The following is a 72,089-nucleotide window of genomic DNA, read 5'->3' on the forward strand; positions in this document are numbered from 1 at the left end:
GTAAGCAATACCACCCCAGGACAAGAGGGGGCACTGATGCTAAAGTTATATTCTCCTTTCTACCCCTCATCCAAGGAAAAAATGCCTAAGTGGAACAACTGATCCCATCTCCCACCCGAGAAACTTCACCCTTATGGTCCTCAGATTATATGAACAGCTCAGTCCCAGAAGGTGGAGTCAGATGCTAGACCTGAATAACAAAGAGGACAGAACTCCTTTGATTCACGCAATCAGCTAGCCTCGCGCTGCCATCTTTCTTTCTTTTCTTTTTTTCTTGAGCTGTTATTGGCTGTCATTTCAGTTGTTCGATTAAACAGGGCCAACAGAGTGGTACCCAAACTTTTCTTCTGTGTCCCTGCCTTGTCAACCCACCTGGCCACTTCTTACAGTGGCAACAGGTCACATATCATTATCCAAGCCAGAGGGTCTTGTGTGTGTTTGAGGGTTTGATTGTTAAAATGTTTATATTTTTCTTGGTGTCTCCAAAATCTAATCTAATCTAATCTCATCTATCTATCTGCTATTCTCCTGTTGTAGAACTAATGCTGTTAATACTGAAACTATTGTAAGCACTGTAATTTGAGGTTATTCAGTTTATTAAAGACCAGCCGTCAACCCGCGATTTCGCCCGCATGTTAGTTAAAAAGGACAGTGAGGAGGGCTCTGCCTGGCTCCCTATTCCTGATGTCACGCTTTCCTCTCCTCTCGGCCCGCTGCGTGTCTCTCAGATTAGCACGACTATATCGCTCCTGCAAACGAACTATGATTCTTAGCGGGATGAGAGAAGTCGCAAAATCAACCGGAATGTTCAAGCAAATTATAGAAAAAAACCCAATCTAAATCCGTTAAGTAGTTCTCTCATGAAAGCGGACAGATATACAGACGTTGGATTTTATATATATACATATATATATATATATATATATATATATATACATATATATATATATATATATATATATATAATTATCCATCCATCCATCCATCTTCCAACCCGCTGAATCCGAACACAGGGTCACGGGGGTCTGCTGGAGCCAATCCCAGCCAACACAGGGCACAAGGCAGGGACCAATCCCGGGCAGGGTGCCAACCCACCACAGGATATATATATATATATATATACTTATGTGTCTTGGGACTCCTAGTCATAACGATGCTTAGCTAACTGACTTTAGTTATTCCCTTCATTAAATTGATTTAACTAGGGGTATTTTCTTCTGTACATAGTTCCAGTATATGCTGGATAACTCTGGTCATTCAAAAATAATAAATAAATAAATCAAAAGTAGCATTTGTTTCTATTTTATTTTATTTGATACTAGCTATACCCCGTGGCTTCGCCCACATAGAAATGAAACAGAACAAACTTTTACAGTCAATAGACGTTGGCACTATGTCTGATCGTGTTCAGCTCTGATGGGAGAGCGTTCCCCGCGTGGGGAGAAAAGCACATGGCTGTGATGTCTCTGGCAATCAGCAGCTACCCTCTAAAACACATGGGGCTCTGATCTCTCTCTCAAAAACGTCAAATGTTACTCCTTAACAATCTGTAGATGATAAGGTCTGTTGAACACATGGATATCGTTTGTGAAGCGGAGGCAAGGTGCACTCCAACACGTGGCGAGACGTAGACCAACTCGAACAGAGGCAGGCGAGTGAATGAGGAAGGCCCCGCCCCCCTGTTCTCGGCCCACAGCCACTCTGTTGGATTTGCATAAATACATCGGTACCGCAAGTGAACTCTGGTACTTAGCACAATGAGAGAAGTCGCAAAATCAGCAAAAAAAGTTCAAGCAAATTATAAAAAAACAACCAGATCTAAATCTGTTAAGTAATTCTCTCGTGAAAAGCGGATAGACATACAGAGACAGAACGCGCTTGAAGCATGAAATTTTTAAAACCGTTTCTTAGCAAGCACCTATGGATCAAGGGTAACCTATATTTCCAATTTCAAGTCCCAAGTCCTCATGTTTCTAGAGATTTCATGATGAATGAGTCAGTGGTATTTGGCTTTTATATATATAGGTTAAATGTTAGTTGAATGCCTAAAAATATTCAGTTTCAATAATTTGCAGTAATACATGAAATCAGGAAGAGGTCAAATACTTTTTCACAGCACAGATATATAACAAAATCATTTCTGAGTGCTGCCTTGATCCTCACATAAGCCTGCACTTGTTCTCTTCTAAACTGTATATGCAGTGTTTACTCCATTTACAGTACATCTATGGAAACTTTATGGATGCTGTGGCAACGTATAATATTAATTGCAGAAAAATTACTTTATGGAAATTCTGTCTGTGAGCTCTGGAACATAACAAAGACTGATTGATTTATACATGAGTTGAAAAGTGTATTAAAAATCCTTTACTAGAAGCAAAGAAGCAAACACAGTTTATGGCAATTACTAGCAATCTGTCGAGCACAGAGAAAATCTTAAATACTAACAGGCTAACCCACAGCCATGCTTCTAACAGATTTAGCGTAATGAAATCCCAAATGTTTATGTTAAATGCTAGTCACAAACTGGGATTTATTTCAAGTATTAAAAATGTAGTGAAACCTACTTATAGAAGAAATTCGAGGTTCTGCAGTCATATGGCATGAATATAGTAAGGCTGTGGAATTTGAGGCTACAGAAAATGAGACACAGAATCAGTGAAATAATAGCCAATGGCATCACAGAACACAACAAAATTATGTCAAGTTGGAAAATGGGAAAAAGGCTCTGAACAGAAGCCATCCACAACACATGGAGTTAATATGAGTACATTTAATCATTGTGTTACTAAGTTATAAATACAGTGTTAGTTTATTGATGTGAAAATGAAAAATATTCTGTTTAGGCAGCATGCATGTATAAAGACTCCTCATATTAATATCATTGTGGACTTGGAGTCCCAAAGCACATAAGTCCCCATGAGTTCCAAAGGCACTTCCTAAAAATGCCTTGGGGGGGGGGGTTTAACCACAAAACCCTGGCTAGTAACCCTGGCGGGGGGGAATAACCACCAAACCCTGGCAAGTAATAAGAATCTTTTATAAAATTAAACGTTTCTTCTTCTTCTTCTTCTTCTTTTTTCGGCTGCTCCCGTTAGGAGTTGCTACAATGGATCATTTTTTTTTTCCACAATAAAATTTAAAGTTTATTCTCACAAAATCTTAAGTAATATCAAGAAGCAAAGGAATTGCCGAAAAAACACAAATGCAAACAAAGACTCAATACAGAAAACCAGAAACGTAGTCAAACACAGTGAGCATGAGGGTCAGAATTCCAAAAGACGACGGGTGCCATGATTTTCGTTGGCATGGCAGGACCATCTGGTTCCTAGGGGTGTAGCCTCTAGCGTTATGATATTGAGGGATCATTGGCCATTTTATATCTGAGATTTGGATAAAATAGTACAAGTTGCAATTCACTTTATTCTGCTCATTGACTTTGATTTTTGGTGGCCAATTTGGATGTTGTTATGATTTGAAGACATTTTTGTGCATTATTATCACATCATTAGTAATCTACATGTTGAAAATGAGGTTTTGAATGCCAGACATTTTATTAATGCCACAATTTCATATTTCCCAGAATTCTCTGTGATGCACTTGTTTGTAGTGTCATTCCGGAGACAGTATAAAGATGACACACATAAGCCCATCAGAACCCAATCTTGACAGTGTAAAAAGCAATAACCTGACGCCAACACGTCAAAAAGAGTTGGGGAATAGCCCCGTATAATGTCCAGCGGAAAGATACAAATTGCGCTGCACACGGATCAAAATAAACATTTGACAAACAGTACATAGTTGCAGGAACTTTTATAGCAAACAAAAATGGTGACCAGAAATGATATAGCAGAATGTGACGTCAAATACAGGCAGTCAGAAATGACGTCGAATTAGCGAGATCAGAAATGGCGTCATCAACTGAGAGATGGAAGCAGAAGTGGAGAGCGGCCATTTTGAAGTACTGGAATGGAGGTAGGTGTAAACCTTGAGTTTTTATTTTTCTTCTTTGGTTCTGAAGAGAGACAGAGAGAGAAAGAGACGTTAGGACCCTTAACCAACCCTTCCTCTCGCGATAGCTTACTCACCTTAGGGCTTGTTGGCTGCTTCCTAAGCCCATATGTGTGACAACAAATAAATCTTTAATCGTTATGATAAAAGAATCTCATTTGAGTTAGTCCTGCTTAACAAATCGTTGCTTTGATCACTATCTACTCTAAGTACCTTGATGTTCCAAAAATGATGGATGGATTAAAAGCCAGAAGTCTGTATGACCATCAGCATCAAATGACTCCGTGAGAACTCTAACTACAAAGAGGACTATTTCATTTATGTTAGGTAGAATGCCCAAAGGGGACTGGGCGGTCTCGGGGCCTGGAACCCCTACAGATTTTATTTTTTTCTCCAGCCTTCTGGAGTTTTATTTTTTTTTTCTGTCCACCCTGGCCATCGGACCTTACTCCTTTCTATGTTAACTAATGTTGTCTTATTTTAATTTCTTATTTTGTCTTTTATTTTTCTTTTCTTCATTATGTAAAGCACTTTGAGCTACTTTTTTATGAAAATGTGCTATATAAATAAATGTTGTTGTTGTTGTTGTTTGAACGTTGACTTTGATTTTTTTTTTTTTTTTTTTTTGGTGTACACATTTTATTGCTTCTTGGCATTTTCACATTTTCATACTCGAATCCATGAAAACTTTTACAAATGAGACATTAGAACATTAGAACACTCTAGACGAGAACAGGCCATTCAGCCCAACAAAGCTCGCCAATCCTATCCACTTATTTCTTCCAAAAAAAATCAAGTCGAGTTTTGAAAGTCCCTAACGTCTTACTGTCCACCACACTACTTGGTCACTTATTTCAAATGTCTATTATTCTTTGTGTAAAGAAAAACTTCCTAATGTTTGGGCGATATTTACCCTTAACAAGTTTCCAACAGTGTCCCCGTGTTCTTGATGAACTCATTTTAAAATAACAGTCTCGATCCACTGGACTAATTTCCTTCATAGTTTTAAACACTTCAGTCAGGTCTCCCCTTAATCTCCTTTAAAGGCTCAGCTCTTTGAATCTTTCCTCATAATTCAACCCATGTAGCCCTGGAATCAGCCCAGTCGCTCTTCTCTGGACTTTTCCTAGCGTTGCTATGTCCTTTTGTAGCCTGGAGACCAAAACTGCACACAGGACTCCAGATGAGGCCTCACCAGTGTGTTATAAAGGTTGAGCAGAACCTCCTGTGACTTGTACTCCACACAACAAGGCGCTATATAATCTGATATTCTGTTAGCCTTCTTAATGGCTTCTGAACACTGTCTGGAAGTCGATAGCTTAGAGTCCACTATGACTCCTAAATCCTTCTCATAAGGCATGCTCTCGATTTTCCGACCCCCCATTGTGTATTCAAACCTCACATTTTTACTCCCAATGTGTAATTCTTTACATTTACTGACATTAAATTTCATCTGCGGTGGGCTGGCGCCCTGCCCGGGGTTTGTTTCCTGCCTTGCGCCCTGTGTTGGCTGGGATTGGCTCCAGCAGACCCCCGTGACCCTGTGGTTAGGATATAGCAGGTTGGATAATGGATGGATGGATGGAAATTTCATCTGCCACAAGTCTGCCCAAGCCTGTATGCTATCCAAGTCCTTCTGTGATGATATAACGGATTCCAAATTATCTGCTAATCCACCTATCTTGGTATCATCTGCAAACTTAACCAGCTTGTTACTTATATTCCTATCTAAATCATTTAAATATATTAAAAATAGCAGAGGCCCTAGCACTGACCCCTGTGGAACACCACTGTTAAATTTGGCCAGTTCTGAAGAGGTTCCTCGCACCATCACCTTCTGCTTCCTGTGTCTGAACCAATTCTGCATTCATTTACACACCACACCATGAACTCCCACTTCTTTTAATTTGATGCCCAACCTCTCATGTGGCACCTTATCAAATGCTTTCTGAAAGTCCAGATAAATCATATCATCTGCTCCACTTTGATCGTATCCTTTTGTTGCCTCCTCATAGAATTCCAGCATGTTAGTAAAACATGACCTCCCTCTTCTGACCCCATGCTGACTGTTCCTAATAACTCCTGTCCTTGCCAGGTGTTGCTCAATCTTATCCTTAATAATTCCTTCCATTAATTTTCCTGTGATGAATGTTCTTATTTGTGATATAGTTTTGGTGAAGGATTGGCTTTGACCGTTGGTATTGCCTCTTGGCCCATCTCCAACCTCCACATCTTCCTGTCAAAATCATATTTTATTTTTTTAGCAGGTCCTCCAACTTGCAGGGAAAACTCGGGGGCTGATGGCAGGATTGTCACTTCAGCCACTGTACAAAACCTCACACTGTTTCTGTGTGGTGCCGAGGTGTCACCTGTTGCACGGCTGCACTCAGATCCCAACCTGTGTGGTTCATCATGTGGTGGGTGTAATCAGCACATCCTCCTCGGCTGAGACAGAATCATTATGACCACACTCCTTTTGGACTTCTCATTTTGACCTTTGCTTTGTTAGTCACCTCTGTTCTTTCTCCTTCTCTTAACTTTGCCTTCTTTTGACTGTTGGGTCCAGTCATTATAAATATGAAGTTTGGTGGCGCCCCCTCAAGGTCTGGGGTGGAACCACATATCTGTGAGGAACTCGGAGGGTGACTCTCTGATGCGCACACGCGACACTAGCAACCACTTTATCCTAGTTGTCTGTTGGGATAATTTTTTTTCACTAGAGATCTTTACATAAGTACTAAAATGACAGGCAGACACATACAGAATTAGTACATGAAAGTACCTTCTGACAGAAATGAAACAACCTTTTTTGTTGTATGAATGGCATGAGTTTTGCTAGAAAGCATCACTAATTCTAATGCAAATATGAGGGACATTCAAAAAGTTTCCACACTTTTATATTTTCATTGGAAACGGTGAAGGCGGGAAGAGTAGTAATTGGTCGTGTCCGAGAGTGTCATGTGACTGGAAAAATTACATCTCAAAGGAAGGTGACAATGTAGAAAAATGATGTCATATGTTTTTGAAATCGTATATAAAAAGCAAACTGTAACAATCATGCGGTCTTTTATGGATGTTACTATCCAGGTGACGCTCGGAACGGTTCTGGTGTGCTCCGTAAAAGCAACCGACAGTTCTATCATGAAAAATCTGTAGTATTATTTGTTTGTCATTTTATATTTGTTTTTGTTAACTCTGTTTTCATCTTGCATTATTCTTATTGTAACAATGTTGTAGTGGTAATAGAATTAAATCAACCTAATAATAATATTAATTTAATTGACATTTTATTTTTTCATCATCAAAAATTCTGCATGTAAAAACTTATTACTACACAACAAAACAAAAATTAATCTGTCAAAAAACCTTAAAAAAGGCTTTGCTTTTCCCAACGTTTTTACACTACCTTGAACATATTTTGCGATTATACAACAACAACAACATTTATTTATACAGCACATTTTTATACAAATGATGGATCTCAAAGTGCTTTACAGGATGAAGAAAGAGAAAAAAGACAAAATATATAAGAAATAAAATCTAATTAACATAGAATAAAAGTAAGGTCTGATGGCCAGGAAGACAGAAAAAAAAAAAAAAACAAGATGGTAGGAAAAAAAAATCTGCAGGGGTTCCAGGCCACGAGACCACCCAGCCCCCTCTAGGCATTCTATCTAACATGATCTCAATCAGTCCTCATTGTATTTAGGGTTCACATGGAAGAACTTGATGATGACAGTCAGGTGGACTTCTGACTTTTAATCTATCAATGCAGAGACTGCACAGTGCTTTGATCAGGTGGTGGTGGCGGCTCAGATCTCCACCACAGAAAACCAGAAAAAGAACAGCAGAGAAAGTAGGGGTTAGTACAGGTATCGCAGCCACCATGAATGATAGTGATAATTAATTGAATTTACAGAATATCAGGATTACACTAAAATGAAGTTATGAGAAAGCTATGTTGAAGTAATGTGTTTTTATCAGTTTTTTAAAGTGCTCCACCATATTAGCCTGGAGAATTTCTGTCGGTCAGCTATTTCAGATTTTAGGTGTATAAGAGCAGAAGGCTGCCTCACCACTTCTTTTAAGTTTAGCTCTTGGAATTCTAAGCAGACACTCATTTGAAGATCTAAGGTTACAATTTGGAGTGTAAGGTGAAAGGCATTCTGAAATATAAGATGGAGTGAGATTATTGAAGGCTTTGTAAACCATAAGCAGTATTTTAAAGTCAATTCTAAATGGCACAGGTAACCAGTGTAGTGACACTAAAACTGGGGTGATGTGCTCAGATTTTCTTTTCCTAGTTAAGATTGTAGCAGCTCCATTCTGCACTCGTTGTAATCAATTTATGTCATTTTTGGGTGGTCCTGAGAGGAGTGTGTTACAGTAATCTAGTCGACTGAAAATGAAAGCGTGAACTCATTTCTCAGCATCTTGCAATGTTATAAGAAGTCTAACTTTTGCTATATTTCTTAAGTGAAAAAATGCTGCTCTAGTAATCTGATTAATATGTGATTTAAAATTCAGGTCAGAGGCAATAGTTACCCCTAAATTCATTACCTCTGTGTTGACTTTTAATCCTAATGCATCAAGTTTATTTCTAATAACCTCATTATATCCATTTTTCCCAATCACTAAAATTTCTGTTTTCTTCTGATTTAGTTTGAGAAAATTATTACTTATCCACTCAGAAGCACAAGTAAGACATTGTGTCAGTGAATCAAGAGTGTCAGGGTCATCAGGCACTAATCTATCTATCTATCTATCTATCTATCTATCTATCTATCTATCTATCTATCTATCTATCTATCTATCTATCTATCTATCTATCTATCTATCTATCTATCTATACATACAGTTGTGTGTCGTCAGAATAGCTGTGGTAGCTCATGTTATGCCCCGAGATAAACTGGCCTAATGGAAGCATGGAGATTGAAAAGAGCAGCGGACCCAGGATAGAGCCTATAACAATGTATGTATGTTATCATCCAGTTGACGCTTGAAACATTTCTGTTGTGCTCCGTTAAAGCAACTTATACTTTTATCATGAAAAATCCGTAATATTATTTGTTTGACATTTAATATTTGTTTTTGTTTGCTATAGTTTTCATCTTCGACACTGCTATCGTGGGCTGCATCAGGAGTGGGCAGGAGGAGGAGTATAAGAACCTCATCAAGAACTTTGTTAATTTAAATGGTGCGACTCAAACCACCTACACTTGAACACCAGCAAAACCAAGGAGCTGGTGTTGGATTTTAGGAGGCCTAGACCCCTCCTGGACCCTCTGATCATCAGAGGTGACTGTGTGCAAAGGGTACAGACCTATAAATACCTGGGAATGCAGCTGGATGATAAATTAGACTGGACTGCCAATACTGATTCTCTGTGCAAGAGAGGACAGAGCCGGCTTTACTTCCTTAGAAGACTGGCGTCCTTCAACATCTGCAATAAGATGCTGCAGATGTTCTATCAGACGGTTTGTGGCAAGCACCCTTTTCTATGCAATGGTGTGCTGGGGAGGGCAGCATTAAGAAGAAGGACACATCACGCCTGGACAAACTGGTGAGGAAAGCAGGCTCTATAGTAGGCACGGAGCTGGACAGTCTGACATCCGTGGCAGAGCGACAGGAGCTCAAAAGGCTCCTATCAATTATGGAGAATCCACTGCATCCACTAAACAGGATCATCTTCAGACAGAAGAGCAGCTTCAGCGACAGACTGCTGTCACCGTCATACTCCACTGATAGACTGAGAAGGTCGTTCCTCCCCCACACTATGCGACTCTTCAATTCCACCCGTAAACGTTAACATTATACAAAGTTATTGTCTGTTTTTACCTGCATTATTATCAATCTTTAATATTGTTTTTTGTATCAGTATGCTGCTGCTGGAGTATGTGAATTTCCCCTTGGGATTAATAAAGTATCTATCTATCTATCTATCTATCTATCTATCTATCTATCTATCTATCTATCTATCTATCTATCTATCTATCTATCTATCTATCTATCTATCTATCTATCTTGTATTATTCTTATTGTAACAATGCTGTAGTGGTAAAATTTGGAATCAGCCTGTTTCTCACATGGACAGCTTATGTTAATGTGTGGGAAGTCCTAAGAACCTTTATATATTGGTTAAAGATAGAAAAACTAAAAACATTGCACATAACAAGGCACTTCAGTGAACAATACAAACATATTAGTAAGTCTTCATTGGTTGTTAATTTATTTTCATTTTTAAAGTTGTTTTTTATGATATTTTTCTCAAACAATTTAAAAAAAATCTTTATTTTCTTCCCAGGCAATGCTGGGTATTTCAGCTAGTTCTTAATAAATAGAGTTAAAAAAAAGTGTGGAAACTTTTTGAACGTCCCTCGTAAATAACAATAATGTTGTTCACACATTCCTTGGATCCTGTAAGCTCAACTGCTAGTATTCTGGTCATAGACTGGGAGGTCAATGACTTCATCAGAGGGCTGAAACAAGACCAGTCTCACTGCAGTTGTTGGCCAATCATATGCTGTAGTGCTACATTACTGACATCCTATTGGCTTTTCTCTGAATCCTCAATTTGTGAAGTCTATATATTGATCATGCTTTCATGTAAGACTGTCTTTGCATTCACATTTTGAATTGTTGGTGTATATTTCCTACCGATTCAATCCTCACTAAGACACATTTAGCTTTGAGTACTGAGAAAAGCGCTATATAAATGTAATGAATTATTATTATTATTATTATCATTTAAAGCACAAAAGGTTTAGTCTGTTTTTTTTAAAACACACATCCCTGCATGATGCTGTTTCTGTACTAAGTTTGTGTTTTGTCCATCTTCCATTCTGCTTATTCAGTTTTTGGACCACCCAGATATGCATGATTTTTAAAATGATGATGCTAACATCAGGCGCTGCTATTTTGTACTTGTTTTTGATAGCCACAGCCATATGGTTTGAGTTAAGAATGTCTGTTGCCAGCCGTGTGATCATTTGGCATCGTCATATGTGGCATCATCACATAACAATTTTTTTGAGCTGGCGGGTCGCTATTCTCAGCATCCTAGTATTGGATTGACTTTCTGCACCTTTGCTGCAGTGGACTGGTACTTTGTCAATGGTTGATTCTAACCTTGCATCTTATAAAGTAAGGGGATTTGCACCAAACCCCCAAAATTCTGTACTAGAATAAGCCATTTCAAAAACCAAATAAATATCAAATATACAAAGACCTGCTCGTTTTTTTTTTTTCATTTCAACTGAAGAACTATACAGAATATTTAAAACAATTTCTTTTCCATTACACATACAAATTGAACCTTTACTGTACAATTTAATCTAATCAGACTCATTATATTTTAGGCTGTGCTATTTGTTCATTTCGTGATTGTAACTCAGAACTGCATTTAGTTTTTGATCTTGTTGCCTATATTGCACAATTTAGTTAACTAGACTTTAAGTATAGTGTGGCAGACGCCCCGTGGCCACCACCAGGGGGCGCCTGGATAGTTCCAGAGCCATAAATTGCTGCACTTCTGCCACACTCCGCTCACATGGAGCACTTCTGGGTGCACTATAAAGGAAGCCGCCTCTCTCCATTCAAGGAGGCAGAGTCGCAAGGTGGAGGACAAAGCTTGTGTGGAGGGGAGTGAAGGTGACAGAGAAGAGAGAGAGAGAAAGAAAGAAAGAAAGAAAGAAAGAAAGAAAGAAAGAAAGAAAGAAAGAAAGAAAGAAAGAAAGAAAGAGACGGGACTGAGCAGTATTATTGTGCTGTTTAATTGTGTACTGTACTCTGAATTGGGCAGCTCGGGAAATAAACTGTGTGCTGCTTTTGAACTTGTGTCTCGGTGCCTGTCTGTGTCCGTGTTAGGGGAGCTGTACGTACCCGTGGCATTTCACAAAGGTCAAAGGTTGGGAACATACACTGATCACAGCATGTTACCGCACCCACCATGTGACGAACCACCTGGATTGGGATCCGAGTGAAGTGCTTAGTGAAAAATCACATAGATAAAGGAAGAACGCACACACTCTGCCTAGCCCCCAGGAGATACATCCATTTATCCATCTATCTATCTATTCACAACACACATGTACTGCTTATGGAATGTTTGGCCAGTTATGTTTCATTTTTCATAATAAACATACTTTATGAAACAATGCAGTATAATATATAGTTTGGTACTTGATGTGACTATGCAGTAGCTGTCCATATACAGGGTTGGGCAAAAGTAGGTTTACACTTGTGCATTTATTCTTATGTTATTTATTTAATAATTATTGTATTATTTGTACTATTTGACTTCTTATTTGTTTTCTTCTTCTTATTATTATTATTATAATTATCAAATTGTGCTTGCATGTAGCAATCATAACCATACAGTACATCTCTTTTTCCATGTGAACAACTTTAAACCTGCTTTTCCCCACCCCTGTATAATTATTAATTAGTTGTAATTAACTACATCTAACATGCTAATATTAACTAACTGAAAGGCCTGTAGTTTAAAATCTACATTTTGGCTCCTCATACCATCCAGCCAACCCTATTAAGGGGTAAAGTCAGAGATATCCATGTGGATGATCCATGTGGTGATCCTGATAATGGACTATCTGTCAGGTAGACCACAGTCTGTGAGACTCAAGGACTGTGAGAGCAACACTGGAACACCACAAGGAATGGGCCTGCATGCTTTACTCTTCACTGTGCACACCTCAGACTTGAAATATAACAGTAGGTCACATCACTTGCAGACATTCTCAGATGATTCTGCACTTATGAAGTTTATTGATAAAGGGGGATCAGACTGAGGAGAGGAGTCAGGTGGGCAATTTTGCTACTTGGTATCTAAAGAATCGCAAAGAATCAGCAAAGTCAAGGAGCTGCTTATTAACATTCACTACATCAAAGAGCCTCCATGTCTGGTCACTATTCAGGGAGTGAATATTGAGGTGGTCCACTCCTGCAAGTACTTAGGGGTCCACATAAATGACAGGTTGGAATGATCTCAGAATACAGAGGAACTAATAAAGAAAAGGCAGTGCAGGCTCTTTTTTGCTCAGCACACGCATTCCATTAGTGTGGAAAGTGACATCCTTCGAATCTTCTATAACTCTATGATGGCCAGCGTGATTTTCTATGTTGTAGTGTGCTGGGCTGGTAACATCACTTCAAGAGAGGACCACCGAATTATCAAACTGATTATGAAAGCAGGCACAGTTGTGGGACACATTCTGGAAGAAGAAGTGGAGAAGAGTACGAAGATAAAACTGAGTGCCATTATGAACAAGGCTGTACATCTTCTCTCTGACACACCAACAGTGAGGACTTTCAGCCAACGAATTATTCAGCAGAAGTGTGTCAAGAAACAAGATGGGGGCTCCTCTATACTAATAGTATTACACCTGCATAATGCCTCACTGGAACTGTGACAGCCAAGGTAGAGGTTTTCTTTCTTTTTAAATTCCTTACTTTATAGTCATTCTGGTGTGTGTTCAGACGGAAATGTGTGTGTTTGTATTTATCTATTTATTTATCTATGTATTTATGTATTTTTTAAAGAGCTTCAGTAAAAAAACAAATTTCCCACAAATCTATCTATCTATCTATCTATCTATCTATCTATCTATCTATCTATCTATCTATCTATCTATCTATCTATCTATCTATCTATCTATCTATCTATCTATCTATTGTAAGAGATGGCCGACAGTTTATCCCAGCAAGCACCCCCAGGCCACTAGATGGAGTCCTCCCTGCAACATGGAGGTACCCCGGATTCCCGCAGGGCATCATGGAAAATGGAGTTTGGCTTCACAGCCCTGCTGGATACCGTGGGTGCTGCGAGGGGATGCTGCAGGGAGGTACAGGGATTGCTATTTTCCCCATAGCCTGGAAGTACTCCCTAGTCACGGGGATGGAAGAACTGAAGTACTTCCCGGCTGAAGAAAAATAAGAGTTTCCATCTGACCCAAAAGTGCTATGGAATCACATGGACTGAAGAACAGAAGCACTTCCGGGTCACAGACTATATAAAGGACTGTGGGAAACCCAGCAGGGAGAGCTGGAGTTGGGAGGAAGTGTGACGGAGCTGCTGGGAGTGCAAGATTGATTTATTGTGATCTATTGTATTAATTATTGAGTATTGTGGAGGAGGAGGTGCTTTGTGCACTTTATTGAAGTTATTAAAAATATTACTGGGACTTTTACCTGGTGTTTGGACGTGTTGTCTGTGGGTTTAACGGGGCAACAGCGACCCCTAATGTCACACTATCTATCTATCTATCTATCTATCTATCTATCTATCTATCTATCTATCTATCTATCTATCTATCTATCTATCTATCTATCTATCTATCTATCTATCTATCTATCTATTATATAGTGCCTTTCACATCTATCTATCTATCTATCTATCTATCTATCTATCTATCTATCTATCTATCTATCTATCTATCTATCTATCTATCTATCTATCTATCTATCTATCTATCTATCTATCTATCTATCTATCTATCTATCTATCTATCATATTGTACATAGCATAGGGAACTGTCAAGTCTAATGTGTAACAGGCAGCTTCTCTGGCTAAGGCACTATATTTTTGATCCATGAGGCTGACACTTCACTCCCCATCTTAACTCCTCATATGACCCTTAACCTGCAGCAGCCACTATTACAGATATACATCTTCACCTAGGTGCTCATGGGAGACAGTTTAAAGTCCTGAGTGATGCTACTTCTGTGCCGATCCAGGGTTTGGTGATGTGTGATAACAGTCTCTCCTTTCTTCCCTCTATCGATGGCTCTCCAACCTCCAGCTTTCCTTCCAGTGTGTGCCCACCAGAACTCGCCTCTTTCTGCCAGGATCCCTCATAACTGGAAGAGCTGCCATCTCGCGCAGTCACCCTGATTGTTAAAAATGTCAAAAGTTGTGTTTTTGCTTTGAACTTCTGGGGTACTGAGTGTTGCTTGATGAGGGGACAAAACAAAATGTGAATAGAGGGAAGGGGTCTGAAGGCACTATATACAGGTATGTCTGTGTGTGTAATGTCTGTACTCTGGTAAACGTTTCTGAGTAATGCTGTCCACTAGATATATACAGTATGTGTTACGTCCAAAGGAATTTAAAATATTGATCATTATTTATATATGCTATTACTGTTATAGCAATCGTCAAAGCCCCTTATTTGCATAGCCCTGTGTCCTAAAAGGTTATGATAATAAGCTTTTATTATTCTGAATTTCATCACATACACTTTAACAAGGGCCATTATCTAATTTATGCATCTGCCAGAATGTCTTTATGCCCCGTCTTTGCACCACTGCCTTACTTCTTACCCACAGTGGGGATACGACTCAGCTTGTGTATTCAAACTGCATTACTGCCAACTTTAAGAAAGCAGCCCACCTTCCTATTTCTATTAAATTAAATCTAAATGTAATTCAGTCTGCAGCAAAAAAAAAAAAAATACAATCTTTTCCTAAATGCCTGTTAAAGTGACAAATTAACTGTCGTCTACAGTGTCTGGAATTACACATATCATATGGCGACTGGTCAACAGTGATTGTGCAGAATGCCAGAAAGCTGTTTAAAATAGGCAATTTTCTTATTCCTCGGTATTTTCACTTTTAAATATTTGCAAAATATGGGCATATTGGGTAGCAGTAAGTATTGTGTTATTTCAGCATAATATTTGTATTATTTACAAAATAGTCCAGATAGCTTTATTCTATTCCTTGAAATCTTAAGGCAATGCTGAAACAGTGCAATTCAAATTGTTTATTTCAGAAATCCTTGACTACAAATGCATTTTTTATTTCTTTCAAGTACGCCAAAGGATTGTGAAGGTCCCAGAGTGTTGAGATTTTTTTTTTCCGGTCCTTCCTGCCTTTAGGATGTAAATGGCTCATCTGTGTTCTGCATTTGCTGACTGAAATTGTTTTTTATCAGGAGGGGTATTGTGATATGATTACGTCTCTTTTTCATAAGCACCCCATGAAATTCTCAGTAAATAGAATCTAGCGGCATTGCGGTTTTAATATGATATCTGAATACACCCCTCTCACGGTTGTCTCGTACAGCCTGAACGTGCAGAAAAATGCAAGGTGAAAAAAAAAAAACCCTTATCCTGCATTTCATATAGTGCCTTTCATGGTAAAAATCTACTTTTTTATTGACTAATAATTTTAACAATAAGGCATTTTTACCATATAACACATTTTGATTTTGATATACTTTATTAATCTCCAAAAGGAATCTGTCTTTTCAGATGACTTTTGGAAATCAGAGTGCAGGGGCAGCCATTGTACAGCAGCCCTGGAGCATTTTTCCATTTAAGGGCCTTGCTCAAGGGCCATACGGAGTAACGGGGTTTGAACCGGCAACCTCCCAGGCACCAGCGCAGATCCTTTCCATGTTAAGCACGGTGTATTTTTTACAACAATGAACATCCAGCCATCCATCTATTATCCAACCTGCTATATCCTAATACAGGGTCACAGGGGTCTGCTAGAGCCAATCCCAGCCAGCACAGGGCGCAAGGCAGGAACAAACCCTGGGCAGGGCCCCAGCCTAAGGCAGGGCACACACACACACACACACACACCAAGCACACACTAGGGACAATTTAAGGTCAAACAGTGAACATGCCTTACTTAATTAGAGCTCGAGCAGGACTGGTGACTTATCAAGGGTTGCACGCATGGTGCTACCTGAACAACTTCTCGGATATAAGGAAATGTTGCATGCTTGCACTTAACTTGATTAGATTAGATTAGATTAGATTAGATTAGATTAGATTAGATTAGATTAGATAAACTTTATTAATCCCAAAGGGGAAATTCAGATACATACGGTTGCAGAAACATAAAAATCAAGGACATAGATGTACAGGACAGATAATACAGTCAATCAATCAATAAATAAAGAAATTAATAGGACGGCACGGTGGCACAATGGTAGCGCTGCTGCTACCTCACAGTTAGGAGACTTGGGTTCGCTTCCCGGGTCCTCCCTGCGTGGAGTTTGCGTGTTCTCCCCGTGTCTGCGTGGGTTTTCTCCCACAGTCCAAAGTCATGCAGGTTATGTGCATTGGCGATCCTAACTTGTGCTTGTTGTGAGTGTGTGTGTCCTACGGTGGGCTGGATAGCAAAAGTCACTGTCTCGTGGGACTTCATATCGCATTTTTGGAATCTTTTAATTCTCACTGGCAACATGAATTAGACGATCTACAAGTCTCCGACTTAAAGTTTCAATCCGAACAATATATTCAATCACTTTTTGCTGTTCCATTATTTCACCGATTATTAATTTCTGTTTGCTTGCGCTAATGCGATCTTTACTATCCTTTTTTGAGACTTTCGAATTTTCGTACTTCCATCATCTCTAACCTACGTGTACTGCGCCAACGTTTTTGGAATCTTTTAATTCTCGCAGATAAACCTCTTCATTGGGAAGAAACACTACTTTATTATTTCCCTGATGGCAACACGAATTAGATGATCTACAAGTCTCTGACTTAAACTTTAAATCCGAACAACATATTCGATCTCTTTTCACTGTTCCGTTATTTCACCAAGTAATAATTTGCATTTGTTTGTGCTAATGCAATCTTTACTATCTATGTTTGAGACTTTAAAATTTTCGTACTTCCATTATCTCTAACCTACTCTGCACGTGTACTGCGGCAACGTTTTTGGAATCTTTTAATTCTCGCAGATAAACCTCTTCATTGGGAAGAAACACTACTTTATTTTTTTCCCTGATGGCAACACGAATTAAACGATCTACAAGTCTCCGACTTAAATTTTAAATCCGAACAACATATTTGATCGCTTTTCACTGTTCCGTTATTTCACCGAGTAATAATTTCCATTTGTTTGTGCTAATGCGATCTTTACTATCCATTTTTGAGACTTTCGAATTTTCGTAATTCCATTATCTCTAACCTGCACTGCATGTGTACCGCGCCTCATCTGACGGGGCATGTAACTGTCTCCGAGAAAATCACGTCTCGTCTCCTTCCAAGATTTTTTTTTATAATAGAGAGAAAAGCACCTTTGCACTTTTCCACCATCCCCTTTCTCCATGTGAGATTTGTCCCCATTAGATAGCTCAGTTTGGTCATAATTATCGAGAGGATCTCATACGTGAAGAGGTAGTCTGGAGTGGACCCGGCATCATCACATCCTCAACCAAAAAAAAGGAGGCTTTCTTGGCTGGTGACTGGGAGAAACTTAAACTGGTATAGCAAAACCTGAAGGGGAACTTAAAGTGGGCAAAAGTGAACAGTAGAGAAAAACTGGAAGGTGAGGCTTCAACACAACAACATCAAAGTGGTGTGGAAGAGAATGAAAACCATTACTGGCTATAAAGAGATGAGACAACAGCAGGTGATGAGGACAAGGCCAATGAGTTTAACCAGTTTTACAACAAGTTTGACATGGTGTCCAGCAATGGCTCAGTGTCACAGAATGGGCCACCTGTTCCCTCTCCTACCATTGCAAAGGCAGATTTTGCTCCTCAATGTTGCTGCACCACTGACATTGTTGTTGCAACATCTGCTACACCTGGTCCCACTCCCTTGCTCTTCAAAGACCCTGGAAAGGTGGCTGTTCCAGACGGTTTGTGCCCCAGACTGCTGTAGGAGTGTGCAGATTAACATGCTGAGCCTCTACGGATATTGTTCAACCTGAGTCTTCAAGGAGGGAGTGTCCCAGCTCAGTGGAAAACATCTTGTCTTGTGCCGGTTTCCAAAGTTGTGCGACTGACTGAAATAAATAACTGCAGGCCAGTGGCCCTCACATCACACATCACAAATACACTGGAATGGCTGCTTCTGTGTCGTCTCAGACCACAAATCTGGCATACACTGAATCCCCTACAGTTTGCATACCAGCAGCACAATGGTGTTGAGGATGCAGTCCTCTACATGTTACACCAGACCTGCTCCTTTTTGGATGAACCAGGTGGTTATGTGAGGATCGTGTTTTTTGATTTTTCGAGTGCAATCGACACCACCCAACACCTCCATTCTTAAAGATAAACTGGAGAGGATGGATATGGATTCCACCTTCACCTCCTAGACTCACAATTACTTGACTGGACAACTGCAGTTTGCCAAATTGGGGAACTGTGTCTCTGGGACGGTAGGGAGCAATGTTGGGGCTCCACAAGGGACTGTTCTAACCCCATTCCTGTTCACATTATACATAGCAGACTTTAAATATAAGTTGGACTTTGGCCACATTCAGAAGTACTCTGAGGATACAGCTATTGTGGCATGTACAAGAAATGGGCAGGAAGGGGAATATAGGGATCTGATTGGAGCTTTCAGTGACTGGAGCAACAAGAACTGCCTGGTTCTGAACACAATGAAGACCAAGGAGATGACTGTTGGTGGTCTAAGCTCCCCATTCAACCTGTTAACATCTGAAGGGAGGACATTGAGGTGGTGCAGACTTATAAATATCTAGGTGTCCACCTTGATGACAAACTGGACTGGTCTGTGAACACTGATGTCCTCTACAGGAAGGTGCAGAGCAGGCTCTTCTTCCTGAGAAGACTCGGATCATTCAGCATACTGTATGTAGCAAAATGTTATCTTTGTTTTATCAGACATTCACTGCCAGTGTCCTCTTCTTTGCTGCCATGTGTTGGAGAGGCTTTATGGCAGATAAGAACACAAAGAGCCTGGACAAGCTGGTGAAGAAGGCTGACTCAGTGCTGGGGAGGACTGTGGACTTAGTGGGAACAGTGAAGGAAAGGTGTATGGGGAGGAAAGTAGAGGCCATCTATGACAAGAGCAGTCACTCTCTCCACGACATTTCAGAGAAGTAAACGTAGCGGGCATCTCCTCTCACTGCACTGTGGAACAGAACACTTTAGAAGATCATCTGATCCTACTGCTCTGAGATTTTATAACTCTGCTGTCAACACAAGTGAATCATGACCTACTCACCTCTCTACCTCCTGACACTGTAACAACTGACCATTTGTACTTATTGCTATTTATTTACGTTTTGTTCTCCTTCCCTTTTTAAAGTTGTAACAATTTTTTCTGATGTGTTTGAGCTACCGGACACCTGAATTCCTGAATCTATCTATCTATCTATCTATCTATCTATCTATCTATCTATCTATCTATCTATCTATCTATCTATCTATCTATCTATCTATCTATCTATCTATCTATCTATCTATCTATCTATCTATCTATCTATCTATCTATCTATCTAATTCTCCCTACTATACTACAGTCTATCTATCTATCTATCTATCTATCTATCTATCTATCTATCTATCTATCTATCTATCTATCTATCTATCTATCTATCTATCTATCTATCTAATTCTCCCTACTATACTACAATCTATCTATCTATCTATCTATCTATCTATCTATCTATCTATCTATCTATCTATCTATCTATCTATCTATCTATCTATCTATCTATCTATCTATCTATCTATCTAATTCTCCCTACTATACTACAGTCAGTCTATCTATCTATCTATCTATCTATCTATCTATCTATCTATCTATCTATCTATCTATCTATCTATCTATCTATCTATCTATCTATCTATCTATCTATCTATCTATCTATCTATCTATCTATCTATCTATCTATCTATCTATCTATCTATCTAATTCTCCCTACTATACTACAGTCTATCTATCTATCTATCTATCTATCTATCTATCTATCTATCTATCTATCTATCTATCTATCTATCTATCTATCTATCTATCTATCTATCTATCTATCTATCTATCTAATTCTCCCTACTATACTACAGTCAGTCTATCTATCTATCTATCTATCTATCTATCTATCTATCTATCTATCTATCTATCTATCTATCTATCTATCTATCTATCTATCTATCTATCTATCTATCTATCTATCTATCTATCTATCTATCTATCTATCTATCTAATTCTCCCTACTATACTACAGTCTATCTATCTATCTATCTATCTATCTATCTATCTATCTATCTATCTATCTATCTATCTATCTATCTATCTATCTATCTATCTATTTAATTCTCCCTACTATACTACAATCTATCTATCTATCTATCTATCTATCTATCTATCTATCTATCTATCTATCTATCTATCTATCTATCTATCTATCTATCTATCTATCTATCTATCTATCTAATTCTCCCTACTATACTACAGTCAGTCTATCTATCTATCTATCTATCTATCTATCTATCTATCTATCTATCTATCTATCTATCTATCTATCTATCTATCTATCTATCTATCTATCTATCTATCTATCTATCTATCTATCTATCTATCTATCTATCTATCTATCTATCTAATTCTCCCTACTATACTACAGTCTATCTATCTATCTATCTATCTATCTATCTATCTATCTATCTATCTATCTATCTATCTATCTATCTATCTATCTATCTATCTATCTATCTATCTATCTATCTATCTATCTATCTATCTATCTAATTCTCCCTACTATACTACAGTCAGTCTATCTATCTATCTATCTATCTATCTATCTATCTATCTATCTATCTATCTATCTATCTATCTATCTATCTATCTATCTATCTATCTATCTATCTATCTATCTATCTAATGCTTTAAATCACTTTTTTTATTTTTTGGAAATTCAGTTATACAGGGTTTGCCCACGGGTGCCCCAACCCTTTAACTGTGTCCTTTTCTTCTTAAGAGTGTATAAAGCTGTTAATAATCTCATTCCTCCCTATATTTTGGAGTGTCTCTCACTCACAATCTGAGATCCTTCAGTACTGGTCTGCTCAATATGCTGAGAATCAGGTATGAAGGAACCAGTGAGATGACTTTCAGCACTTACGCCCCTAAGAACCACCAGGCTGGAAATTTTTCCAAAACTCCTAAAGACCCATTTTATTAATTTGGCCTTTGCTTAGTCTACCACTTATGCATGCTTCAATAGATTAAAACTGGCAGTTCAATATTTTGTTTCAGTTTCATTTAATCAGTGACTAATGCATTTTCTTTTTTCCGTGCACTCGGCTGCTACCGCGGTGCTGATGAAGATGGAGACTGTACACGTTTGCAAAATTGGACATGGACTTCGCAGGATGGACCTTCTCTTTAATGCTAATATTTTAATGTCTCACATTCTTAATGCATTTTTCTTTTATTATTTCTTTTATGTTATTTACTATTAGGACTACTCTACTAAAAACAATAAGGAACAACTTAATTACATTTATGTTAGGTAGAAAGCCAAGTGGAGGCTGAATGATACAAATAGTTGTGATGCACCATCTGTTGGAATGACCAATGAAATGCCTTTTATGACTACATGCGTTACAAAATACACTCCAAAAGATTGTGCACTGGGAACATTAAGGCTGGGGTCTATGTTGAGTACTTTTCAACTTATCTTAGACGAGTAGCACAGCTAATAATAATAATAATTCATTACATTTATATAGCGCTTTTCTCAGTACTCAAAGCGCTGTCCACACAGGGAGGAACCAGGAAGCGAACCCACAACCTTCCACAGTCTCCTTACTGCAAAGCAGCAGCAGCACTACCACTGCGCCACCTGTGAGTACTATATATAAGAATCCAATTTTTATTTGTTTTTCATTTATTGCACCTATTTCTTTGACATTTTGTAAAGCACTTTGAGATACATCCTGGGTATGAAAATGTGCTATAGAATAAATGTTGCTGAGTCCAATTTACAACACAATAAAGTGTGTAGAAAGTGATGGAGTGTGAATACTTTTCTAATCCACTGTGTGTATACACATATATGTATGTATGTTTGAGTGTGTAATTGTAATTACCAGCATGGCTCTGTAATGTGGAAACATCTAGCAGGGGCACAAACCAGGGTACATTCTGGTACCCTGACAGGACTTACTGTACTTCATTGCTGGAATAACGTCACGTGTCCAAACAAAAGTTTCCATGTGGACAACCACACCAAATTAATTCATCCATAGAAAAAAAAAATACACAAAATGATAACGTGCTTGCCTAATCATAATAGCAATAAAATTGTAAACTAATGGAAATTCAAATCAATTCAAATGAAATGTATAGAAAGAAAAGCAAATCTATAACCACACATTAATTGTGTGTGTCGGATAATTATAGAGATGTCTTCAATGAACTGCGACTCCAATTGCAAACAACAGAAATATTATACAGAAATATATACATTTTCTAACCTGGCTGGGGGAGCTGACGTCTCTCTCAGCTGGCATCAGGCGCAAGGCAGGAACAAATCCTGGACAGGGTGCCAGTCCATTGCAGGGCGAACACACTCATCCACACCTTCACACACTCAGGGGCCAGTTTAGCGTCACCAGTTCACCTAACCTGCATGTCTATGGACAGTGGGAGGAAACCCACATAGACGCAGGGAGAACATGCAAACTCCATGCAGGGAGGACACAAATCTCATTACTGTGAGGAAGCACCACTACCACTGTGCCACCCTGCCAACCAAAATATTATACAGGGGTGGTCAAAAGTAGGTTTACAGTTATTATCCATCCATCCATTTTCCAACCTGCTGAATCCAAACACAGGGTCACGGGGGTCTGCTGGAGCCAATCCCAGCCAACACAGGGCAGGAACCAATCCCGGGCAGGGTGCCAACCCACCCAAAGACACACACAAACACTAGGGCCAATTTAGAATTGCCAATCAACCTAACCTGCCTGTCTTTGGACTGTGGGAGGAAACCGGAGCGCCTGGATGAAATCCACACAGACACGGGGAGAACATGCAAACTCCACGCATGGAGGACCCGGGAAGCGAACCCGGGTCCCCAGGTCTCCCAACTGCGAGGCAGCAGTGCTACCCAATGCGCCACCGTGCCGCTCTACAGTTATTATTTATTTATTAATTTGAATTATTTATTTGTTATGCACAACCTATATCTTAAGGGCACTGTGCCATTGTGACATTCTTAATAAAACTATTGTACTAATCATAACCTGAATATCTTTTTACTGTAAAGCTACTTTTCCCACCCCTGAATAAAAGGAAAAAAAAATGTAAATCATATAATAGAAGTGAAGTTCTGTGATACAGTTTGCATGTTTGTAGCTAGAAATCTGCAAAGGGAGAAAATGAATCACATATCTTAAAATTGTTTTTTATTCCTAAGCTTTCAACTCCTGTCAGGAATCATCATCAGAGGAAAATTATTGGACTTACAGGAATCCAAGTTAATATATAGAAAAGTAGCTGTCCCCCCTCTGTGGCCCGGCCCCCGTAGTAGTCCATCCATCCATCCATTATCTAACCCGCTATATCCTAACTACAGGGTTATGGGGGTCTGCTGGAGCCAATCCCAGCCAGCACAGGGCACGGCAGGAAACAAACCCCGGGCAGGGTGCCAGCCCACCGCAGGGCGCACACACACACACACACACACACCAAGCACACACTGGGGACAATTTAGGATCGCCAATGCACCTAACCTGCATGTCTTTGGACTGTGGGAGGAAACCCACGCAGACACGGGGAGAACATGCAAACTCCATACAGGGAGGACCCGGGATGCAAACCTGGGTCTCCTAACTGCAAGGCAGCAGGGCTACTATTGTGCCACCATGCCCCCCCCCCCGTAGTAGTGAAACAGGTTAAACTTTAAAAAATTAGTAAAAAAATTTAATAATTTGTATTGATAGTTTTCGTATCCGAGGGCCTCTTGATATACAATATTTTTGGTTTTGTGTCAGAGGCAAGAATGTAGCTGTGATCTCTTTGCCAAAAATGTAAAAAGTTGGCAAGCTATCTCTGACCAAGCAGAAGGTAGGTACGCTCCATCGTCACATGCTGGCACTGTATTGGATCGTGTTCAGCTCTGCTGAGAGATCATCCCCTGCGTGGGGAGAAGAGCACATGGCCGTGATGTCTCTGCCAATGAGCAGCTACCGTCTAAAACACACACACAGCTGTGATCTCTCTATCAAAAACATCAAACGTTACTCCTTAACAGTCTCTAGATGATGATGTCTGCTGAACAAACAGGTATTGCTAGCTAAGAGGAGGCAAGGTACGCTCCAACAGGTGGCGAGAGGTAGAGCGACTCGAACGGATGCTGGCGCGGGACTGAGGAGGGTCCTGTCCGCCTCCCCACTCTTGACGTCACGCTTCTCCTTCTCCTCGGCCTGCAGCCTCTCTCTCGGAATCGAGCTAATAAATTGGTACCTCAAGCAAACTATGATATTTAGCGTGATGAGAGAAGTTGCAAAATCAACCGGAATGTTCAAGCAAATTATAGAAGGAAAAAAACGATCTAAATCCATTAAGTAGTTCTCTCGTGAAAAGCAGACGGACATACAGACAGACATTGAATTTTATATATATAGAGAGATGAGGAGTGGAGGGTAGGTGGATGTGGGGTGGGGGGATTAATAAGGTGGGGTTTGGAAGGTGTTGGTCACAAACTCTTATTTATTATTTGCATGTTCTTCTTTTCAAGTCTGTACCTGTACTGTATATGCTGGGTTCCTGTCCAAATGTCTGTTAATGGCATTTCCATTGGATAGCCACGTTTCAGTCAGATCTCTGGCACTTTTGGTATTAGCCTTGAATTTTATTTGCCCTGAGTCCCATTTAGATGTGTGTCTGGTTGAACTTGTATGTGTGTAAATCAGAAACTGTGGGTCCTTCCTTCTGATCATCATATTTTATAAAAGATATTGTCACACACGTGCGCATGGGAGGCAGCTAAAGGGCTTGAGTAAGGGCAGTTCCGAGGCATGCCAGGATGTGGCAGAGTGCACTGACTCTTTTTCTCCCTTTTCTGTAGACCATTGACCGGAGATTCCACCTGACCCTCTTGACGTCACTTCCGGGACCGAGCCCAAGGAAGGAGACCTTGCCGGCTCCGGCCCCTTTGATGTCACGTCCGGGCTCGAACCAATGGCTGAAGACCTTCATGAGCCCGACCCCTTTGACCTCACTTCCTGTCTTCCCCTTTAAAAGCCTCCACCTTTTCCCTATTCCCTCAGTTCTGTTTTGGACTCGGTTTTGTGCACAGCAGTGCTATCATTTAAGTGACGATTTGCAGCCAGGAAACCAAATATACGGGTGGCTGCCCCAAACCTTGCTATGGCTCTTTGTGGCTTTTGTGACAATATATATATTGTAAAAGCTAGCCCAGCCACAGACAGACATGACAACGCAGTGTCCACAACACACATTTTTATTTACAGCAATATATACAAACTATTTACAGTGCACAGTCATTGGATTTTATGGCCGCCTCCACTCCTGTCTTGCAAGCTCCGTCCTTCTTCCACTCAACTCCGGCTTCTTGAATGGAGTGAGGCGGCCCCTTTTATCTGGCCCCGGATGTGCTCCAGGTGCCTGATGACGGACTTCTGGCAGCACTCCCCAGTGTGGCGGAAGTGCTGTCCTTGCACCCGGAAGCACTCTGGACCTAAACCATCCCTGATCCGTCAGCACTTCCTGGTGTCCGGGAAGCGCTGTCCACCAAGGATCAAGGACCATCCGGGTGCCCAGGGAAAAGAAGTGCCGCTCTCCCGGTTCCTCCTTCCTCCAGGCGTCCCGGCAGGGCTGGGTTCCTGGCTGTCTATCGCAATATATATATTGTGATGGGGTGAGCAGATGCGAACAGGATGCTACCTCCCCCGGATCAGTAGAGGGCTGCCCCCTGGGTTGCTGTGGCTCCATGGGTTCCCACAGGGCTTAAGGAGAGTATGAGTTTGGGAGAGCCTTGTTGGGTTCCGTGGGGGCCACCAGGGGGAGCTGCAGAGCCCTACTTCGGAACTTCCACCACTCCTGGGAGTGATTGCAGGTAACGCTGATGAGACACCTGTAGCGCTCCCAGGAGCAACATAAAAGGGGCCGCTTCACTCCATTCGGGGAGTCAGTGTCGGGAGGAAGAGGATGAAGCTTGTCAGAGGGAGGAGTGGAGGCTGAATGAGGAAAAGAGAAGGAAGGAGGGAAAGAAAGGACTCTGTTGTGTTGTACTTTGGTGCTTGGGAACTGTGCTGTGTGGTGGGGAGCAAGCAGAAAAAGTGATTTCCACGTGAATAAGCAAGTGTTGTGTGGCAAGCTTGTGTCGGTGCTGTTTTGGGTGTTTGGAGCGCCCACTGGTGGTTACAATATATATGTATAATATATCTATTTATATATATATATGATGAGCCCAGAATGAGGGCGAAACACGTGTCATGTACTCTTTGCATTTATTTGACAGTAAAACTATTTCAACCATTCTATGATCTGCTCTTCACAAACTGAGGGCACCGTGGCGGACGTTAGCAGATCGCTGACCAACCACAAGCGTTACCTGGTAGGTAACCACCCATACAATCAGATTGTGACACAGACTTTGAATGCCGTGAATGTAATTACCCCGATCTACATGCTGTCAAATAAACGAACCACACGCCGTGGCGCAACGTTAGGGGCATCGCCTCTGACGCTGATGTCCGAGGTTCGATTCCCGAGAGGGAGTGCAGTGGAGTGTGTACACCTGATGACCCCAGAATAAGGGCGAAACACGTGTCGTGTACTCTTTGCATTTATTTGACAGTAAACTATTTTCAACCATATATATATATATATATATATATATATATATATATATATATATATATATATATATATATATATACAGTACTGTGCAAAAGTTTTAGGCAGGTGTGAAAAAAATGCGGTAAACAAAGAATGCTGTCAGAAATGGAAGTGTTAATCATTTATTTTCATCAATCAACAAAATGCAGTGAATGAACAAAAGAGAAATCTAAATCAAATCAATATTTGGCGTGACCACCCTTTGCCTTCAAAACAGCATCAATTCTTCTAGGTACACTTGCACACAGTTTTTGAAGGAACTCAGCTGGTAGGTTGTTCCAAACATCTTGGAGAACTAACCACAGATCTTCTGTGGATGTAGGCTTCCTCACATCCTTCTGTCTCTTCATGTAATCCCAGACACACTCGATGATGTTAAGATCAGGGCTCTGTGGGGGCCATACCATCACTTCCAGGACTTCTTGTTCTTCTTGACGCTGAAGATAGTTCTTAATGACTTTAGCTGTATGTTTGGGGTCGTTGTCCTGCTGCAGAATAAATTTGGGGCCAATCATACGCCTCCCTGATGGTACTGCATGATGGATAAGTATCTGCCTGTATTTCTCAGCATTGAGAACACCATTAATCCTGACCAAATCTCCAACTCCATTTGCAGAAATGCAGCCCCAAACGTTCAAGGAACCTCCACCATGCTTCACTTTTGCCTGCAGACACTCATTATTGTACCGCTCTCCAGCCCTTCGATAAACAAACTGCCTTCTGCTACAGCCAAATATTTCAAATTTTGACTCATCAGTCCAGAGAACTTGCTGCCATTTTTCTGCACCCCAGTTCCTATGTTTTTGTGCATACTTGAGTCGCTTGGCCTTGTTTCCACGTCGGAGGTATGGCTTTTTGGCTGCAACTCTTCCATGAAGACCACTTCTGGCCAGACTTCTCCGGACAGTAGATGGGTGTACCTGGGTCCCAGTGGTTTCTGCCAGTTCTGAACTGATGGCACTGCTGGACATCTTCTGATTTCGAAGGGTAATAAGCTTGATGTGTCTTTCATCTGCTGCACTAAGTTTCCTTGGCTGGCCACTGCGTCTATGATCCTCAGCGTTGCCCGTTTCTTTGTGCTTCTTCAAAAGAGCTTGAACAGCACATCTTGAAACCCCAGTCTGCTTTGAAATCTTTGTCTGGGAGAGACCTTGCTGATGCAGTAGAACTACTTTGTGTCTTGTTGCTGTGCTCAATCTTGCCATGACATGAAACTGTCTTCACAACCTCACCTTGGTAGCAGAGTTTGGCTGTTCCTCACCCAGTTTTAAGCCTCCTACACAGCGGTTTCTGTTTCAGTTAATGACTGTGTTTCAGCCTACGTGTGACATTGATGATCATTAGCACCTGTTTGGTAGAATCGGTTGATCAGACACCTGACTAGAATCCTACAAAATCCCTGACTTTGTGCAAGTGGACCTGTAAGAATTGATGCTGGTTTGAAGGCAAAAGGTAGGAACACCAAATATTGATTTGATTTAGATTTTTTTTTTGTTCGCTCACTTTGTATTTTGTAAATTGATAACAATAAACAATCATTATTTATATTTCTGAAAGCATTCTTTGTTTACAGCATTTTTTCATACCTGCCTAAAACTTTTGCACAGTACTATATATACAGGTATACAGTCAAAATTATGTTAACACTAATGGTACTGCTATGTATATACTTATATACAATATTTGTGGACAGTTTATGTGCCACATATGGTACATGTGTTGGACATGATGGCAAACACATTGAGACATTCCCTTTATTATTCACAAGGTAATATACAAACAAAAAGACAAAAAACTCAACTGACAGGTCAGTTATGGGGCCTCAATATGACCCACGTTGAGACATTCCTGAAAATCATCTTGTACATATGAAGTATGTTTTGTGAATAAATTGTTTCCGTCATTCAAATGTTCACATAATTTTGACTCACAATGTATATACAGTATATATATATATTTATTTATACTATATATAAATTAAATATATTTATAGTAAAAGGAACTCTATATAGCGCCTGACCCAGCACAGACTCAGACTGAGGCACGTGTAAAACACAAGAGGACTTTTATTTTTCTTCGGCTGGAGGGCATGTCTTCCCCGTGAACCCCCCAGCCACAACACAGTCCCAAAGCACTTAAAACCAACAACACAACACAATCCAATCCTTCCTCTGGCACCACCACTCCTCCCAGGCAACCTCATCCTCTTCCTCCCAATTCTGGCTCCTGAGTGGTGGATGCTGGCCCTTTTTATAGCCCACCCGGAAGTGCTCCAGGTGCTTGATCCCCTGTTGCTAATTGCACTTCCGGTCGGGGCTGTAGAGCTGTCCTGGTTGGGGCTCCGGGATCCATGCAGCACCCCCTGGTGGCCACCCCAGATCCCCACAGGGTTGTGGAGAACTCCATCTCCCATGGAACCCTGCGGGAAACTGAGGCGCCATCGTCAACCAGGGAGGCTGCCACCAAGTGGAGGTACTGAGGAGCCTATGGCTGCTCCCTCAGAACATATGCAGCAGGACAGTCCCGGCCGGGTCCCGTCACACTATATATATATATACATATATATATACATGTATATATGTATATATATACAGTATATGCATATATATACATATATACATATATATATATACTGTTTATATATATATGTTGCATAGTTTTACTGTCAAATAATGCAAAGAGTATGTGACACATGTTTCGCCCTAATTCTGGGCTCATCAGGCGTACACACTCACTGCACCCCCTCTCGGGGATCGAACCTCAGACATCAGCGGCGAAGCCTCTTTACATTGCGCCACGGCGCGTGGTTCGTTTCTTTGACAGCATGTAGATCGCTTGTGGTTGGACTCTTGTGGTTGGCTCAACATAAAGAGGCTTCGCCGCTGACGTCCGAGGTTCGATCCCCGAGAGGGGGTGCAGTGAGTGTGTACGCCTGATGAGCCCACAATTAGGGCGAAAAACGTGTTGCGTACTCTTTGCATTATTTGACAGTAAAACTATGCAACATTCTATGATCTGCTTCTCACAACTGAAGAGGGCACCATGACGGATGTTTGCCGAATGGCAGACCAACTACAAGCGTTACCTGGACGGTAACCACCCATACAATCAGATTGTGATTCAGACTACGAATGTCACGAATGTATATATATATATATGTATATATTATGAAGAGAACAAAAACACAAGAGAGCAGATTAAAGGTTGGAGATCTGTCCCTGTATACTGTAGGATGCTCAGGCAATGAAAATAGCACTGAACTATCAGTCAATTACATAAAGATTGCACAAGACATTGACCAGTTGACAGAGGGAGTTTTTATGGAGTCAGAACTGGAAGAATTACAGAGACAGAGGAAATTAGGAAGACGTAAGCATTACATTTACATCATTTAGCAGACGCTCTTATCCAGAGCGACTTACAACAGTATTTGTTAGTTTTTCGCATACCCCTTGGGGTCAGAGCGCAGGGTCAGGCATTGTACAGCGCCCCTGGAGCAATTACAGGTTAAGGGCCTTGCTCAAGGGCCCAGCAGAGTAGGATCTCTTTTGGCAGTGACGGGGATTCAAACCGGCAACCTTCGGGACACCAGCGCAGATCCTTAGCCCCAGAGCCACCACTCCGAGCAGAGTGAGATGGAGGTGACGTCAGCTGTGGGGCCGAAGGTGAGGACATCAGCGAGGGACCGGGAATGAAGTCATCACGGAAGGATGGTAAGTTGAGTTGGACGGAAGATGGAAGTGGAGTTATTTCTTATGGTCGGCGGGAAGTCATCTTTGGAAAATTAACTCATGCCGATTCGGACCTCAGGAAGAAAGAAAGGCATTAATATGCTATCCCGTACTCCCATCCCATTGGCTGCCCGCAATCGCTCGTGTATGACAATATAAATATATATATATATATAAATCATATTATATAAAATGTTATTTCAGCACTGTGCATAACTGTATGTTATATGCTTAAACATAGGTCATATGCAACACTTTAGTATCTGCATAGCTATCTATTGAGTATTAAGCACATGAACGTTTCTTCTTCAAATGTCTTTATATTCCATTTCGACAGACGTGTTGAAATTCTACATCCTCTGTCTCTCACTAGCAGGCAATCTCTGTAGCTCTAGGCCATGCAGGGTCCATCCCCACCGATAAAGCCAACTAGCTGGTATTTGAAATTATATCATATGTCACTTTAGCTACTCCGAAGGACTCCAAACATTTTGAGAAGATAACAAAGAATTCACATGCCTTAATGCCAGTTGACACTTAAATGCTGACCTCCTCACAGATGTTCCTTGTAATAATCTGTAGTTGAGAGGCATGCATGCCAAGTGGAAAATCCAGAGGCCTTTTGTAAAATATTTGAGACGTAAAACAAATGCAGCATTCAAGTATCAGCTTCCTCTGACATGCATAATCAAACTTTTTAGGACAATTAGGTCTTTAAAGCAAACAGGGCCGAGTTTTTGCAGGCGTGCAGACTGTTTGGACAGTGACACAGCTTGCATCAAAAGAAGTTTTTTGGTAAAAGGAGAGTGATGTCCAGATATGACACTCAGTAAAACTATCTGTTTGTTCTCCTCCGGAGAAGACAGCGAGTCCTCAGGCACGGGCTAGACTGGAGCCATGTGCAGAGTCCCTCCGCAAGGGCAGAGCTCTGGTTACCGGCTGCTAATGGAAGAGGGCTATTTTAGTGGCATTGATTGACTGCTTTCTTTCTCTGAGTGAGCAAGTTCTCATATCTGAGCGAAAATGGATCATAACTGCCTCGGATAGTGCCTGCTGATGAAGCCTTTAATGCGGGTTATCCAAGGTGCAGTTCCACTCGCTGCCTTTGGGAGGTGCAATCATTCCACTTTAAGATGGCTCTGAGGCAGCTTACTTGGTTTAGGTTTTGATGGGGAAAAAATTGCTTCTTTTCAGCATTAATGCTTATTTATTTGTTTATGGATATATATGCACAGTATATATGTCTATACACATATAAATGTATAGATATGGTTATATACATAGAGGGAGGAAGTTAACAAAAATAAAAAAATGAAACCCTAAAAATGCACAGAGAGTGGCTTCTTATATAGAAAAACAAAATCAAGAGCTTGCTGTTTATTTTTATAATGCTGTAAAACAAACACATCGTCACCCATTCATGCTGCAAACCTAAAAATATGAACTCTCATCAGTTTAAATTATACATCACCCGTGTGGATGTGTGTTATTTTAACAAGCTGCAAAATCGGGTTCATTAAAAATCTTTCCATGCAAATCACTTTATTGTTTGAAACTTCACCCATTCTCTCTATGACGTTTGGAGTTTTCATTTTCTCTTAATTAGCGTGTATGTGATTATAAAATCTAAAGTATTAACACTGAAACCCACCCAAATATTGCATTCAACATCAGATAAATATTGAATTTAAAATCTGAAGGCGTTAAAATGAGAAGAAAATGAAAGGCTATAGCTACCCTGCAACACTGCGTTGGAATAAAATGCGCCGCTTCATCCTTGTAACTGGCAAATATTGAGAATAAGAAAGACTATAACGCTTATAATTATTTAATTTTTTTATTACCTGCCTGAAACGTTTTAATTGAGACGTCCCATTCTCAATTTTAATACACATCAGGAGCAGTGCAGATATTTTAAATGAAATAATAACCATCCAGCTCAATTCAAATTCACTTTATTCTTATAAAATGTACTTCATATTATATGCTCACTGCACTATAGAGTACAACAAAAAATTTAAATTATTTAAATACAACAACAAAATGTTTAAAGCAAAAAAATAAAATAAAACATTGAATTATGGACATATAAATATACATTTCTTTCTAGGGAACATAAGCATATAAAGCCTGCAGCCCAAAATACTCTTTTTTTTCTGCAAGCAAATAGAAAAATTTCATATTACAAATAAATAAGTTTATGATTGAATAAATAAAATAAATACCAAATTTAAAAAAGAAGAATAAATAAATGACTGCATACATACAATAAATTCCAAATTTAATAAAGACGAATAACTCAATGTGCACTTACATATAGCTGTAGTTGTAATTTTTGAATGCTCTCTGGATTTATATTATTGAGAGAATCTAAAATAGGAGAAGTTACTTGTATAAAAAAAAATGTTAATAATCAAAATAAGCTGCATGGATATTTGCACAAAATTCTACAGTGTTGAAGACATCAGCCATTTTAATGCAATAAAAATATTTCAGCTCGGTGCAAACGCACGCCACTAATCTGTTGTTCGTGTCTGTGTGTAAAAGTGTCTGTAATCACTTTAAATGTAATTTGGTCATCATTTACAGAAATAAAAAATAAATGACATTTAAAAGCATGATCAAGCAGTAATTCCTGCTTCATATTTCAGCTGTATGCTTTCAGTTTTAACACTAGAAGTGAATGCCATCCTCAGCTTCACGTGTGCCCTAAAGACGTCTGGTGGTGCATTTTTAGAGTGAGTATTGATTATGAGCACTTTGTATTTTTGAACTCACCTCTCCTAGCAGCAGCGGGCAGGTAAAAACCCTCGATGAACTTTAACACACACACAAAGAAGCACCCTTACTGTTAAATGGGTCACTTGAGCGGTGCCAATTAAGCATGTCCTAAGGGGAGTGGGAGTGCAAACAAGGCAGGGTAGTGGGGTGTCGTGCCTAAGAGTTATTGGTTTAGGTTCTACAAATGATTTAACATGCGTCTGCTCTCATAGTAAAAAAGATTTGGGGACAGTTGTGACAATGTATCCTGAGCTGGTATGTAATGGTCACTGAAAGCAACAGCCATATGCATAATGATAATAATAAAAGAAAATCACACACAGATAGATAGATAGATAGATAGATAGATAGATAGATAGATAGATAGACAGACAGACAGACAGACAGACAGACAGACAGACAGACAGACAGACTGACTGACTGACTGACTGACTGACTGACTGACTGTCTGTCTGTCTGTCTGTCTGTCTGTCTGTCTGTCTATCTATCTATCTATCTATCTATCTATCTATCTATCTATCATAATTAAAGAAGTAAGGGAAAATAAGTATAATAAAGTATTTGAAAAACACTTCATCGTTTTGCTTTTGAATATTATTCAAGTATGAGATGAAAAGATCACAAAGGATGCATTAAAATGGCTAAACATCCAATATGGAAAGAAATGGGTAAATACCTGGCTATCATATACAACATCAATATAATAATCAGGATGTTCCACCATCACACAACCGTGGAACTTAATTCAGCGGGCGGCTACTCCAGTTTTTAGTGTTCTGCTGGCATCGGTGACTCTAGAGTGGTCTGGAGTGAGGGTCCTCTATGTGTACCTCAGGATAGACGCAAATCCAGTCCACCGCTGTAGCTTGTCTTTCATCCAGGGCTGCTGCTAAGTAGGAAACCAGTTCTCCACAACTGGATAAATGAATTACAAAATGAGAAAATGGATGCATAGATTAAAATAATAAAAAATAATGTTTCATTATCCTGTTATTCTGATGTTGAATTAATGAAATAACTAAATATTAAATACATTACTGAAAGATAATAATAATATTAATAATTTTTATATAACATTTTCATACAAATGATGCAGCTCATTGTGCTATAATAATATAACAATATATGTTAATAAGTGCTATAATAATTTGTCTCTGAAATCAGATTACATGTGTTCAGTAAAGAGATGGATGGACACATGTTTAATAATAATATTAATAATACCCTGGGAAAAAGTCCCCCCACCCCCCTCCCGCCCCCATGCAGGGCTGGCTCCAGGGTTAGGAACTAGCCCCTAAAACATTAAACTCAATTAAAAGGGAAAGATAATGTTATGCTAAGTTATGATAGATGTTAGTGCTCCATGTTTCTGAGCACATGAGACCGGGTGAAATGGGTATAATAAATGAAAAATAAGAATTGGAATAAGAGTCTAAAATTGGATGAACTGTTTTCAGTAAAATGATGAAAGGATGGGTAGAAGAATAACAGCAAAAACAAAAACAATCACCACCACAACAACAGCAACAACAATAATAATAATAATAATAATAATAATAATAATAATAATAATAATAATAATAATAATAATAATAATAATTGTCTTGCAATGGTGTGATGCCTGATATAGGTTAATCTTTGTGCTCAGTGCTGCCTAAAAAATAAGAATCTGATTTGAAAAACAAGAATAAAATGTAAAAATGATGTACTACTACAGTACTATCATAATGATAATATTAATAATAATAATAATAATTGTCTTGCAATGGTGTGATGCCTGATATAGGTTAATCTTTGTGCACAGTGCTGCCTAAAATATAATCTGATTTGTAAAGCAAGAATAAAATGTAAAAATGAATGTATTACTACAGTACTACTACTACTATTAACAATAATAATAATATTAATAATAATAATAATTGTCTTGCAATGGTGTAATGCCTGATAAAGGTTATTTCTTGTGCCCAATGCTACTAAAAAATAAGAATCTGATTTGTAATGCAAGAAGAAAATGTAAAAATGAATGTACTACTATAGTACTACTACTATTAATAATAATAATAATAATAATTGTCTTGCAATGGTGTGATGCCTGATATAGGTTAATCTTTGTGCTCAGTGCTGCTAAAAAATAAGAATCTGATTTGTAAAGCAATAAAAAAATTTAAAAATTAATGTATTACTACAATATTATTACAGTACTACTACTATTAATAATAATAATAATAATAATAATAATAATAATAATAATAATAATAATAATAATAATAGTTATTCAATTTTCCATGCAGTGGTATGGCGCTGCATTGGCGTTGGTTCCTACCTTGTGCCCAGTACTGCTGATTCAGACTACATTATCCCTGAATATCTGAAATGGTTTATTCAGGATTGTTTAAGATAAATAAATAAATAAATAATAACCATGAAACAAATTCCTTTACCTGGGGTTAGTTTTTGTGTCTGATGCTGCTGATACGGGCCCTAATATCCATGAGAATCAGAACTGGATAAAGAATGTAAACAAAATCCAAATAAACAAAAATGAATGTACTACTACTACTACTGCTAATAATAATAATACAAATATTAATAACAGTCTGGAAAAAATTCAGTCCCCGTGCAGGGCTGGTTTATACTTTGGGTTTATGACTTCTGGCTCATAAAAACCCAAAACTGAACTAAGAGGATTTAATAATGCTATGTTATGTTATGTTATGTTATAAAGTTCTATCTTTCTAATCTTCCTAGGAACTTCAGACTGGTGTAATTGTGTTAAATAAATGAAAATTAAGAATAAGAAAACGATTCTGAAAATAGATTCAGTCAAGTGCTGGATGAATGAATAACATCAACAACAATGATATCAATAATAATAATAATAATAATAACACTTGCCTTGCAGTGTTCTGGTGCCACATCTGGGTGGGCTGCTTTTTGGGCCCAGTGCTCCAATATCCCTGAGAATGTGAACTGAACAAAGCAGATTATAAAAACTAAAAACTTTGACTACTACAACTACACTAGAACTGCACATTCAGGCTCCAGTATCCCTGAAAACCTGAACGTGATTAGGTAAGATTAAAAGTGAAAGTATGAATTGAATAACCTCAATAATAAATGATTTTCAAACTTGGCTTTTCCAAACTCCAGGACAAACAGAAGTCAAACGACTACAAGTGAGAACACAAAGGCAGGCCTGTAGCCTTTTCCCTAAAAGAGGCCGAGGAATTCCTTCAAACAACGTAACAGAATTCAAACTGGGCTCGAGGCTACGCTCTTTGTCATACCAAATCTGTAATTAACTGATTATGTTTGTTCTTTTAAAAATGAAACCTCAGAGAGCAGAACATTTTCTTCGAGCCAAAGACCTGACTTTAGAGATTCTTATCGGTGCCAGCGGCAAATGAGTTCCATTGTAAGTAATAGTTAGAGATTGGACTAATTTGCAGGCCACATATGACAGATTTGGCTTCTGACAAGGACTCGCACAACATGGATGGGTTTTACATTTCTGTAGACGTACTGTACATGCAAGTTTTGCCACTAATGTAACCGCTTGTCATTTGCTCATATAATTAGAGTGCATTTTAAGGAAACAAATGAGCTCTGGACACAGCAACGTGATTTTTTTTTTTTTTTTTTGTGCACTGCATTCTCTCTAAAAGCTTTACTGTAAGACTTTTAAGCAGAGATCTTTTTTTGAAATTTGCTGCTGCTCCTCAGTTTCTAAACTGGCTTCCTCTGTCTGCCTCTCCTAATCAGTCAAATCCACTGAATTAAACGGCTGGTGGATCCCAAACACAGTGAAGAAACATCTCAGTGACGATCAATAGAATGGAGAATGAGCCAGATTTCACGTGTCACAGTAAAGGGTCTCAATGTTTGTGTCAATTAAACATTTCAGTTGTTATAGTTTTAATAAATTTGCAAAAAATTGAAAGTCCAGGATTTTGCTCGGTTATTCTGGGGTTATTAAGTGTTGCTGGATGAGGGGAAAATAATGAATGAAAATGATTTTAGCATAAGCGTGCCACCTAATAATATGTTGGAAAAAGTGAAGGAGTCTCAATACTTTCTGAAGGCACTGTAGGTGCACAAAATAACACCGTAAAGAAGACAAATTAAGTTTAAAAATGAGCAGATTCTAAATAGTTCATGTGTAATCCAGTGGTGCTATATGGATGCCTTGCATCAGACTGGCACTCTGTCCGGGTTTGGCTCCTGCTTTGACCCCAACGCTCCTGAATCACCAGTGGCCTGCTTGTAAACTCTGATCGGATAACTCAGGGGTGTCGAACTCCGGGCCTGGAGGACCAAACAGGTTATCATTCTGACCCTTTTCCTAATCAGTGACCGGTTTTCACTGCTAATTACCATATTTACTCGTGTTCCACGTGCTGTTGTGTAAGACGCGCACCCTAATTTTTACAAAGAAAATCCCGAAAAAAATTTGCCCCGTGTACGACGCACGTTGTGATTGTATAGGAAGAGTTTAGGGCACGTTTTCCGCGAAATACCCTTCTGTTTTTGTTGCATGATGAAAAAGCGAGCGAGAGAGAGAGAGAGAGAGAGAGAACGTGAGTGAACAAGCTTGAGAGAGAGAGAAAGAGCGTGTGAGCGAACAAGCAAGAGAGAGAGAGAGAGAGAGAGAGAGAGAGAGAACGTGAGTGAACAAGCAAGAGAGAGAGAGAGAGCGTGAGCGAACGAGCAAGAGAGAGAGAGAGAGAGTGTGCGCAAGTGAGTGAGAGAGAGAGAGAGAGTGTGCACGAGCGAGAGAGCCCAAGCAGAAGAAGATAAAAATTACAGAAAAAAAATTCCTCGTGAATGACACGCAACTGATTTTCTAATGCTAATTTTTGGGAAAAAATATGCGTGTGGTACACAGGTGAATACGGTAACTCCTTTTCCCTTCATTTTAATAGCCCTGTTTTTAAGGATTCACTCCTCTGAATGGATTCTTTTCTTCATTAAATGACTGCCAAACAGAAATGAGACGTGAAACGAGCCGACAGACGAACAGCTAAACTGGGACTTCAAACTCCCACCAGTTTCTTAATTAGAAGCCCAGTCTTACTGTTAATTAAAGCCGTTATTTAATTCCATGGCTTGTTGCTGCTCTCATTCTGCCACAGCAGACATTTCCAAAACCGTCGATTTTTCTCTTTTTAAACGATTTTATTTAACTTGACTCCTCTGTCTATTTGTTTGTCTCGGTCAAATCTTGCGATTGATTTTAAATCCGCTTTTGCTGAAGCAAATTTCTTCAGATTTTGCACACATGTTCAGTATCGATGACAATACAATAATCCGTCAAAACCGATGTAATTACGTAACAAATTTCGCCGTAATTAATGGTTATGCGATTCCAATTCATGCACACACATCAATGACGGAGAGAGAATACAGTGTGATATAGGAGCGTACAAGTGAGAGACCCCGACTTGCCTCTTCCAGTGAGTGGAGTCAGTAAATATGCCCACTGACTTCACTTGTTGTACTCTTACTAAGGGGTAGCCTTGATGATCACGGTGAGGAAGTATTGCCATAAGCTTGCCATTCTGTTGTCGATATTTTGTTTTCGCAGTGACCAAGCGCTAATCCCATAGGAGCCTGAAAAGAAAAATAGAGACCAAAAAAAAATTTTAAGTAAAAATAAACGAGATCAGATGAAACAAAAGATAGAGGAAGAAGGAATGGAGGTTAAGGAAAAATAAAGAAACATCGAGAAGTGAGAAAGATCAGATCGAAGAGAAAGGATGGGTGGGGGGTTACCGGAGTAAAGAGACGCTCCTGGTGTCGTGAAATATGGGAGTCCTGAAAGTACAGGTGCCAAAGCACTTCTCACCAACTATGGAAAACGATTAAAATGATTTTATTTACTTTACTTTGCACTAGAAAGGAAAAAATACATTTTTCTTTAACCACAATTTTCATGGTTATATGTGACTAAATAAAATCGTGGGCCGCACATAAATTAATTCATTCAATCAATAAATAGAATAGCTACTTTCATCATAAAATATAAAAAAAATGACAACATTGTAATTACCCAGCATAGTAAACAAGTTTAAAATATTTTTTGAGTCAAGTATATCACATCTTTTAAGTTTGCGGCAAATGGAGAAAAGGTTGTCGCCCCTATAATTAATGATCTCTAAAGCTTCACGTACACAATATTGTTTTTTTTCTCGAATCAGCTACGCCTGCCATTTAAATCACGCAGTTGCACCATTTAAATCACATGATCACAATCCGACGTTTTCATTGGTTGGCGGTCTTTCCTCATTGGTCAGTGAAGCTGTTAGGATTTTGTCTTGCAGTATGTAAAATATTTTGTACTGTAAGTGATCCAGAGGACGGATGGGCATCCTACCGAGGATGGAAGTGGATTCCTTACCCAGCCAGGATGCTGTAGTGGAAGGATGGAATAAGTGGGGAGAATACCCGGCTGGGACACTTTACTGTTCCTGCCCTGATCAGGATGCCCAAAGATTGCAGAAACTGAGAAGGGGAGCGGTTCATCCTCCACCATTCCAGGTGGCAGTATCCTTCTTATGGAGTCCCAGTTTGCACACCTGCAGGGCTGCATGGGAATTGGAGTCCGGAAGTGCAGCCCTGTAGGGATCCCTGGGGAATAATAGAGGGAGCTGGCGGGAGAGGACCTCCTTGGCTTAGATATATCCCAGAAATACATCCAACGGGCCACACTACGTTACCAGAAGTGCTCCCGGGTTTTCTTTAAAAGGAGCCCACTGCCATAGCTCGGGGAGCCAGAGTCGGGAGGAGGTGGACGAAGCTTGCTGGCAGAGCAGTGAAGGTGGCAAAGAAAGAGAGAAGAAGAACAAGAAAGGACTGTGACTGTGCTTATACTTGTGTACTGTTCTCTTTAGTAAGGGGGTGAAGGAAAAGCACTCCCCCACTTGAAATAAAGGTGTGTGTTGGGCAGAACTTGTGTCTCACATCTGTCTGTGCCAGGTAGGGTGGCTGGTCCACCGCCTGGTGGTCCTCAGTAATTTATGGGCAGCCCACGATTTTATTGAGTCACATATAACCACGAAAATTGTTGGTTAAATAAAAATGATTTTTTTCCTTTCTAGTGCATTTATAGCTAAAGTAAATAAAATCGTTTTACAGTAATCCCTCACTTATCGCGGGAGATAGGTTCCAAGGCCGACCGCGATAACTGAATTTCCGCGAAGTAGGGACACCATATTTATTTAATTATTTAACGTGTATTTGGGCGTTTTTAAACCCTCCCTGTATTGTTTACAACCCACCCTTTACTCTGTTAATAACAGGGACAACTGCTAAGCAATATGAAATCGGTAGATAAGTTTACACTTACTGTATAGCGAAGTACACGTAGCAGCTTGTAGGCGGTCATGACGTCGTTGACCTTGTTGCAAAGATTCCTAAAGCAGATCCCATCCAGACTTCTGCCTTATCACATCCACTTGCAACTCGTTTTGCACCCTGGTTAAAGGACACTGTGGCCGTAGATCTTATATGCTTTTCCTCCTTTTTAAATAAAAAGAATCATGGACTCATTGATGCTGTGATGGTGTCCTGCAGCGGTGTAGCTGTTCCCTTCATTCAACATATCCAAAACTTTTACCTTTTCTGCAATCATTTGCATCTTCTGTTGGCGCTTGGACACGGCCCCTGAAGCAGGAGCACGTTAATGCTGAATGAGTGAGATGAGACTTCCTGGTTAATGCAGCACTCCGGCGCTGAGCCAATCAGCAGCACACCAGAACTTAACTGCGTGCTCTGATTGGGTAGCTTCTCAGCCATCCGTCAATAACATTTCTTGTATGAAATCAACAGGGCAAACCAACTGAGGAAGCAAGTACCAGAAGTAAAAAGATCCATTGTCCGCAGAAACCCGCGAAGCAGCGAAAAATCCGCGTTATATATTTAGATATGCTTACATATAAAATCCGCGAAGTCGTGAATCCGCGAAAAGTGAACCGCGAAGTAGCGAGGGATTACTGTACTTAAAAAATGTTTTTTTATATTTTTTTTTTCCTAAGAACAGCATCAAAATGTTTTGGTGAGCTGAGAGATCACCCTTACTGAGACCTTCACCTTTCTTTATTTTCAGATTTTGTGTGATGGGCACAGGTAAGCTGGCCATATTGCGACTCGTTTTGTCTCTCAGTATTGTTTGGCTGCAAAACTACAGGGCCTGAGTCAAGTTAATTAAAACTAAAGCAAAAGAAGTTAATTAGCAGCAAAAACTGGTCACTAATTAAGATGATGTTTAGGATGAAAACCTGCAGCCACTGTGACCCCCCCACCCATAGGATAACTGGACGGATGAATGACGCCCGTCATGACCTCTTTGGAGTCTGTTTACCTAACAAGCAAAAGAGACAAAGTGGACAGTAATCGTGCTAAATTCTCCGAGGGGACAGCACAATAAATTAGCACACTGTCACACACGTGCACAGGTTTAGGCAGCTAAAGGGTTCCAGAGAAGGTAATTCCAGATCAGACCAGGGGGTGGCAGAGTGCATTCATCCTTTCTCTTATCTCTCCGCAGACCAAATGCGTGAAATCCTGCCTGGCTCCGCCCCAGAAGATGTCACTTCTGGTTCCGCCCTCCAAGAAATCACAACCTGATGACCTCATTTCCGGTTTCTGTCCCAAGATCCCTCCTCTTCCTGCCGTTCCACTATATATCCACCATATTTACTAACCCGGGCAGTTCTGTCTTGGACTCTTGGACCATTTTTCAACCTCTTTGCAACTTTTGCAGCCAATTTTCAAGCATACGGGAGGCTGCCCCCAAACCTCTTTGTGTGTCAAGGCTTCATTATTTACCACGGCATAAATCAAGACGGACACACGGACTACAAGGCAATTTCCTCATTTGAAATGTAATCGATGTTAATCTGCTCTGTATTGTGTGTTTTCGTTTAGATCAGCACCTAATCCTTCATAAATGTAAATTGATTGCGTTGGATATTTTGATATAGATAAAGTAGGACTTTTTTCCTAATTTAATTTCTATTGATTACATTACTTTCGGCATTGTCCAGTGTGCAGTTCATCTGAAGGGAGTAAACATTATTTGCCCATAGCAGACTATTCTTACACAAGCTTAAAGCCAATATAAACAGTAATAATTATTGTAATATCTTGTGATGGGGTGGTCAGTTTGTACAGACCCCGGAGAAGTACTGGGGCACCAGTATTATAAAAACTTAAAATATAATATTATAAATATTAAAAACTATGCGCCGCATAAAAGAGATGTGGCTCTTCTGTAGCTTCTCTCTGCTAAAAGGTTCCGTCAGCTTTGTTGAGGCAGGGGGTCAGAAAAAGCCCTTTCTGGAGCCGACCACTTTTATGGTGTCCAAATGGAAGTGTGACAGTAGGACTGTGGTGAAGTGTGGATTTAAATAAATAATTGGACCCCGGAGTGTGCAGGAGTGTGAATGTGCACATCCGGTGTTGATTGGGGTGCATGGCTGACCGCACATTCACGTGATCAGCCAGGTGCCTCAGTCACACCTCGGAGTAGGACAGAGGACCACACCTGCACCCAGTCGGGACGTATAAAGGGAGCCCGCACGGCAAAGAAGAAGAAGGGTAAGAAAGTAAAGAGGGGCAGGATAAATAAACAAGATCAGATGAAACAAAAGAAAGAGGAAGGAGGAATGGAGGTTAAGGAAAAATAAAGAAACATCGAGAAGTGAGAAGGATCAGATCGAAGAGAAAGGATGTGTGGGGGGTTACCGGAGTAAAGAGACGCTCCTGGTGTCGTGAAATATGGGAGTCCTGAAAGTACAGGTGCCAAAGCACTTCTCACCAACTATGGAAAACAATTAAAATGATTTTATTTACTTTACTTTGCACTAGAAAGGAAAAAAATCATTTTTCTTTAACCATAATTTTCGTGGTTATATGTGACTAAATAACATTGTGGGCCGCACATTCAGTATATTAATTCATCCATCCATCCATTTTCCAACCCGTTGAATCCTAACTACAGGGTCACGGGGGTCTGCTGGAGCCAATCCCAGCCAACACATGGCACAAGGCAGGAACCAATCCCGGGCAGGGTGCCAACCCACCGCAGTATATTAATTCATTCAATCAATTAATAGAATAGCTACTTTCATCATAAAATATACAAAAAAAAATGACAACATTGTAATTACCCAGCATAGTAAACAAGTTTCAAAAATTTTTTGAATCAAGTATTGTATGTCACATCTTTCAAGTTTTCGGCAAATGGAGAAAAGGTTGTCGCCCCTATAATTAACAATCTCTAGGTTTCATTTTTCCTGAGCTTCATATACACAATATTGGTTTTTTTTCACAAATCAACAACACCTGCCCAGTGGCGTAGCTCGAGTTCACGTCACTCGGGGCGGGGCGGAGCTTCAATTTACCGCCCTCCAACGTATCTGAATATGTTAACTTATTTAAATAGAAAATTAAAATGACGTATTAAGAAAAATTAAGATACATTTTGCATAGATTTATTTATATATAGAGAAACAGCAATATTTTTTTCACATATAATTATTTACAAGCATCAACTAGACAAGAATATAGTACAGACGCACTGATAAGCCGTGTTCTGATTATTAGTTTAATATAATTACGCTGCGAAAACCAGAACCGGTGTGGTGTACAAATGATAGGTGGGGGATGAGCAAGAACGCATTCGGATTGATAACGAAACGAAATTATACATTGTGAATTAGTTGTTTGTCTTCCTAGAAATTATTATCTGTGTAATGTTTCTGTTTATTTTTGTTATTGCCTCATAAATTTCAACTGCTGTGTCTGATGCCGTCACAGAAAGACCGTCTGAAAATGATTTTTGAAGCATTTGTGGAAGAAAATCAGAGAATTTGACTTTTTTTCATTCATGAGTGATATTTTTCCGAACCCTGCTGCTTACACGTGAAGTGTACTGAGCCTTTTGGTCAATAATGCCGCCCCCAAAAATGTGCCGCCCGGGGCGGACCGTCCCCTCCACCTGCCCCTAGCTACAGTACGCCACTGCACCTGCCATTTAAATCACGCAGTCACAGCATTTCAATCACGTGACCAGAATCCAACGTTTTCATTGGTAGGCGGTCTTTCCTCATTGGTCAGTGGAGCTGCTAGGTTTTTGTCTAGCGGTATGTAAAATACTGTGTACTGTAAGTGCTCCAGAGGACGGATGGGTGTCCCACCCAGGATGAAAGTGGATTCCTTACCCAGCTAGGATGCCATAACAGAGGGATAGAATAAGTGGGGAGAACACTTTACTATTCCTGCCCTGATCAGGATGCCCAAAGACTGCAGAAATTGACCAGGGAGCAGTTCATCCCCAACCATTTTGGGTGGCAATATCCTTCTTATGGATTCCCAGTTTGCACACCTGCAGGGCTGCATGGGAATTGGAGTCCAGAAGTACAGCCCTGTAGGGATCCCTGGGGAATAATAGAGGGAGCTGCTGGGAGAGGACCACCCTGCTTTAGATATAACACAGAAATACTTCCAATGGGCCACATTACGTCACCAGTAGTGCTTCCGGGTTCTCAATAAAAGGAGCCCACTGCCATAGCTCGGGGAGCCAGAGTCAGGAGGAGGTGGACGCAGCTTGCTGGAAGAGGAGGGGAGGTGGCAGAGAAAGAGAGAGAAGAAGAACAACAACAACAAGAAGAAAGAAGAGACTGAGCATTGTGTGCTTGACTGTATTGAGGTGGGGAGCAAGGGAAATGCGTTGCCCCACGAGAACCAAATGTGTGTGACTTTGTAATTGTGCCTCTGTGGCTGTCTGTGTCCGGGTTTGGGGAGCTGTATGCCCCAGCATTTCACAACATATATAATTATCCACATACAACTACTCCACTTTCTTGCTGCATAGTTGTGTTCTTGCATAAATTCTCCCAGAGTGTATTCTTCAATGGACTAAAATACCATGTCGAATACCATCCAGTCCTCCCAACCCAGTCCCACCCTGCTGTTTCTGTCTCACCTTGCCTCCTCCCTGTTTGGCTCCTGGAGAAGACCTAAGCCGGTGTCCCATCAGACCCCCTCACTTCTAGCTTTGAATGCCCAACCCCATGAGTCCGGCCCACTCATCCCACTTGAGCCCAGACAATTCCCTCTGTCACTCTATTTTTGGAAGTAGAGCACAGATATCTACCGGTCTGCTTTGGTGACACGGTTTAATGACGTCATTGTCGTAGCTTCTGTTGTGTTAACAAGCCTCCACGTTCTGATAATATTCCACATGTTCTCAGTGTTTTATGCTGCTTTCAGATACATTTATTAAATTTTCGCAATGGCAGCAAAGTATCATGCTAATGAAAGGTGTTTTGCCAAGTACGTCTAAGCACAAACACAAAATAATGTGTCGTGGTACCAGGTCGCAAAAGTGTGTAGAAAATAGGGTCTGCCGAAACATAGCCCCATTTTTGCCATAAGATCAATGCCTCGTTATCCATGGTTCCTGATTCCACAAGGTTTTTCAGGAATATATCACCCATGGATAACTGACTTTAATGTAGCAGATGTACTTCCTACAACAGTTGAGGGAGTTCCATCTACCACAGGAGTTGCTGATTCAGTTCTACACCACAGACATTGTTCACATGTTCACATGGATCAGCAACTAAATAAGACAAGAACAGGACACAGAAAAGAGTCAGGTCTGCTGAAAAGATCACTGGCACCAGTCTTCCCACTTACAGGCCCAGTACTATTCCAGAGTCCTTAAGTGGGCAAGGAAAATCATCACCGACCCCTCACATCCAGGCCACAACCTTTCTGAACATCTCCCATTTGACAGGCATTATAGACATAACTACACCAAAGCAAGCAGATATAAGAACAGTTTCTTTTCACACGCCATCAAGCTCACAAGTGGTTAACTTGGTGGGCTTTGCTTAGTATAAGCACCTCCAATACCTCACAATATTATTACATATAGTAATGTTTATTGTGGCCAGGTGGAGGAATAACAGGTCTTGAAACAGCGATGAAATTTTGTGGTGCCAAAAGGCTTGCCCTTTTTATGGTCTGTGGACAACAAAAAAAAAAACAAAGCAAAAAGAAATAATGAGCCATAGGCAGGAATTCAGAAACAAGAGTAACAAGTAACAAGAGCGTTTGGTAAGTCCAGTGTGCAGCTCTAGCCAGTAATAGATGGCAGTGGGACCGGAAGGGGCGGGGTCAAATGAGTACCTGGCACAGTGGGGAAAGAAGGAGATGGCAACGTTGGTGGCAGTGCCCCCTCTTGTCTGGGTGGGTTACTACATACCTTGACTAAGCCTGCACAAAGGAACTCCAACGTGCATGCGTGACAGTATATGTTTAATATTTCCTGTATTACCTTACTCTTTAAATGTATATGTTTACATTGTATGTCTTGTATTCATGTAAGGTGTGTACTTATCAATTGTGCGTATGTCTGTCATGTAACTATACTTGGAGAGCCTTGAAAAAACTGGAATCTATCTATCTATCTATCTATCTATCTATCTATCTATCTATCTATCTATCTATCTATCTATCTATCTATCTATCTATCTATCTATCTATCTATCATATAGTGCCTTTCATCTATCTATCTATCTATCTATCTATCTATCTATCTATCTATCTATCTATCTATCTATCTATCTATCTATCTATCTATCTATCTATCTATCTATCTATCTATCTATCTATCATATAGCACCTTTCATCTATCTATCTATCTATCTATCTATCTATCTATCTATCTATCTATCTATCTATCTATCTATCTATCTATCTATCTATCTATCATATAGTGCCTTTCATCTATCTATCTATCTATCTATCTATCTATCTATCTATCTATCTATCTATCTATCTATCTATCTATCTATCTATCTATCTATCTATCTATCATATAGCACCTTTCATCTATCTATCTATCTATCTATCTATCTATCTATCTATCTATCTATCTATCTATCTATCTATCTATCTATCTATCTATCTATCTATCTATCATATGGTGCCTTTCATCTATCTATCTATCTATCTATCTATCTATCTATCTATCTATCTATCTATCTATCTATCTATCTATCTATCTATCTATCTATCTATCTATCATATAGTGCCTTTCATCTATCTATCTATCTATCTATCTATCTATCTATCTATCTATCTATCTATCTATCTATCTATCTATCTATCTATCTATCATATAGCACCTTTCATCTATCTATCTATCTATCTATCTATCTATCTATCTATCTATCTATCTATCTATCTATCTATCTATCTATCTATCTATCTATCTATCTATCTATCTATCTATCTATCTATCTATCTATCTATCATATGGTGCCTTTCATCTATCTATCTATCTATCTATCTATCTATCTATCTATCTATCTATCTATCTATCTATCTATCTATCTATCTATCTATCTATCTATCTATCTATCATATAGTGCCTTTCATCTATCTATCTATCTATCTATCTATCTATCTATCTATCTATCTATCTATCTATCTATCTATTATATAGTGCCTTTCATTTCTATCTATCTATCTATCTATCTATCTATCTATCTATCTATCTATCTATCTATCTATCTATCTATCTATCTATCTATCTATCTATCTATCTATCTATCATATAGTGCCTTTCATCTATCTATCTATCTATCTATCTATCTATCTATCTATCTATCTATCTATCTATCTATCTATCTATCTATCTATCTATTATATAGTGCCTTTCATTTCTATCTATCTATCTATCTATCTATCTATCTATCTATCTATCTATCTATCTATCTATCTATCTATCATATAGTGCCTTTCATCTATCTATCTATCTATCTATCTATCTATCTATCTATCTATCTATCTATCTATCTATCTATCTATCTATCTATCTATCTATCTATCTATCTATCATATAGTGCCTTTCATCTATCTATCTATCTATCTATCTATCTATCTATCTATCTATCTATCTATCTATCTATCTATCTATCTATCTATCTATCTATCTATCTATTATATAGTGCCTTCCATTTCTATCTATCTATCTCTACTAGATATTGAATAAGATTAATTCAAAAAATGAACAAATTAGGGGTTTGTAAGCAACGTGCTACATAATTAAAAGAAAAACAGTTTTGCAATATTACATACTTGTCTCGGTTTATTTTACATGAACCCTCATATCAATTGCAGAGGTAAGCAGAAATCAAGCAGGTCTTTCAGACAGTTGGATTTAAGTCAAGAAGTAGGCCTGAAAGAGATGTCAGTCCGTCACCAGGTGCACATTCATACACAATCACAAAAACAATCACTTACCCTGAGGCAATTTAGCAGAAACGATGACCATATTGAATGTTAGAGAAAACTGAAGTTGCCTCATCAGCAGCACAAAAGTAGGAACGGGTGATGAAATAAAACTGTGATTTGAATGGGGTGAGAAAGACGACTGCCAGTGTTAAGCAACAGACACTCATCACACATGCTGCATTATTAAGTGGGCTGCCACGTTGTGTCTGGCTCCTTCTTAATGTTTTATATCTATAACTGTGTTTTTATTCCTTTACTGTTATCAATGGTAGATGTAATTTAATGTTATTGTCTATCATATAGTGCCATTCCTATCTATCTATCTAAAAATAAACATCTGAAATGTGCAAAATTATCTATCAGTGAGACAAGAATTTGGACATCCTCTGACAAAGTAAAACTTTAAAATGTAAGAGATAAAAAAATCCTAAAAAGGTAAACTTTAACACACACTAAGCAGCCTAGTGATTTTTGTTTTTTGAAAATAGAAAATATATCCTTGTATGCTCTTTGTAATTATTTGTAGAAATTATTGTTAATGTTAAATCCACTAAACTGTTTGCTTAATTTCAATAGAATATCAGTGCAACATAGTTATTTAGATTATGGTGTATACTTTTACCCCCTGTAAATTAACATAAAATAGAACCTTCTTAGTAATATCTGTGAAACGGATTGTTAATTTAGTCAGTTAGGAGATCGTCTCACTGCTAGCATAGACTGCTAGATAAGTTTACAAATAGGAGACTGGCATTCAGTTTTCTGACTGTGCTTAATGTTCTTCACGTAATGCGACTGTATGTCCAAATTTAGAGAGACATAAAACAAGATAAACAAGCCCTAAACAGAACTTTCTTTAAACAAGAACTTTTCTTTTTTATATACATCAGTTTTTTCTCTATTTTTTGTGTGAATTGCTTTGCTTTGAAATTTTACTAAAAATTTAAAAAACAAAGATATTTGTTCTGTGGAATTACTTGAACACTTATGGCCGGAACCGTCCTATGAACCAAACTAAAATCAGCAGAACTTTCATAATTTGGCACAAACCCAGCTACACACCTCATTACAGGCCTTTCTCTCATAGGGATGCTTTTTATGTCAGCATTTTCTTGGAGTTAAACTTAACATATAAGTCACATAACTCAAGGCCATTTATTTGGAATTAAGTAAAATAATCTTTTATGCACAATTCTAGATGAGATACTACTACTAATACTACCACAACTAATAGTAACAGAAATAATATACAGTGTGGTATATGGCCGGCCATTCATCCCGGCCAATACCCCCAGGCCGCCAGATGGAACCCTTCCTTCAGCATGGAGGTGCCCCGAATGCCAGCAGGGAATCATGGACAATGGAGTCTTTATTCACAGCCCTGCTGGATACCATGGGGGCCGCCAGAGGGTGCCGCAGGGAGGCTGAAGGAATATTTTCCCTACAGTCCAGAAGTACGTCCTAATCACGAGGACAGAAGAAATGACGTACTTCCGGGTTGAAGAAAAAGGAGTTTTCACCCGACCTGGAAGTGTTACAAAGTCACATGGACAGAAGGAAAGAAACACTTCCGAGTCAAGAACTATAAAAGACTGTAGGAAACACCAGAGCGTTGAGCCGAGTTGGGAGGAAGGGTGACTGAGCTGCTGGGAGTGGAGGATTTGTGAATTGTGATTGATTATTGTTTATTATTGAGTATTGTGGAGTGAGGGTGCTTTGTGCACTTTATTATTCATCTTTGGACTTTTGTCTGGCGTCTGGTCCGAGGGTTCAAGGGCGCGATAGCGCCCCCTATCTGTCACAACAGGTATTTATCTTTTATTTATATCATATACAATAACTAAAAGATATGTGGAGCCTATTATTTTCAGCTATTAACAACTATTTTTGAAGAAATATAGACTTGCAGTAACTTACAAAATAACAGCCAAAACATTAATTTCTATAGTATACTTCCATACACAGGATGTAGCTGAAAGTGCTTTATAAGATGGCACAGAAATTGTTACAAAAAAGAAAAACAAATTATTATAGGCAAGAATAATAATAAGTAAGTAATATAAAATAAATCAATAAAAGCTTATATAACACAGATTTACTGTATAATCAGTAGAAAAGTAGAGTCCTTACATATAATATTGTATTCTAATTCTCTATAGATGAGTATAATGATAAAGTCTGATGGCTTGGAGGACAGAGAAAACCTCCAGTTAAACTGAAGAAAAACACAAAACCTGCAGGGGTCCCAAGTCCAAAAGCCCAGCCAGCCCCCCTACACTACTGGGAAGTCTACCTAAGATACAGTAGTTCCTGGGTGCAGTGGGTTTCGTCGACCACTTGGGCACCCACTTTCATTTGAGCTCATAGGTGGCAGCACAGAACTTCAATCAGGAGGTGGTGGCATTTTCACAAACCAGAAAAGAAAGCTGAGATTAATAATGATTGCAAATCCTTGAAGAATATGATATTTCTATGTATTTATATTCTATTAATAGCATAACTAAAATACAGGTATGTAAAAGCCAATTTTAAAAAGTGGATTTTAGGAGTTTTTTTTTTTTAATGATCCACAGTGTTAGCCCAGGGTATCTTCACTGGTAAAATATTACTGATTTTAGGTATATAACAGGAAAAGGCCATCTCACCATTACTTTTAGGCTTAGCTCTTGGAATAATAAGAAGACTGGTATTAGAAGATCTAAGGTTATGACTTGGAATATAGGGGACACACACTCTCAAAAATATTTAGGAGGAATATTATTTAAAGCTATATTAGTAGTATTTTAAAGTCAATTCTAAAGGACACTGGTAACCAATTTCATGACGCTAGGACTGGTGTGATGTGCTCAGATTTTCTTTTTCTACTTAAGATTCTTGCCACTGTATTCTGAACTCGCTGTAACCGATTGATGTCTTCCTTAGATAGTCCTGTTAGGAGGGGATTACAGTAATCCAGCTGACTAAAAATAAAAGTGTGGAATGATTTCCCATAACCCTGCATTGTTATAAGTGGTCTAACTTTTGCAGTATTCCAAAAATGAAAAAATGCAGTCCCAGTAATCTGGTTAATGTGCAATTTAAAGTTTAGGTTAGAGTTCGTGTTTCCATCTAAATTCTTCATCTCCGCCTTGACCTTTGATGTTACAAGATCAAGTCTATCTCTAAGACCTTCTCTATTTCCATTTTTTGTTAACCACTAAGATTTCTGTTTTTCCTTATTTAGCTTGAGAAAGTTACTAACTCGACAATTTAACAATTCAAGTAAGACATTGGATCAGAGAACTCAAAGTGTCCAGCTCATCAGGTACTACTCATAAGTAAAGCTGCATGTCATCTGCATAACTGGAATAGTTCACCTTGTGTTTTGAGATAATCTGGCCTGATGGTAGCGGACATACTACATTGTGAATTTCCCCTTGGGATTAATAAAGTATCTATCTATCTATCTATCTATCTATCTATCTATCTATCTATCTATCTATCTATCTATCTATCTATCTATCTATCTACTAAAAAGCCCAGAATAGACCTTTGTGGTTTGCTGTATACTGGATCATGGGCCTCCAATGTGGAGTCACCACAACTGACAAAAAAGTGTTGACTTGTTAAATAGGACCACCACCAGTTTTAAAACAGCCCACTCATTGTCTAAGGAGATTCACTGGTGTCATATTCTGCATTTAGGCCTAAGAGAAGAAAAACAGATATGTGACCTCAATCTACATTAACCTGCAACTCATTTACTTCTTTAATCAGTTCAGCTTCTGTACTATGACTTGTTCGAAACTGAATGGTCACATCCCACCCTCCCCCCCCCCATCCTGCAGCGACTGTCTCGGATTACCACAAATATATCGCTCCTGCAAGCAAATTTTAATAACTAGCGTGATGAGAGAAGTTGCAACATCAACCGGAATGTTCAAGCAAAGTCGAGAAAAAAAACAATCTAAACCCATTAAGTAGTTCTCTCATTCGCTAGCTAAGAAGTGGCAAGGTACGCTCCAACACATTGTGAGAGGTAGACGGATTCCAACAGAGGGTGGCATGTGATTGAGGAGGGCCCTGCCAGGCTACCCACTCCTGATGTCACACTTCTCCCTCCCCTCAGCCCGCAGCATCTGTCTCGGATTAGCACGAATATATCGCTCTTGCAAGCGAACTATGACTCTTAGCGCAATGAGAGAAGTCGCAAAATCAACTGGAATATTCAAGCAAATTATAGAAAAAAAAACCCAATCTAAATCCGTTAAGTTGTTCTCTCGTTCGGTAGCTAAGTGGATGTAAGATACGTCCTGAGGCTGGCGCATGAGTGAGGATAGCCCTGACCCCCTACCCTTGGCCTGCAGCATCTCTCTCAGATTTGTGCTAATAAATCAGTACTGCAAGCAAACTATGATTCTTAGCGCAATGAGAGAAGTCGCAAAATCAACTGGAATGTTCAAGCAAATTACAGAAAAAAACCCAATCCAGATCCGTTAAGTAGTTCTCTCGTGGAAAGCGAACAGACATACAGACAGACAGACATTGGATTTTATATATATACCAGTAACGGCGTACTGCACGATAACGTGAAGTGAGTACACTTGACTTGAGCATTCATAGTATTCATCCTCTTTCTCTGTACGTTTATCATTCGTTTGCTCAGAACTTGATGTGCTTGCTGCTTCCTGAGCAGCTCTTCTTTACTCCACCCTAGCGGCCCGCTGCTTCTCTTCTTTCGTCGACTTCTTTTCGCGTTAAAACTGATTAAGTCAGTGTTTGTGTTGCAATTACTTAGTACATTTTCTTTAATCTTTCACTTAATCTGGCACTTAAGTCTTTAATCTGCCTCAAGAATGATTAGCGAAGGTGGTAGGGAATGAGAACGGCGCCCATACGCATGCGCCGCATGGCCGCCCTGCTGCGCGCTGACGAGAGTTGATTCTACAATAAAATAAAATAAAAATAAAAAGAGTAATAAAATCAGCACCCCGAAAGCGGATAGAAGATGTCATGTCGTATATGTGTACCAAATTTCAAGTCAATAGGTAAAATTGTTTGCGATCTATAGGTGATTTAAAATCATGGACAGACAAACGAACAGCCACAGTAGCGTATTATAGAAGAAGATATATAGAGAGAGAGATGTTTGTACTGGTCTTTACAATATTGTATTTCACTGACTCATTCTCTTGTTTTTAATTTAATAATAAATTAACATAGTGTTTGTTTTTCCAAATTCACTTTTAAATGTATGGTGGCACAGTGGTAGCGCTGCTTCCTCGCAGTAAGGAGACCTGGGTTTGCTTCCCTGGGTCCTCCCTGTGTGGAGTTTGCATGTTCTCCCCGTGCCTGCATGGGTTTCCTCCCACAGTCCATAGACATGCAGGTTAGGTACATTGGTGATCCTAAATTGTTCCTAGTGTGTGCTTGGTGTGTGTGTGTGTGTGTGTCCTGTGGTGGTCTGGCATCCTGCCTGGGGTTTGTTTCCTGCCTTGCACCCTGTGTTGGCTGGGATTGGCTCCAGCAGACTCCCGTGACCCTGTGTTAGGATATAGTGGGTTGGAAAATGATTGATTGACTGACTTTTAAATGTATGGTGGCACAGTGGCAGTGTTGCTGCCTCACATTAAAGATGTATGTATGGTGGCACTATTAAGAAGACCAGGGTTTGGGTCTCGGGTCCTCACTGTGTTGTGTCTGCATGTTGTCCCCGTGTCTTTGTGGATTTGCTGGGGTTTACTCCTTCCGTCCTAAGGTATTCAGGTTGGGTGGGCTGGCGATGCTAAATTGACCGTAGTGTATGATAGAATTGTGTGTGTGTGTTCTTGTCCTGCAATGGACTGGTGCCATCTCCAGGTTTTGCTCCTGCCTCGTGCCCTATGCTAGCTGGGATCGGACTCCAGCCCCGAGACACCGTTCTGCACTAAGCCGCTTAGAAAATGACTGACTGACTTTAAAATATTTTCATTTTAGGATTTTCTATTGGTGCTCCTCGCTTTACATACTGCATACTTATTCATTCAGGTTTGATTTATCTTAGAGTATCAGATAAGAAAATCAACAGAGCCAGTTGCGTGTCCAACTCAAAGCAGTGTGTTATTATACATACACTATTCAGATAATTTTTTGTTTAATTTAATCTTAAAAAGAACACACACAAACCTGCACAAAATGGCCCAGTCGTAAGGTGAGAATTATGTAGAGAGTCAGAAGTGCTGGCAGTTTTCAGGCTTTTATAAATTGACTTTAATAGTGGGTAGCGGGTGGTGATAGCATAATTAGGTAGCAAACATCTCTTTTAGCAGGCTATTGAGTGCTCTAATTACCAGCAGATTAATGAGCTGGACTACTGATTTACATGCAAACTAGCCAAGTTTACTATCAGTTGAATATCACTTTGGTGTGCAGGGATATTCATTTCTCTTTGCGAAGATTGTAAACCATTCAGTTGCTCACCCTAGGGGAGCTCTACCACTAATTCAAATTATCACCAGATTACAGAGATAATAGGAGCCCCTGCTGCTTTGAAACTAATACATTTTACTCTGACGATTTTATAGCTTACTTTGCAGAAGAACTGGGAAGCACTTGAATGGCAAGCACTGAAACACACACACAGACACACACACACTTCTGGCCTCTTAATGGCCCGCTCTTCTTTCAGGCGCTCCGTGAACTTTGTGTTTACTTCTCATTGGGGTCTTCAGAAGCCTTCCATTCATTTTGTTTTTTTTTCATCTCAGCTCTTGATGCTCCATGAGACCACTCCGTATTCTGCTGCATTTTGTTAGTTTATAAGAACAGAAGAAATCTGACAAGTGAGAGGAGTCCATTCAGTCCATTAAGCCAGTTTGTTTAGCTAATAACTAAGCGGTCCCAATGTCTCATCCAGATTCGTCTTAAAGGTTGTCAAGCTTTCTGCTTCAACTTCATGTATCGTTAGTTTCTTCTAGGTTCTCCAGCACTCTTTGCTTCTTGGTTTCTGTCCTAAATGCACTTCCCCTCAATTTCCACTGCATCTGAAAAAAAAAAAAGACACCAAATAATTTTGTCCAAACTTAGTCCTTCTCTGTCCTCCCACTGCTCGCCCAACAGCGAAGGGCGCTCAGCAGGCTCCTATCAATTATGGAGAATCCACTGCATCCACTTAATAGTATCATCTCCAGACAGAAGAGCAGCTTCAGCGACAGACTGCTGTCACTGTCCTGCTCCACTGACAGACTCAGGAGATCGTTCCTCTCCCAAACTATGCGACTCTTTAATTCCATCCGGGGGGGGGGGGTAAATGTTAACATTTAACATTATACAAAGTTATTGTCTGTTTGTCACCTGCATTATTATCATTCTTTAATTTAATATTATTTATTGTATCAGTATGCTGCTGCTGGAGAATGTGAATTTCCCATTGGGATTAATAAAGTATCTATCTATCTATCTATCTATCTATCTATCTATCTATCTATCTATCTATCTATCTATCTATCTATCTATCTATCTATCTATCAACCTACCTGGAAAGGGGTCTCTCTTTGAATTGCCTTTCCCAAAGTTTCTTCCATTTTTTATCCCTAGAAGGGTTTTTTTTTGGGAGTTTTTCCTTGTTGTTTTCCTTGTCGAGGCTGGGGGGCTATCAAAAGGCAGGGCCTGTTAAAGCCCATTGTGGCACTTCTTGTGTGATTTGGGGCTATATGAAAATACATTGTATTGTATTGTATTGTATGGATGGGCGGCACGGTGGCACAGTGATAGCGCTGCTGCCTCGCAGTTAGGAGACTTGGGTTCTCCCCATGTCTGTGTGGGTTTCCTCCCACAGTCCAAAGACATGCAGGTTAGGTGGATTAGTGATTCTAAATTGGCCCTAGTGTGTGGGTGTGTTTGTGTGTGTCCTGCAGTGGGTTGGCACCCTGTCCGGGATTGGTTCCCTGCCTTGTGCCCTGTGTTGGCTGGGATTGGCTCCAGCAGACCCCTGTGACCCTGTATTCGGATTCAGCGGGTTGGAAAATGGATGGATGGATGGATGAAAATAAATTGTATTGTATTGTATTGTATTGTATGGAAGGGCGGCACGGTGGCGCAGTGATAGCGCTGCTGCCTCGCAGTTAGGAGACTTGGGTTCGCTTCCCGGGTCCTCCCTGCGTGGAGTTTGCATGTTCTCCCCGTGTCTGCGTGGGTTTCCTCCCACAGTCCAAAGACATGCAGGTTAGGTGGATTGGCGATTCTAAATTGTCCCTAGTGTGTGCTTGGTGTGTGGGTGTATTTGTGTGTGTCCTGCGGTGGGTTGGCACCAATGTTCCCTCTAAGCTGAGCGCGTGAGCAATCGCTCACACGAATTCAGAGCGTCGCTCATACTTCCCGCACGATCGCTCATTCCGACGGCGTCGCTCGTACTTATCGCACGATCGCTCACTCCGACCGTCGGAGTTGGTGCTCATAAATTTTTGGCTTAAACAAAATGTCGCTCATAAATGTTTTTTGCTCACTATATGCTACTCCTTAGAGGGAACATTGGTTGGCACCCTGCCTGGGATTGGTTCCTGCCTTGTGCCCTGTGTTGGCTGGGATTGGCTCCAGCAGACCCCCATGACCCTGTATTCGGATTCAGTGGGTTGGAAACTGGATGGATGTATTGTATGGAGGTTTGAGCACCAGGATGCACGTAGAGCTGTCCAGAGACCTACAGATGCTCTAACTTACCGATGCCAAAGCACACAACTGAGGCCGTTTTTTTGAGCGCCCCTCACAGTTTCTGACGGCTGAATATGGAGGCGCACTTCTGCAACCGCTGGAGGAGAAAGGGCAAAAATGCAATATTTAAAATCAGAGAAACAGGTCCGAAGGATAGAGAGCTCAGTTTTAAAGCAGGCTGCAAATGGAATTCACACGTGTGAGAAAGCATAGAATTAAAAGAGGGAGAAAGTTAAAATAGTACCAGTGATGTGTGGTGAGGTTCATGGCTGGTGACTCCTTCAGAGTCAGATTTACAAATATAAGAACCCCAAAAGTGTCGCTTATTCACTATTTAAATGGCAGCATGCACATTGACTACTGGTTATGTTTCATATCTCATCAGCATTCTTTACACACACATCACTAAGGTTCATATTTGGCTAAGAAAGAACGTTACAATACAATACAATACAATTTATTTTTGTATAGCCCAAAATCACACAAGAAGTGCCGCAATGGGCTTTAACAGGCCCTGCCTCTTGACAGCCCCCCAGCCTTGACTCTCTAGGAAGACAAGGAAAAACTCCCCAAAAAAAAACCTTGTAGGAAAAAAATGGAAGAAAACTTGGGAAAGGCAGTTCAAATAGAGACCCCTTTCCAGGTAGGTTGGGCGTGCAGTGGGTGTCAAAAGAAGGGGGTCAATACAATACAATACACAGAACAGAACAAATCCTCAATACAGTATAAAAATAAAAATATTACAAGTACAGAGCAGAATTGAACACTAGATGATATCACATAATATGATTTGGATTTGTTTAGAGTCCTGGAGACCTCATTCATCAACCTGCCTCCCCCATTTGGCCATTCCACAGCTGAAATAGCGCTAATCCGATGAAAGGACCCCTCTTTCCCAAGATTCCTGTGATCCTCCATCTGGGATGACTTTACCTTAGGCAGGCAAAACAACTTGGCAGGTGGGCCGTGGCACCAAGTGGCACATTTCAGTACCGAGAAGAGAAACAGAATAGGTGAGGGTTAGTAACAAATTATAACTATCATGTTACTTATGTTTTAGTGCTAATGACTAACAACAGAGATGCAGTCTGTACAGTTAATCAGCAGCTCTAGTCAGGGTGTGCTAAACTGAAGTAGTGAGTCTTCAGCCGAGATTTAAAAGCTGAGACCGAAGGGGCTTCTCATATAGTAGCAGGCACACCACTCCGCAGTTTAGGGGCCCTGTAACTAAAAGCTCGACCTCCCACCATTATTTTATTAATTCTTGGAATCATAAGCAGACCGCCATCTTGAGATCTTAATGTGCGCTCAGGTTTGTAAGTCATGATAAGTTCAGCACAAGTAAGCCGGACCTTGGCCATTTAGTGCTTTATATGTTAAAAGGAGGATTTTGAAATCTGCCCTAAACTTAACCGGGAGCCAGTGTAAGGATTTAAGAACTGGAGTTATGTGTTCGTATTTTCTTGTTCTTGTAATAATTCTTGCAGCAACATTTTGGATTAACTGGAGGCTGTATAAAGAACAGTTTGAACATCCAGTGAACACCGCATTGCAGTAGGCAATCCTACTAGAAATAGATGAATTAATTTCTCAGAATCCTGTTTATTTAGAAAGCGCCTTAATTTTCTAACATTTTTAAGATAGAAGAAACATGATTTGGACAACTTTTGTAATATGCACTTTAAATGACATGCTAGAGTTACGTTTCTAGCGGCGAGAGAGTTAGAGTGCATTTCCTCCTCACCCTCCATGTGTTCTAAATTTGCCATTGCAATTCCACAATTCACACTCATTCAATACAAATGAAAGTATAGAGTGGTGTAAAAATAAAACGGATTTCAATTTTGACCTTAATTGAAATATTTAGTTGTTTTTAAAAGCTTTTCATTCTGATACTTTAATCAGTTTTAATACAGACTGTCCAAAAAAGGATAACAAAATAAACAAACGAGTATTTTATTTAAGGTCAAAATTAAGTTTTTAAATATTGGATTGTTTATTTTTTAGTCTGATCCCATTTTTTATAAAATTGAAAACCATTTATGCTCTTACCTTTATTTGTAAATAAAGTCTATGCTCCTTTCCTTCTCAACGAAAATCTCTGTCACTTTCTTGTAAAAGTCCTCGTTATTTTCCTTTAGTCTTAAAAATCTTAATCTTACATTTTGTTAGTCAGTCGGAACTAAAAATAAAAATAAACGGAGCTCTGCAGTGCACTTGACTTTCTCATATCGCTAACTTATTGGTGCCTCTGAGTAGAAGAACAGCAGCAACGAGCGCCTGTTGGGCTCACATGCGCCCCCTTTAGGGCGGCACAGTACTGCAGGCCTCACTCTGTGCCTTTTCACTGCGGTTTTATGTCCGATCAGCAACACTAAATATGTCACACACATTCATTAAAGATATTAGCCAGATTGTGGACAGTCAGGGTGTGGGACAAACGTGTCTGCAAACCTTATATACAGAGAGACAGCAACAGGCAGGCGCCAATTGCACACATCAACCCCGTGTGTGAGGGAGAGTACAGTCCGAGGTGAGGTGAGGCTCGTCGCTGCTGCCCCTCATGTTTCTCCTCTGTATTTGAACAGGAAATGTGCCAATTCAGCGATTTTGACTATAAAAATGATCAAAGTTATTGGAATCATACAGAAAACAAGTTTATAGCACAGACCAGTGGACACATTTATTTTATGTTATCATGATTAGTTTTTTTACTTTTCATGATTACTTCCCTGATCACACATCCCTGAATGGTACTCACTTACCAGAGGCTGAATGGGTAGCCCACAAGTCACCAAGACAGACAGGTATGCGCACGCGTACATGCACGAGAGAGACAGCAGGAACAATAAAATAGGGTGAACTGCACCAGAGCAGCTGTAGACAAATTGGCGCATGTCCCGGCGTGAACGTTTATTGGAAGTCTGCGAGAAACGTAAAGGTGGATTGGATGGTCAAAAGGGCTCACGATATAAAACCAGGGTCCGAACACCAGAGGTCATCTTTTGACCAGGTCTTCAGGCTTTAATGTAGATCTGTGCTACTGATTTATTTAACTGAGAAGTGTAGATATACTGTAACTGTTCTTTGTGTATAAAACAGGTGCTTGGTTTTTACATTTTGTTTTGTTTTTGGACTATTTTTTTTCGACCCGTTCATCGTGATCCATTTTGTAGCTGGACGAAGGAGTTGGAACAGTTTTTGTTTTTTGTTCTTTTCTTCACTTTTGATTTGGAAACCACTATAAATATACTGCTCAAAAAAATTAAAGGAATCCTTTTTAATCCGAGTATATACACTTGTGGGCTATTGATCTGGTCAGTGAAGTAGCAGAGGGGCTTGTTAATCAGTTTCAGCTGCTTTGGTGCACTAGAGGGGCAACAATGAGACGTCCCCCAAAACAGAAATGAATGGTTTAACAGGTGGAGGGAGGTCACGGCCATTTTTCCCTCCTCATCTGCTTTTTCACTCGTTTTCCATTTGGCTACGGTCAGTGTCACTACTGGTGGCATGAGACCATACCTGGACCCTACAGAGGTGGCACAGGTAGTCCAACTTTTCCAGGTTGGCACATCAATACAAGCTATTGCCAGAAGGTTTGCTGTGTCTCCCAGCACAGTCTCAAGGGCATGGAGGAGATTCCAGGAGACAGGCAGTTACTCTAGGAGAGCCGGACAGGGCTATAGAAGGTCCTTAACCCACCGGTATCTGCTCCTTTGGGGAGGGAGGAACAGGATGACCACTGCCAGAGCCTACAAAATAACCTCCAGCAGGCAGGCCACAGGTGTGAATGTCTCTGACCAACCAATCAGAAACAGACTTCATGAAGGTGGCCTGAGGACCAGACATCCTCTAGTGGACCCTGTGCTCACTTCCTGGCACCATGGAGCTTGATTGGCATTTGCCATAGAATACCAGAATTGGCAGGTCCCATAACTGGCGCCGTGTGCTTTTCAAATATGAGAGCAGGTTCACCCTGAGCACACGTGACAGACGTGAAAGGGTCTGGTGAAGCCGTGGAGAACGTTATTCTGCCTGTAATAATGTTCAGCATGACCGGTTTGGTGGTGGGTCAGTGATGGTATATCTGGGGAGGCATATCCATGGAGGGACGCACGCTAGGCTAGGCTACAGGCTAGACAACGGCACGTTGACTGCCATTAGGTATCGGGATGAAATCCTTGGACCCATTGTCAGACCCCATGCTGGTGTAGTGGCTCCTGGGTTCTTCCTGGTGCACGACAATGCCCGGCCTCATGTGGTGAGAGGATGAAGGAATTGATACCATTGACTGGCCCCCACGCTCACTCACCTGACCTCAATCCATTAGAAGACCTCTAGGTGGGACATTATATTTCGGTCCATCTGATGCCTCAGACTGTCCAGGAGCTCAGTGATGCCCTGGTCCAGATCTGGGAGGAGATCCCCCAGGACACCATCCGTCATCTCATTGGGACGTTGTCAGGCATTCATAGAAGCACATGGGTTCCATACAAACTACTGAGTACAAGTTGGAGTTGCTGCAATGAAATTTTGCCAAAATGGACTCACCTGCCTGCCGCATCATTTTTTTCCCTTTGATTTTCGGGGTGTCTTTGAATTCAGCCCTCTGTAGGTTGATCATTTTCACTTCCTTAGAAGGCTGGCATCCTTCAACATCTGCAATAACATGCTGCAGATGTTCTATCAGACAGTTGTGGCGAGCGCCCTCTTCTACGCGGTGGTGTACTGGGGAGGCAGCATTAAGAGGAAAGACGCCTCATGCCTGGACAAACTGGTGAGGAAGGCAGGCTCTATTGTTGGCATGGAGCTGGACAGTTTAACATCTGTGGCAGAGCGAAGGGCGCTGAGCAGACTCCTGTCAATCATGGAGAATCCACTGCATCCACTGAACAGGATCATCTCCAGACAGAGGAACAGCTTCAGAGACAGACTGCTGTCACCGTCCTGCTCCACTGACAGACTGAGGAGATCGTTCCTCCCCCAAACTATGCAACTCTTCAATTCCACCTTGGGGGGGTAAACGTTAACATTTAACATTATACAAAGTTATTGTCTGTTTTTCACGTGCATTATTATCATTCTTTAATTTAATATTATTTACTGTATCAGTATGCTGCTGCTGGAGAATGTGAATTTCCCATTGGGATTAATAAAGTATCTATCTATCTATCTATCTATCTATCTATCTATCTATCTATCTATCTATCTATCTATCTATCTATCTATCTATCTATCTATCTATCTATCTATCTATCTATCTATCTATCTATCTATCTATCTATCTATTTCCATCAAGCGATGTGGCTGCCATTCATTTTGTTCCTAACACATTACCAGTCCATAGCAGTAGAGATAGCCTTTTCCCATTGAGATCTGATGCGTTTTCAAAGTGTGCCTTTCACTTTTTTGAGCAGTGCATTATAAGTAACACCTGCACTCATTTTTCTTTTTTGCAAGTGTCTTTACTTTGGACTTTGTAAATATTTTTGCAAGATATTAGTTTGGAAAATAGTTTGGACACTGCTGGAATTAAACAGAATCCTGCTTTTGAATAGTTTTGTTTCAGTCTGAGTCTCCCTTACTCCATCGTCCGGTTTCTCGGGCTCATCTACTGACTCCCCAAGTTGGGAATTGTACAACAGTGTCCTTACCCGGGGTGTCACAGACCACCAGTTACCTTTTTGGACTCTCAGAAATGAGAACATTAAAACATTTACAGTATGAGAACAGTTCATTAGTGTATTAAAAGTGACTCATTAATTCCTGTAAAATTTCCAAAGCAATAGCAAGATTGGATTTAAGGGGGCTTTTTATAGCCCGTATTGCAAGGTAAGAAGCACACGTCTCAAGTTTTTTTAGGGGCTTCTCATCAAACAGAACAAAGAAATCTCCCTCGTGGACACTGCTTTAAGTTATGTAGTCTTGACACTTCTGCGCCTCCTCATATATGAAGCGTCCGTGCTTCCCTACCAGCTCTAGATGGTACAGACACCCTAAGAAAATGACAGATAGTTCACTAAACAGGCTAAAAGTTTAAACAGCTCATGTTTTCTTAAAAAATAATTAATTCAGCCTGCATGCTTTTCACTATTTCATTGTCTGTGATGACAAATGGTGTCTGGGATGTGTGTACGCTTTTGTCAAATATATTAACTAATCAGCAAACTACACTGATGCCATTCCAATAAAGGGGCATATAAATTACCATAGATAAGTATAACAAATAACTAGATAATTCAGCAACATGACCCGACATCTTTTTATTTAATAACGTATGGTTTGTTTTCTTAGTACGATGGGAGAAAAGAATGTTTTCGAGACATGCTGTCCTTCTTCAACTTTTTACGTGCATCTCGTGACACTCCTCGCCTCTGTTATGATTAATTAGCTGGAAGAGGAATCTCGTTCGGTTACACATGGTTTGCATTTGCTTATCTTCAGTTTTATTTGGATTTTTGTCAAAGAGTCTTAACTCGCGCGGGTTTCAAACATTCTTCTTTAGTTCGGTAAATGAACCTAGAAATTGAGATAATTCATAAGAACTTGGCCTGAAACGTTCACGTGGTTAAAACATGTTATGGCTGTTTTCATTACAGTCCCTTACTATGTTGATAATAAGAGTCATTTGGAGACTTTGTTATTAGTAATTTGTTTCAAGGGTTTAATTCTGACAATAGAAAAAAAAAGTATATACAGGAATTTTTCTGTCCAAAAGATTCCCTGTGTATTCTGCAGACAACAAGTCGGGTACACGTCATTGTCATATTATATCGCCTCTGAGAAAAGGTGCTCCACTGAGATCATATACCCAAATCAGTTCTTCTTTCTTCAATAATAGTGTAGATTTTCAACCAGTTAGTATTATGCATTATATAGTGCCTTTCCCAGAGAGCACTAGAATGAAACAAAACATATTTTTGAAATATTTAGCACAAGGTAAAGAAAGGTTGTGACTCACTAGATCCCCATCCAGGCACTGTTAGACACAAGGCAAAAATAGCTTCTATCAGGTTCTAAATGCCAGGAAGGATTATCTGGCGAAAGGGTCCCAGATAGGATTCCAGATAAAACAAAAGAGCAATAGGGGAAGGCTTCTGCTTTTAAATATCTTTATCCCCGATCTGCTAGATGGCAGCATCCTAGGACCTCAGTAACCATGTGGACACCTGCAGGGGATGATGGGAATTGTAGTGCATTGAGTCTGCCTTGCTGGGTCCCATGGGTGCCGCCAGGGGTTGCTGCGGGGATTCACCATGCGGATGTCCGCTTGACCTGGCAGTGCTTGGCCCTGGCACTGGAAGTGCTCCCAGGTCCGACGTAAAAGAAAGGCCTCCAGCCTCCTCCAGTGGAGTCAGAGTTGGGCACTTGGTGGAGGGAGGTGGATGGAGAAAGAATAGCTCTAAATCTAAATAAACAGGATTCTGATAAATTAATTCATGCATTAATTTCTAGTAGGACTGACTACTGTAATTCAGTGTTCACTGGATGTTCAAATTGTTCTTTATACAGCCGCCAGTTAATCCAAAATGCTGCTGCAAGAATTATTACAAGAACAAGAAAATACAAACACATAACTTCAGTTCTTAAATCCTTACACTGGCTCCTGGTTAAGTTTAGGGCAGATTTCTAAATCCTCCTTTTAACAGATAAAGCCTTAAATGGCCAAGGTCTGGCTTACTTATCTGAACTTATCATGACTTACAAACCAGTCAGTCAGTCAGTCATTCTCCAACCTGCTATATCCTAACACAGGGTCACAGGTGTCTGCTGGAGCCAATCCCAGCCACCACAGGCCGCAAGACATGAACAAATCCTGGGCAGGGCACCAGCCCACTGCAGGGCACACACACACACCCACACCAAGCACACACCAGGGATAATTTTAGGATCACCAATGCACCTAACCTGCAGGTCTTTGGACTGTGGGAGGAAACCCACACAGACACGAGGAGAACATGCAAACTCCAGTGAACCCAGGTCTCCTTACTGCAAGACAGCAGCTATTACCACTACACCACCATGGTGCCCCTTATAAACCAGAACGTACATTAAGATCTCAAGATGCTGGTCTGCTTATGATTTCAAGGATTAATAAAATAACAGTGGGAGGTCGAGCTTTTTGTTACAGGGCCCCTAAACTGTGGACTGGTCTGTCTGCTACTATAAGAGATGCCCCTTCGGTCTCAGCTTTCAAATCCCGGCTGAAGACTCACAACTTCAGTTTTGCACACCCTGACTAGAGCTGCTGATTAACTGTAGATAGATAGATAGATAGATAGATAGATAGATAGATAGATAGATAGATAGATAGATAGATAGATAGATAGATAGATAGATAGATAGATACTTTATTAATCCCAAGGGGAAATTCACATACTCCAGCAGCATACTGATTTTAGCATACTGAATTTAAATTAAAGAGTGATAACAATGCAGGTATAACAGACAGACAATAACTTTATATAATGTTAACGTCGTGTTGAAGAGTCGCATAGTGTGGGCGAGGAGCCATCTTCTCAGTCTGTCAGTGCAGCAGGACGGTGACAGCAGTCTGTCGCTGAAGCTGCTCCTCTGTCTGGAGATGATACTGTTTAGTGCATGCAGTGGATTCTCCATGATTGACAGGAGCCTGCTCAGTGCCCGTCGCTCTGCCACGGATGTCAAACTGTCCAGCTCCGTGCCTACAATAGAGCCTGCCTTCCTCACCAGTTTGTCCAGACGTGAGGCGTCACTCTTCTTTATGCTGCCTCCCCAGCACACCACTGTGTAGAAGAGGGTGCTCGCCACAACCATCTGATAGAACATCTGCAGCATCTTATTGCATTAGCTGTAAAACATAAGTAATATGATAGTTATAATTTGATACTAACCCTCACCTACTCTGTTTCTCTTCTCGGTACTCAAATGTGGCACTTGGTGTCACTGCCCACCTGGCAAGTGATTTTGCCTGCCTAAGGTAAAGTCATCTTTGATGGAGGGTCTCAGGAATCATTGGGTGGAGGGGTCCTTTCATCGGATTTGCTGGCCCAGCACTGACTCAGCTGTGGAATGGCCAATAGGGGGAGGCAGCTTGATGGCCGAGGTCTCCAGGACTCTGAACAAATCCAAATCCTATTATGTGATATAATCTATTGTTAAATTCTGCTCTGTACTTGTAATATTTTTATTTTACTATTATGCTGTACTGAGGATTACTTGTGTTCTGTTCTGTGTATTGAATTGTATTTACCCCTTTTTTTGTAGCACCCATTGCACGCCCGACCTACCTGGAATCTCTGAATTGCCTTTCCCAAGGTTTCTTCCATTTTTTCCCTACATGGGATTTTTGGGAGTTTGTCCTTGTCCTCTTAGAGAGTCAAGGCTGGGGGGCTGGCAAGAGGATGGGCCTGTTAAAGCCCATTGCAGCACTTCTTGTGTGATTTTTGGGCAGTACAAAAATAAATTGTATTTTAAAATTGCATTGTAAGCAGAGACAGAAGAATAATTGGACTGGAATTATGCAATCTTTAGGATGTATTGGTATAATAAAAACCTCATTTTTGAACCCGTGACTGTATTTGTGTAGGTTATGTCCAGGGTTTGTGGCTCAGTGGTGCCCCCTATCTGTCACAAGGTACAGTGACTGAATGTATGGAAAAGATGAATCAATTGATGACCTAATTCTTCGTAGTTGTGGTGTCACACAAGTGTGCTTCTGAGTGTGATCCCTAGGATCGCATGAATGAAAATAACCTTTACAAGAAAGGATGTAGATCAAAAGTGCCAAACCAAAATGAGTCCAAAATTGCAAGCACTTGCTTAAAAAAAATAAAATTCAAAGTTCAAAACAAATTAACAAATTCGTTTTTGTTTTTTTTTTTACCCCATACTAGAATGCGGATGGTACTGCACTACAACCTTTTATATGCAGTAGGTGCTGAAGCAGTATGGAAAATAAATGCCCCACAGCCAAACAACATGGCCACAACCATTGTCACACATGTGTGCCTGGGCACCATCTTTTGGGCTCATCTGAGGTAAGCAACACCACCCCGGGACGAGATGGGGCATTATCACTAACGGTACCATCTCTTTCTGTTCCCCTAGCTCTGAGATGATGACCAATGAGGGCAAATGACTCTGCCCCTTCCAGTTGGCGGAATATAAAGCGGGTGTCTCATTTGGATGGGATACCCCAGAACTGACCGATGGATTAAGACGCACTGTAGCCTTGTGTTTTGTTTATTTTGCACTGCCAAGAACCATTTCTGTTATAGCTGGCATCATTAATAAATGGGGTGACCCGGTTGATACTCCTATGTTTATTCTGGATCCCGTGTAGCACCTCACTTGACAACAGTGGGCATCTTTAAATCAGCAAGACACAACATCATATAATTATGGCTTATGCACCTAACATCAGTGGGCAGAACTGACTGATTTACTAAGAGGTACTGCAGTCTTGTGTTTTGTTCGTTTTGCACCACTGAACGCTCTCTCTGTTATACCTGGCATCAATAGTAAATGGGCCGACCCGGTTGACATCCCAACATTTATTTTGGATCCTGTATGAAACTTCACCTGGCCATGTGATGGGCAGCCATGGCCACTACCTAGCTGGGACGCCAACTGAGTGGAAGGACCAGGGGAGAGGGCATTGGTGAGGCAATACATGCTCTGGGACACTAGAGGGTAGCCCTCCTGGGTGGCTGTGGCACCACGGGTTCCCTGCAGGGCACGTTAGGAGCTGGAGTTTGGTGAAGTCCTGTTGGGTTCTGTGGGGGCCACCAGGGGGAGCTGCAGAGCCCTATTGAGGACCTCTGGCGCACCTGGGAGTGATTGAAGGTAAAACTGATGAGCCACCTAAATAAGAGGAGCCGCCTCACTCCATTAAAAGGCCAGAGATGGGAGGAAGAAGACAAAGCCTGAGAAGGAGTGAAGGCAGATAGACTGGCGGCAAGGAAGGGACTGAACTGTGTGTTGCGGTGTTGGTGATTTGTGCTCACTTTAAAACTGTAAATAAACCGGGTGTTGAGTTTGAACCTGTGTCCTGCCTGTGCGTGTCCAAGTTAGGATGGCTGTACGCCCAGTGGTGGCTTCATAACCACTATGGGCATCATTAGATCAGCAAGACAGGGCATCACATAATAATGCCTTATGCATCCAACATTCATACAGAGTACTGCGACAAGGTCTCGGCAAAAATAATAAATAAATAAATACAAAAGTAATACACATAAAGACACTGATATGTTTAAACTCACAGGAGAACCAAGTTGTTTGAAACTGATTAACATAAATGGAAACCAACAATGCCTGTCCATTAATTAATTGTTGAACTACAGCCAATTGACAATGGAGGAGAGGAAAACAAAAACTCAGGCAGCTGCACCTCTGGATGGTCCAAAGTCAGAGTCGAGCAGTCACAGTCTTGGAGACTTCGGCCAACTTGATTCCCATCCTGGACATTCCATAGTAGAATCAATGCTGGCCTACCTGATCTGATGACAGAATCTTTCCATCCGATGGTTCCAAGGCTCACTGTAGCTCAGATGACTTTTCCAAGGGCAGAAGAACTGTCCGTGTTTGACTCTTACTCCTGGTTGCCTATTCTTCCCCTGCCTGTGTGAGTTTTACTCTGGGGACTCTAGATTTCCTCTGACCCTTGTGTAATATCAAGATGGATGTGTACATGGACATGTGTGTCCTGCCCAGGGTTGGTTCTCGCCTTACAACCACTCCTGCCTGAAGAGCCTCTGGTTCCTTAGACAAAGTGGGTCGGGAAATGTTATATTAAGTTGTCCATCACTCCGTCCAGTTTCCAACTCTCCTTATCCAGAGCAGGGACTCAGAGATGCCTGAGCCTATTCCAGTAAGCACCGGGCACACAGCAGGAACAATCCCTGGACAGACGCTTTCCCATCACAGACTGAACACACACGACCATCAGGGACCAATTTAGCATCATCAATACATCTAACATGCATGTCTTGGACTGTAGGAGGAAACTGGAGCACCCCGGAGGAAATTTATACGGGTTGTTTTGTTGTAGAACCACACCATGATCCATCCTATGTCTCACATTTTGTATTGTGGTAACGGCTGGTATCTGAGAACCTGCAAATCCATGGCATCTGGGTTACCAAAGCTTTCAGAAGCAGCTGTTTCTACACCCGTGAGTTGTAACAGAATTCTCATGCTTGGCCGCACAAAGACTGCAAACTGAGCAGCTCCTGGTGATATACATTAAGCATCCTCTAACTTCTTCCACCCACAGTACAAATCCTGCTGACTACACACCAAGTGTTTTGTCGTGAGATCACATCACGGGCCACCCCAGGTTGCACATTTTGCACTGTGGTAACTGTGGGTGTCAAGATGCAAACCCGAGACATCTCGATTACAAAGGTCCTCAGAAGCATTTCCTCCTATACTGTGAATAATAAGGGAACGATTATGCTCGAGCATATAGGAACTGATTGTTACAGTAACAATGCAAGCGGAGCAGTCCCAGGATAAACAATGCAAGTGGAGCAGTCTCAGACAACCTTCATCTTCTTGAACAGCACGTCTACCTCACTCCAACTGACCACAGTTCAAATCACCCCAACATTATGCCAACTGTTTTGTCGTGAAATCACATCACGGGCCACCCCAGGTTGCACATTTTGCACTGTGGTAACTGTGGGTGTCAAGATGCAACCTGAGACATCTGGATTACAAAGGTCCTCAGAAGCAGATCCTCCTATGCTGTGAATAATAAGGGAATGGTTATGCTGGAGCGTATAGGGACTGTTTGTTAACATTGCAAGTGGAGCAGTCTCAGGCAACCTTCATCTTCTACCTCACTCCGCCTGACCACAGTTCAAATAATCCCAACATTACGCCAAGTGTTTTGTTGTGGAATCACGCAAAGATCCATCCAACCGTGCATCAGGTAAAAAGTGTCACGCCACAAGGTCTGATTTAATGGATCTGGAAATAAGAACAGTTGAAGCCAAATTTCAATGGTAATTAAACCAAGCCGCAACTCTAAGTCGAAAAGAAGTGGACCTGAGCAAAGATTATTGCACAACAGACAACACTCAAAAGCTTGAGTTTGTTAAATCACCAAACTCAGACTATCTGGACATCTCGAGGGCCAGCCTTTATACCTTTAACCCTAAACGTCACACTCAGTTAGACTCTGGATGACAAACACCCTGGCAATCGGTACAATAAAGCCTCACAAAATGGCTTTGCAGGAATATTTTTAGAATCCTAAAAAACCTGGATTCAATAAAACTAATAACCAAATGTGTTCACAGTCTTAAAAAACCCAAGCGAAGTTTAACAGTCGGAAAATGAAGACGAGGAAAAAAATGAAAATGAAACATGCTGCCCATCTTGCCACTGTTATGAGCCACATAAGTGTGTGAGAAATGTCGTGAGGCAGAGGAAGAGCTGGAAGATGTAATCGAAGGCAGGACAAGCAGAGAGTCACAGCTGGAAGATCGTAACTGCAAGGCAATTAAAATCAAGGGAGCAAAAGGAGAATCCAAACTGAGGGCCAAAAAGAGAGAACTGTAACCAAAACAAAGCCTGACCCTCGGGGTCTACTTGGTAATAAAGCTATGTACCCTAGAATTTCCAATACATTGTACGCTCATAGTGCAAATTCTTTGGACCACTATACTTAATACTGGGTGGGGGCCTCCTTTTGCTCTCAAAAATGTTCTTCATGGCAGGGATTCTACAAGATGTTGGAAACATTCCTTTGAGATTCTGGTCCACGTTGACGCGGTTTTGTCAGCTGCACATTCATGCTGTGAATCTCCCATTCTACCACATCCCAAAGGTGTTCTGTTGGGTTGGGATTGACTGGGAAAGCCACTAGAGAACACTGAATTCGTTGACATATTCATTAACTCTTTCAGGGCGGATGTCAAAATTCAGGGGTCTTCTAACAACAAGAATGAATGATATGTCACATCTAGCGGTCCTCTAGCGCTACTCG

The sequence above is a fragment of the Erpetoichthys calabaricus genome, chromosome 13, assembly GCF_900747795.2.
Source record: "Erpetoichthys calabaricus chromosome 13, fErpCal1.3, whole genome shotgun sequence".
NCBI lineage: Eukaryota > Metazoa > Chordata > Cladistia > Polypteriformes > Polypteridae > Erpetoichthys > Erpetoichthys calabaricus.